Raw genomic sequence first — 72,089 nt, 5'->3', positions numbered from 1 at the left:
ACATATACTCATGCAGGCACACATACATACACATACATAAAAGCAAATCATTTTGAAGATTTTAATTTTAGTTATGTGTGTATGTATGGGTCTGTGTAAGTGAGTAAGTACAATTGCCAATAGGGGCTACAATATCCCTCCTGTTGCAAGAGGAGATCACTTGTTTCCCGGCCACCCTGTAGCTGAGACCTGAAATAACCACTCAGAAACCATATTATTAAATCAGTACTTGGCCTATTAGTTCTAACTTCTTATTGGCTAACTCTTACATATTAATTTAACCCATTTCTATTCACCTGTGTATCAACACATGGCTATGGCTTACCAGCTAAATTTCCGGCATCTGTTTCTGGCCAGGCTCTCCCTGACTCTGCCTTCTTCCTCCCAGCATTCAGTTTAGTTTTCCCTGCCTAGCTAAGTTCTACCCTATAAGGCCAAGCCAATTTCTTTATTCACCAATGCTTTTCACAGCATACAGAAGAGAATTTTATATCACCCTTCCTCTGGAGCTAGAGGTACAGAGGTTGTATGAGCCCCCCGCAACAGGGTTATGAGGATCTGAATTTGGGTCACCTGCAAGATCAATACATGTGCTTAATCACTGACCCATCTCTCCAACCCCGTAAATTGTTTTTAAAAGAAAAAAAAACAATATATATTCATTTATTTCACTAAAGTTAATTTCCTAAGAGTAATAGTTAACAGCTAAATTCTGACTTCCAAATCAAAGTTTTTATTTTCAAAAACAGAATCACCAGAAATTTGGATATGCTTTTAACACTAACACACACACATCACACACATATACATATACAATTGCTTATTTCATAATAAATTGAAATAAATAAGTTGAAAACCTTAAGATGTTTGTGAATTTTTTCTTTGTTAACTTTGCTATCTCAGGTCTTCTGTTCTATTTACTGATGGAATTCTCCTTTTAATTAGAAATTTTAATCTTAATTTGGTAGTCTTAAAAATATTTACTGTTAATTTTCTTTCACCTTTAAAATATTCTAAACTATTATAAGTAATACTGATAGAATGTGTGCTACCTCATTGGAGTTAACATATCTATCAAATGATTCCACAAAGAAATCAATGATGTCCTAAAATTAAATTGGACAATTCTGTTAATATTTTTGCTTAATGCATAAGAGAGCCTACTTGGTACCGTTGGCTCAGCATTTTACAACATACTGAACAGATGATTTATTTGGTTGAAATTTTTGAAAACACTGCTGGGGATCTGTCCTGGATGCTAGGCAATAGATCATGTTAACTTTTAGGCCATGCTGTTGGAATTGGTGACAAAGGCTGACTATAGTTTTCTTTATGTAATCCTTTGACCATGACATTTTCTCCCCATTTGTTAGCTTTGTAGCTGTGTGTGCTACGCTTACTATTTTGATACCCACATCATAATATAAAATCCTTTCTAATGAATAAAAAACTGATTTGAAGAAGTACAAAGTATGGATAAAGGTGTCTAGACCCATGTACAGCAGGTTTCACATGTGTGGCTGTGGTATCATCTATGAGCTGAAAGGCAGCTGAACGTTAGCATGTCATTCCCTTGGGATGAAGGGTTCCATAATGGGCTGTGGTCCAAGTTCTTGGTAAAAGCAATTGCCGCTGCTTAAATAGAAGAGGGAAATGAATACTACTTCCCCCTTTTAAGGCTATACACATGCACAATGAATGTTCATCATGAGTGTGAAAGGCAGTGACCCTAATGTTAACTTATAACCTGAAAATCCCAACAGGTACATGTGCACATTGAAATGCTGGGAAACTAAAGTTGTATATCTTTCTTTAAAATAACATTTACAACCAGGCTCATGAAACATGATGGTCTAAGACTCCATTTGTAAAAGTAGAATTCTGACATCCAGGCTCTTGTTCAGTGAGTAGGCAGAATGGTTCCCTGAATTGGAAAAGGCAGTACATGCCACAGTGACTGAACCCGCTGTGCATGCAGGAGAGTCGGCTCTATTCCTAGAGTCTGCCTCCTATTTTCTGTCTTTGAAAATGAACTCCTGGCTGTCCTCTGACCTCAGCACATGAATATAATTATAATGAAGAAAAAAAGATACCTTACAGGTGGGCAAAAGGCAAATTTAATGTAAGAATTTCTCTTCTCATTATAGACAAACTATACAGGAAATCAGATCAGTAAGTAATGTGCTCAGATTCATAGGTGACATTTCCAGTCTATTCTGAGGGCCTGAATTTCAAGCATTGGCTGAATAATTTTCATCGTTTCCCTTTATGCTCTCAGGTCATTGTGTGGGTATTGTATCTGAACTGCAGTGCTTAATTTACTATGGTGTATATGTGAGCAACAAGGAATTAGAACACTTTATTTCTTGTTTTCTCTCTTTACATTTGAAAACATAATGCAGTCTGTTAAGATAAACAAGTGCCTATTGGCTTTTACAAAGAATAGAATCCCATCTTGTCTGTTCTGTAAGGATGACATTGACAGGGAGCTGAAGAGATGGCTCAGTGGTTGAGAATATTTGCTACCCTTCCAGAGGAGAGGTCCTAAGTTCAATTACCAGCAACTACATGGCAGTTCGCAACCATCTATAGTGGGATCTGATGCCCTCTTCTGGCATAAATTTGTACATACATATTGAGTACACATACATTAAATAAGTAAATAATGCTAATATTGCAAATGGGGAAGCAGACGATGCTTAACCTTAATTTATGCTGAGTATCTACATACAGTGCTTGTTAAATTACTAGTAACTAATTTGTTTTTTAAATGTAAAATAATTAAGTTACCAAGCTTGGCGTTCTCAAACATACAAATATAATTAATTATATAGTCTTAAACTACTTTTTACATCTATCATATATTTTGCTCTTCAGTTTAAAAAATACTGATTTGTAATGTGCTTTATGGTGAGAAATATGGAATTATAACTGTACTTGGAAAGTAATTTAATATAAAAACCTCTTAAACAGTTGTTTGGAAATATTGATCAGTGAGCAAATTCTATCTTTAAGACTCAGATCGAAACTTTTTTTTCCTATTTTTTTTATTTATTAAAGATTTCTGTCTCTTCCCCACCTCCGCCTCCCCTTTCCCTCCCCCTTCCCCAATCAAGTCCAGATCCTCCATTTTTTGACAATTCCTGTTTATTTTTTATGTGCATTGGTGTTATGTTTGTTAATATGTCTGTATAAGGTTGTTGGATCCCCTAGAACTGAGGTTACAGACAGTTGTGAGCTACCATGTGGTTGCTGGGAATTGATCCTGGGTCTTCTAGAAGAGAAGCCAGTGCTCCTAATCTCTAAGTCATCTATCCAGTCTCTGTGTCTCCATTTTTAAAACTGTATTTTGAGAAGGAAATTATGATTGGAATTGAGTAAATGAATTTCTTTACTCCGTTTTTAGAAGTTGGATATCCAGCATCTAGTATGGAACCCTGTCGGTGTCTCCAGTGTCCCTTCAGACTTAAGTGACAAATGAGAGTAAGGTTTATGCTTTCTTCAGTTTAGGGAAGTTTACTCTAAGGGAAAGCTAGTGTCTATAGGAAGAACAAGCCAGCTTTTCCAGGCACCAGCTAGCATTAGACTGAATTGTTTGGTCTCCATCCTCAGATGCTTCTTTGAAGCATTGTTCTGGTTTGGACACTCACTGTCTTGCCTCATGCTTCGTAATTCACTGGACATCGTTGTTTTGTTTTGTTTGTTTGTTTGTTTGTTTGTTTTTTGACTAGACAGCTTAGGTATCAAATTTCCTTGTAAATTTTATACAAAGGTAAAAAATTATTTTATTTCTATTAGCTTCCATGGATAAAATAATAAACACTGAAGTCTTTTTTAAGCCATAAAACTTAATTTAGTCTATAATTTTCCTAAAGGCTGAGCAAGTTAATTTCTATCATGACAGACAACTATATTTTTATACTCTTTTTTAAAGCCAGCTGGTGGATCTTTGGTTTATCATTGACTGCCATCTAGTGGGTCAAACTATTCTTTCACAATAAACCATTAAACTTGAGTGACTCGTTTCTGTATGGAATCCTTACCATTTTCGGTGCCTTTGTTTTCACTGACTGCTGTGTTTCACCAACTAATTTCTAAAGTCGCTGGGTCATTTTGGTGATGATAAGCCTTAAAGCAGCCTTAAAGCCTTAAAGTATAAATAGTATAAATGGTTCATATCAAGTCACATTGAATAAACTGATCTCATCGACAGCTTTTGAACTTTGGTGATTAAAGTTGACATCTATGTAAATTATTATTTCAATAATTATTATTTATAATAATTTTAATATTTAATTATTTTAATAACCACTGCTTCTCATTAATTATACACTCTACCTACTTTTAAGATATTTTTCTCTTATTTCTTTGCAGATGCTACAACTGCGGTGGCCTTGACCATCATGCTAAAGAATGTAGTCTACCTCCTCAGCCAAAGAAGTGCCATTACTGCCAGAGCATCATGCACATGGTAGCAAACTGCCCGCACAGGATTATCGCACAGTCGCCCGCCAGTGCTCAGGGAAGACAGGAGACAGAGTCCCAGCCGTGCACTTCCGTTTCGCCAAGAGAAGTGGGAGGGGGCCATGGCTACACATCACCTTTTCCTCAGGAGGCGAGGTCAGAGATGGCAGAGCTGTCAGACAGGTCACCCCAAGAAGTTTCTTCCACGAAGGCATTTGTAGCAACAGAAGAGCCAAACAAAAAGGGGCCTTCAATTCAGAAACGGAAAAAATCGTAATCTTGTCGGCATTTTCTTCACCCGGCTGGGAAGTCTACCTCACGCAAGCACAGGGGAATAGTATTCTACAGATAGCAGCTGACCGGGATTTTAACTACTGTTGAAGAACTGTGAATTTCTTAATCAGACAAATCATTCTTGAGCAAATTACATTTAAGCAGGGTTTCATGTTTTATAGACTCGAAATACATATAGTATGTGCTGCATAAGTGAGAAGAGAGACTTGAGTCTATATGTATGTGTGGGGATTTCACATAGGAGCACAGGTGTATACATACACATACATGTGTATAGATGTATGTGTGTATAGGCCTGTCTTTATACATGTATTATGGAGATATAAGCACATACTCTCCCACAGATAATTGGGCATCTCCAAGCATTGAAAGTCCATGTGAAGCATTTGAGGTGGTCTCAGAATTAACCCTTGGAATTTTCCCTAATTTTCTTTTATATTACATAAACATAACCTCCTGACTGTTACTTTTTTGTGAACCAAAGTATGCATCAGATCTCAGACTGCCAGTCAAATGGTACTAAAGGTTTTTGGGATACTCGGTGCCTCCCAAGTCTGGATTCACTGCTGTGTCCTGGTGCTGATGGAGTGTTTGCTTTTGCTGTTATCTGCCTTCTCCTGTTTGAAGGTGGCAACTTAACTCTAATGCCTCTGACTGCCGTAAGCTTTTTATTTTTGGATACATAACTCCAGAAAAGACAATGAATGTGAAGTTTCTGGGCTGGTATTTCAGTGTCTTTTGTTCTGATTGTGATTTACATGCCTGTTAAGAAGAATGAAGGGGAGGGTAATGTAGAAATATCATGGTGTAATCCTTTTCAGTGGTATTTTGATACCGGCTCTTTTACACATTTCTTAGGTTTTTAAGGGACTATGTCAACGGAAGCCTCCCTTGACTAAGCAGCTCCTGAACCATCACTTAGAACGGGAAGGTCTCCTTACTTACTACTGAAGCCTTAAAGGAAACTAATTATTTGGGTATATTTTAGTGGCTGTCTTTATTATCCCCATAGAATCCTCAGACCTGTTTTAAAACAAACACCATAGAAATAAAAAAATAATGGGGCTTAGAGTGAAAATTACGTAGATGCTTACATTTGCCCAACAGATACGGTCTGTGGCTGATACTAAAAAGAATAGCATTTGGTGGCAGGCAGCTAGAATGATAAGCCTGGAGCAGAATTACCAAATCCCCACTGCCATGTGGCCAGAAATACTTTCTGTGATAACACTGATGCCATGGCAGTTGCCTGGACTATAGAAGCTGAAGTAACCTAAGTTATGGATTCAGGATGAGCATTCGGCGCTATTGATAAGAATCTTCTCAGATGGATTCTCAGTTTGCGAACAGATTGTCTTAGTATAGTTCTGTTCTCCATCATATTTAAAAAAAAAAAAAAAACAAAAACAAAAACAAAAAAACTTTTGAAACATCTCCAAGAAGGTACCAAGGAATTGCAGTGCATAATTTTGGCAGTAAATATAATTTATATGGGCCTGTTGGTATAAGCTCAGATAATCATACAAGAAAGCATCGTGACTCATGAGATGCATTCTGCTGAGGAGTTCTTCCTCCGTGTGCCAGTCCTTTCCAGGTTAGCTTGAATCTCTCGACAGTATTTATGAGAATTCCCGTAGTATTCTGTTGACGTCAGTGTGCTGTAATGCAGAGCTTACTGTTGACGATATTGAATGTGACGTAGCCATAGAGAAGTACTGCCTTGCCTTATGTGATCATTTCAAGCTTATTTAAATTATGTAGACAAATCAAAGTGTCACCCAAGTATAATGAACAAAGTAACAGTTGTACAAGCAAAATATGACAGGTGACTTTGAAAGTTCAAACCAAAGTTCCTTGACTATAGAAATAGGAAATTATGGACTTGAAAATTGGACATTCTGTTTACATATGAAAATTCAGAGCTGAGATCACTTTTAAAAATTAAGTAGAAAATTCTGGAACACTTGAACTATGGACCTTATGGGTGCAGTTGACATTTTTCAGCATCTAACCAGACTGAATTACTAAGAGCACATACAGAACCTTATGGTTAAAGTTGGGGTTTATTTTTTATATGAAAATATTGTCACTGTTACATGCTCAGGACAAAGAACTTTGCTCAGGGAACATACAATATGATGTTTTTATTTTTTTTATTTTTTTTTTTTACAGACTAGTCTATCGCCCTGCCTACTCAAAACAAGCCAAATAAATTAGGTCTTTATGTTCATACATGTACTTGTTGGTAACTACCTCTGAGTTTGACTTCGATTATAATTCTGAATATCAGGTATTGGTCCTCCTGTTTTTATTTCATGTGAAAAGTCTCGTAAAGCAAACTCGTCCACTCCTTGCAGATGTGAATTCACTGATATGAGCACATTGCTCATTCCCATTGGTAAAACATTCCGTTTACAGCAAACGGCTACCTCCTAGCTATTACATAGCACACCTTGATGCTGCTGCAGCCTTATAGTAATTCTCTGGTACAGACACTTTCAATCTGTAGCATAGATAGGTGTTTACAACCGCATGTTTCTCCAAAATGCCTGTGAATAATAGGACTTCTCATGTTAGGTAGCAAAGTCTCCAAGCATTTCCTTAAAGTTAACATGTATTGAGTGTAAGGGAGTATAGGCACTCTTTATGCTAAGCAAAACAACACAGAAGCAGTCTTGAAAATAGCTCTGTTGCCCAGAGGTGGGGGCAGGAGGGTGCACAGAAGCAAACATGATGTAGAAGATTCCTACCCCCTTCACTTGTATCTTTGTTGCACTGAAGACAAAGCAGCAGCAGGCTGCCTGCCTGCCATAGAGGGAACTGAAAGTGCAGAGCCACTCCTGCCCAGGAGGGAAAGGAGTCTGTGAAGCACCATTTTTTTTCAGGGGTTCCTAATAATGGGGCGATGGTCTATGAATCGAGCTACCTTTTGACCCACCCTCCATGTCAACACAAAGGTAATTCCAAAAATGATGCCCTACCAGCCTTTTAGCCTGCAGATCCTTCATTCTCTACACAGCAGGACATAGTGGAGACGTTTTTATACTTGTATTTCTAGTCTTTGGATGTATTTTTACAAATGAATGACTTAGGGAGATTTTTATCTGCTTATAACTTAGAAATTTTAGTGTGCAATCTAAAGGAAAGGATAAAGACATCACGATATTAGCATCAGTCCACCTCCCAAATATAGGATGGTTTTTATTGCCAATTATTTTTGTACTCTGGCTCAGATTTATTTTGTACCAGTGCAGGCCTGAGATGGCACTGGTTGCACGTAGTTTGTGAATGGAAGGCCCCAAGTGTTAATAGACTTTGTGACACTCACTGTAGGAGGGATTAGACAGGATGTGGGAATCTCATTAGGTCTTAAGTTAATTTAATTTATCTGTTTTCTCTAAGAAATGTTTATCTTAATATATATATGTAATTTCACCTTTGTTATAAAATCCAGGAAATTATATGCAAGTGCAGCTGCGCCGACTTTAATTTTCTAGATGTCTTAATGAGATTTATTTGTTTTAAAGAAAGAACAACTTGTTGAAAGCATCCAGTTCTGTCTTACATACTGACAGCAGCCTCAAGATGTGCCTGTGTGAGTTGTGACCTGGTTGTTCTGTCACAGTGAGAGGGTCACCCGTGACGCATTGTGGATCTTACGCTTGGAACAAAGTACTGTACTGTGAGCAAGTATTCCTACGTTAACACGCCCGTGGCTTACCCTTGTCCGTTCCCAGCCTGAAATGATGGTGCCGACTACCTCTCCCGTCACTGACGTTGTCAACCGCAGGCGCCCACCACCAAGCTGGCTTTAATCAGTGTGTGTCTCTCGCGCTGTTAACAACTCTAGCCATATAAAGACCAAAGTGAACCCTGATTTCTGTATGTCTTTAACACGGTGTTTTATCTAGTATTTTAAAATTATCTTGTAGTGCTTAGATTATCTCATAGGCCATTTTGACTCATGTTGTTTACAAGTGAAAATTTTTAAAAATACACTTGAACTGTCGCCACAAAGAACAAGAGAGGAGCTGCTGTTAGAATGGCACTCTGCATGCCGTCACCTCAGTGGACTTCAGCTTAGCGTTGTCTTTTCATGCCGGATGTCCTACTCTCTTAGCTATCGATGTTCTGAGATTTAAAATTACATTATAGAAAATAAAAGATACAGTGTTGTCATTTATGAAGGGTTTGGAGATATTCTGTGTTGACTTCTACAAGAAATTAAGTAAATGGGTAGAGGGCTTTAGGAGGTATTCACACCAAGGTGCAGCTGTGTTAAAGGTTTCAGCGTGGTCTGCTAGTGGTGGTAAGCATGAAGTTTTTCTTTTGGGGCTTGTCTTCACCAGGATTGTCCAGTATTATCAAGCAGAAATTATACAAACTTGTAAATCAAGATATATCCTTGTGGTCAGAAGGAATGTCATGGAGCTTTAAAAAAAAAAAAACCTTTTGGAGAAATCATTTTAGAATTTTCTTAACAGGTTCTTCCTCATTATGAAGGATTTGGAAGGAACAAGCTAGGCTACTGAGGAGCAGATATTTAAAACGTTAGTGTAAACTGATGAGACTGTGTGCAGTGGTGGTGCCCTGTCAAATACATGGGTGACACCATTCTAAACACTGCTCAGTCCCATAACTAAACTCATTTTCCGCTCTATTCCTGGTGATTGACTTCATTATTACTTGTTGTTCTGTGACCCCTACATCGTTTATATTTAAGAGTTAAAAACACTTTTTAAATTGGGTGTGTGCGGGTGTGCATGTGAGAGCAAGCGCCCTTGGAGAGCAGAGGCACTGGATCTCTGGGAGCTGGAGTTCCAGGGGGCTGTGAGCCTCCTGACGTGGGTGCAGTCAACAGGTTTTCTGCAAGGACTGTACTCAGGCTTATCCAGTTTCCAGTGAACCTTCTCTCCATCCCCCAGTTTTGTTTCATATTTGTTTGTTTGTGTAATTGATCCTTAGCCGTCTAAGTGACGACTTCTGTGGTCTCAAGCCACTCATGTATCAGTGGATAGACTCACTTCTCTTCGTGTATGAAGAACTTTCTGTTATACAAAGTGTTTTTATTGAAAAATGTTGTATTGTACTTTAGAAAATCTGAAAAATGTTTTTAAGAAGAAAAATATACGAAAAACAGAACAAAACAAAAGGAAAGAAAAATATAGGGGATGAGAGATACTCAGTGATTAAGAGCAGAGTCTGCTCCTGTAAAGGACCTTGGTTTAGTTCCCAGAACCCACATGGTAGCTTACAGCCATTTATAACTCCAGTTCCTGGGGATCAAGTGCCATCTTTGGTCCTCTGTGGGTGCTTGTACACATATACATATTGAAGGCAAAAAACTCATACACAAAAATAAATATTTAAAGAGGAAAAATATGAAATAAAATGTACCATTACATGCAAATAACTAATAATACTTATATTTATTTTAAAATGTGAAAAAAAACCTTCTGAGATCATCCTATGATCTAGAAAAAACCAATCAAAGTTTTGTTAATTTTCTTATGTCAGATGTACACGTACACACACATGGGATTCTACATATCTACAGATGTGCACGTGTACACACACATGGGGCTCTACATATCTACAGATGTGCACGTGTACACACACATGGGGCTCTACATATCTACAGATGTGCACATATACACATGGGGTTCTACATACCTACAGATGTGCATATATACACACATGGGGTTCTACATACCTACAGATGTGCATATATACACACATGGGGTTCTACATATCTACAGATGTGCATATATACACATGGGGCTCTACATATCTACAGATGTGCACGTGTACACATGGGGCTCTACATATCTACAGATGTGCACATATACACATGGGATTCTACATACCTACAGATGTGCATATATACACACATGGGGCTCTACATATCTACAGATGTGCATGTATACACACATGGGATTCTACATACATACAGATGTGTATATATACACATATGGCGTTCTACATATCTACAGATGTGCATATATACACACACATGGGATTCTACATATCTACAGATGGGCATATATACACACATGGGGTTCTATATATCTACATTAGACAAGTTTGGAGCTTGACATTTGACATTTACTTGGCATTAGATGTAGTTTGAAGTTTTCCTTTGATATTTGTCATACACAGTTTGGTTGTAGAGATAAAAATTTTTCAGGGAAGTGTGGAGATGGGTGGCTCAACAGTGACGAACACTGATTGCTCTTCCAAAGGATCTGGATTTGATCTCCAGAATCCACATGATGGCTCACAACCATTTTATTACACACTTTTTAAAATATTACTTTTATTTTTGTGTACGAGTGGTTTGCTTGCACTATGTATGCTTACCTTGTTTGTGCCTGGCACCCTCAGGAGACAGAAGAGGGCACTGGATTCCCTGAAACTGGATGGGTTGTGAGCCACCACGTGGGTACTGGGAAGCAAACCTAGGTCTTCTGCAGGAGCAGAATGCTCTTTACCAGTGAGCCATTCCCAGCCCCAGAGCATCCTGTGCTCTTTTTTGGACTCTACGGGTGTGAGGCACACATGTAGTACACAAGCACACATGCAGGAAAAACACCCATCTGCATAAAATTCAAACAGTCGTTCAGAAATACCACTTTTGATGAATGTACATTGAGTTTGAAGGTTGAGCACCACCAGGTACATTAGGAGGAAGGGAGATCCCAGACAGAAGAAATAGCATAAAAAGGCCAAAGTCACAATTGAGCAGTTCACAGGGAGGCAGTGAGTGAGAAAAACCGACCGTGGGCTCTTATGGCTCACTGGGTGCCTGCACTGGGGGCAGCTGATGCGACCAGGGACTTGAGGACATCTTCTGACCCAGCACCCCTTTATCAGCTCCCTCAGAGTGCTTCCTGTTCTCCAGGTGCTTTGGGAATAGAGGAAGTTGTCCTCTGAGCAGAGGAGTAAGGAATTAATAAGGAGTTGAGGGCTGCTGGAAGAGCACATTTGAAAGACAAGTGACAGAGATGGAGGCTTCTAGGAAAAGAGATTCTTTTTAAAAACTGACTGCATTTACTACAGAGGTGGGGAGTGCCATGGTACCTGTCCTGACTTGCAGGAGTTTGTTCTCTCCTTCAGTCAGGTCGCCAGCTTTGGCAGAAAGTGTCTCTACCCACTGAGCTACCCTCCCCCATCCCACATAGATTTTTTTTTCTTTTAAGACATTGACTGAATCTTAAGACTTAGCTGAAGAACTAGAAAGATGGACCAGCTGGTCAGGAACACTTGCTGCTCTTTCAGAGGACGCTGGTTTCCAGCACCCTGGTCAGGTGACTCACAGGCATCTGTACTTAGGTCCAAGGGATTTGATATCCTTTTCTGGCCTCTGCAGGCGATACCCCCTATGTACACATAAATAAGATGCATTACAATCAATAAGAATTACACTGAGGAATCAACACAGGAGAGATGATTCCAAACTTACAATGTGACAATAATTCAACAGATGGGGTTCATAGGCTAGAAACAAGAAGATTAAGTAGGTGCACAGGAAGATGGGTCAGCCGGGTGGACCCAGGCGCTGGGGAGTACTAAATGGTGCGGTTTATATGAAACCACCTAGCAGGCTTTTATTTGAAATGGGAAGTACAAAGAAAAGTAAATACAATGGAGTCCCTAGCAAACAAGCCTCGAGAGTGTTCAAGATTGGGGCTGGAGAGATGGCTCAGGGGCTGAGAGCACTGGCTGTTCTTTAAAGAGGACCTGGGTTCAGTTCTCAGCACCCACGTCAAGGTTCCCAAACATCTGTATCCCAGCCCCTCTTCTGGCCTTGCGTTTTTTTGTTCACTTTTATTTCCTTATGGGAAAAACCCATGAGAGGGAACTAAGGAATGTAGCCACATTAAGTTGCTGCATCAGACGTGTTTCCATAACATCCTGGTCTGCTACCCTGCTTGCTGCGGAGCTGTCAGCCAAAGCTCACTAGACCTGTACGCCTTGCTCGCTCTTCTGGAATATAGACGTCTGTATTCCAAATCCTCACTGTGCATCAGAACTCAAGTGACTCGAAGAACAAAAGAAAAAAAGACTGGCTCACAGCAAGGGGAAGCACCCTTTGCTTCCTTTCCCCACAGGTCAGGACCAGGAGGGCAGGCTTAGTCCTTGGCAGGCCTGTGAAGGAAGGCAGGAGAGAGTAAGAGAGGAGGAGCAGCTGTGTGTGTGGCCGGTCACACAGAAAGGTGGAGGTTTCCTCCCCTGTCAGGTCAGTAGCCAGAATGGGGAGGAGGAGGTGGCATGCACGAGGGAACTAGCAGAGTGTGTGTGTATTGATACCTAGAAATGGATATCTTCAGTGTCTGCATGAGACTCTCCAGACCCAGGCTGAAATGTGCGTGCTCTGGACAGCCCGAATTTCCCTTAGAAATGTGCAGCCGGACTGGGGGGCCTTCCAGCGGATGGAGGGAAGCGTGGCCACCCTGTCTGTCCTCTCCAGGGAGCGACCCTGAGGCAAGCATGGTGGTGTGATGTGTACGTGACAGGGAGGTTTGATAAAATGGGCAGGCCAACATGTTTAGGTAATGAATGCTTGTTTTCTTACAGGAAGACCAGAAGCCTGGACCCTGTGAGTACAGAGTTCCATGTTCGCATCACGTGCTTCTGGCCCACTGTGGAGACTGTCAGAGTCAGAGTGGACTCTCTTGTGTCAAGCCCTAACAGAAATAAGGGAAGCCAGGCCTATCTGAAGGGTGAAACCTCAAGCACAAATGCTCGATACAGTAACTCTTATCAGTTCCCTAGAGCCTCCCTCCAGTCCCCTGCCTCACCCCAGATCAAAGCAGACAGTAACTATGAGCCACGTTCACAAACGTAGCGATCCCACTTCTCAGAAGCACACACTAGTAACCTGTGCTGTTTTCAGTTAGCAATTAGTTCCAAATGGAACCCCCATGAAGCTCTTTTTTTTTTCTTCTTTTGGTTTTGTTGACACAAGGTTTCTCTGTGTAGCCCTGGCTCTCCTAGAACTCGCTCTTGTAGACCAGGCTAGCCGCAAACTCACAGAGATCTTCCTGCCTCTTCCTCCTGGGATTAAAGGCATGTGCCACCGCCATTGAGCATGAAGCTTTTCTTGAGGGAATATGACCTAAATCATGTTACACAGAAAAGCGTGTCATAATGCAATTCGTTCATAATAGGTCTCTGGAAGTGTAATAAGTTCCTGCTGGGGTGGGGGGATGGGGAGAAGTTGATCCGTTCTGATTACACAGCAGTGAAAAGTTCTGCTACACTATTCTATAGTAGGGGGCCTAGAAGTAACTATTTAGGCTGTACCTTTCAGGCCAGTGAGATGGCTGGGAGGGTGAAGACGCTTGATGCCGAATTTGATGGGCAGTGTTCCATATGCTCTGGCTTCACACAGTGGAGAGAGAGCTGACTCACACAGGCTGACCTCTGACCTCCACATGTGGGCAGTTGCACTCACAAAACCAGTAAAAATTGTTATACGAATTAACACAGTGCAACAGATCATATAGATAAAAGTGCATTTTTTGCAGCACACAACGCCTGTCTGCGCTCTTTGCGCTACCATAGTTTGCGAGCCTCGGGCAAGAGGCTGGAGGTTGAAACATACAAACACAGACAGAGACAGAGAGACAGGGACACGGACCTCTGGTCACTGGTAAGAAGCCCTTTATTCAATAGCACCCTGGAGGCTTATATACCCAACAGTCAAGTGGGCCAACAGGTGAAAACCTTATCCTCTGATCCTCAAAGCCAAGGCAACACGTGCTCGTGAAGCAGAGCTGGTAAACAACTTTGACACAGCTTTTAGTAACTCAAATCAGAAGGAAAGTAAAGATCTCTAGCAGGGAAGAACAGCTGGGAGCCAGGACTACAAATGGTCCCCAACACATTTTAAAATATTTTTTAATTAAAGAGTATGACTTTTAAGAAACATAGAGAAGGCTATGTGTAGTGGTGTATGCCTTCAATCCAAGCACCCAGGAAGCTGAGGCAGGAGGCTGGAGGCCAACCTCGGTGATTAGCAAAACCTGTGTCAAAAAAAATGTTGGGGGAGGAGGAAAGAAAGGGAGAGAGGGGGAAGAAGGAGAGAGACAGAGGAAGGAAGGAAGGAAGGAAGGAAGGAAGGAAGGAAGGAAGGAAGGAAGGAAGGAAGGAAGGAAGGAAGGAAGGAAAGAAAAAAGGAAGGAAGGAAAAAAGGAAGGAAGGAAAAGAGGGAAGAAGAGTGTTTGGCTAGAGTTGCACATTCTCAACTGGAGGCCTCGTTGTACCTCAGTAGCACCGGCAGAGGGCGCACTTCCCACACGATCCAAAGTGATTCTTCCTATCACCTCAGCTGCCATTCCAACATCTAAATATTTCATATTACTAATAAATTTGCCTATGATATTTTCTAATTATTAACTGCCAAAATTTGGTTTAAAACCCCAGAAGATGTTCAAGTCTCTTACATAAAACGGGGAAAGAAGCCACCAAAACTCTGTGCCCCCCTCCACATACTTTACTCAGCATTAGATGACTTAGCATGCCTAACACAAAGCAAAGCCTGGGTAAAAAGCCATTCCCCTGTATCTGGGGGCCCGGTGAAACGTGGGAAAGCCTTCACATGTTCAGTAGAGACATCAGTCCCTCCACTTTAGAAAAACTGAGACAGGGTCTCTATGCAGCCCTGTTTGGTTTGGGCACGCACCGTAGATCAGACTGGTAGGAAACTCAGTTCCGCCTGCCTCAGCCTCCCAAGCCTTAGGATTAAGGGCATGTGTCACCACATCCTGCCTCCGTGTTTCTGATTCAAGACTGGCTGACTCCATAGATACGGATGCCAGCTATAAGCAGTCATAGTGTGTATGAACTCTTTACGACAAAGGGTGACAAACAAGAGCACACTGGACTTCACAGGGGATACAAATGGCAACAGGAAGGTGTAACCGTTTACTTCGAGGCACCCACTGGAGGGGAAATGCATGCATGGTAGACAGTAGGTGGCTGATGTGCCCCGGCTGAGGTATAGGAGAGAAGGAACTGGATGTAGGAAGAACCTTGATGACTGTGGTAACAATATCAGCTTTGGGTGACTGACTGGAAAGACGGCTTGAGGTTAAAAGCATTGACTGCTTTGCTAGAGGACCAGGGTTCAATTCCCAGCACATACATAGCAGCTCACAACTGTCTGTAATCCCAGTTCCAGGGGACGTGACATCCTCTTCTGACCTCTCTGCAGGCAACAGGTGGCACACGGTGCACAGACATTCATGCAGGCAAAACACTCATACACTGAAAAATGATGAAAAAGACGCCATTGGCTTTTCCCTGCAGGTAAAGGGTTCCACCAGAATGGTTTTCACTTTTGCTTGCAAATTCTCCAATTGCTTTGATGCCAGGATCTGCAAGGGTCAGGGACTGGCCTGCCTGGGATGATGAGGAAGGACAGACACACAGACATGGTACAGAGGAGCTGAGGTTGGGTGGCCCGCGTGCTCTGATGGAGACCCAGCAGCAGCAAGCTTGAAGTTCAGCTCATTTATTTTATATATCTGAGTAGAGGAGGTGGGTTTAGCTGTAGTCAGCTGAAGGGGGGGGGGGCGGATCTGTGGTATACGCTGAACGAGGGGCGGGTCTGTGGTATACACTCATATAATAAAATAAACTTTAAAAAACCTTGGCGACCTGGTGAAATAAAGTGTAGGTTTCTAAGAACAAAATGTCCTCAAGGGCTGGTGCAGGGGCCTCGGACTCTTGCAAGAAACCCCTGAATTACTGAACCTTCTGGAGCTACCCCTGAATTACTGAACCTTCTGGAGCTACGAGGGATGCTCAGAGTGAATCTCTGTGCCAGAAGGGAAACTGCAAAGGCTTCAGAATTGTCAAAGGCTGACATTGCCTTGCAACATTCTCTTATCCTGGCCAAGCAGAGTCAAGACAGCAGACCCTGAGTCACCTAACAAAACAAACCAACCTAATAGGACGAACTCTCAGGGCGGCTTAGCAGAGTGGCTCTCTCACCCTCTGCAGTAAACTATGCCACCTGCTCTTGGCCATAGAGTTAAGACCAAGCCCTAAGTGCAAGAGGCGTAAGACGGAAAACACACACACTTTCTACGTAAAAATTTATTTGATCAAATGACAACGTATGAAGTGAATCTGAACAGTAACACTATACTCAGACACACAATATAAAGTGAACGCTACTGTAAATGGCACCCGGAGTTTCTTGTAAAGTGCCTACGTGAAGCATTCATGAAGTTCTCCATCTTAAAACCAGCTTGCGCGTTTAACAGGAAACCTGTACATACGTGGCTCTTACAATCAGCTTCCTTACATTATAACGCCTGCACTATGTTCATGGTACCCAAGGTGTTCCGAGGGACTGTGCTAACGAAAGCATGGCTGCTGTCAGGGACAGAGCTACCAAACGCTAGAGACTGAGCTGAGTAGGTGGAAATTCCAGTCACTCCGGCTTGGTGACAGACGTAGGCAACCAGGGAATGGAAGGGAAAAAGAAACAGGCATCACAGGGTCAGAGGTCTCCATAGAGCAGTTGTAGAAATGACCAAACAAATGGATTTAAATAAAAACTAAACCCTTAGAGAGGCACCCTGGGGGTCTGTAGGGAGACCACGCCCTAAAGGAGGAGCTGGGAGGCTGGGACCCACCACTTTCTAGCAGGGGACCTTTCTTGGAGGACCAACCTGAGTGCACCAGGGACAAAGAAGTATGCAGGTCCTGCCAGCTTTTCCTAAAGTCTTTTCCAGCAACCAAATGTGTGTTGAGGACCCTAATGGGAGCAGGAAGCGGACATTGATGGCTCTGAATTAAAACAAACAACACAAACTCATCCAGCATGCCGGAGAGCCAATGACACACTAGAAGCCTCCGAGGACAACTGGTGCCCGTGGTTAGAGTGTAACAGGGTTGACAGGTAGAAACAGGATTTCAGAAAGAACTAGAAAGTTAGTGTAGCTCCCATTCTGACCAGAAACATAGAATACTACATCTGTGCTATCTGTTTTATAAATATGAATGTTCTGAGGACTTTCAACATAGTCTAAGTGACAAAAACATTTTAGTATAACCATTACGTTAGGGTCATACAACTGACTTGATGTTATACATAGATCAGGGACATACATAAGAATAATTTCTGCAGAGCATTTTCTGAACATTGACCTCAGAGCTAACAGAATGCTAAAACCAGAGGAAGCATCTTTTTGGAGACTGGTACAAACATCTTTCACTCTATTATGCTTTGTAGAAAACTGTATTTGTTCATCTATGTCAATGGATCCAAAGTTGTCCACAGACCTAACACTTAGAGTTCTTTTTCTATTTTCTTCTTTACTCATCTGATGTCAGGGCTATGTGGGAGGGCTACTCAATGGCTTCGGGCTCCTGTTCTCCACGTCTTTGTCTTTCTTGAAGGTACGACCTTAAAAACAGTTTCAGGTTTCTTACTCAGACTAAGTGGCTCTCTGAAGATTCCTCGCCATGAGATTATGATCTTCGCTATCAGTGACACTGATAAGCACGTTTCCACGAGAAGAGTAACCGACTCTTAATTACCCAGGTTTAACAGAGCGCTTTTCACACAGTTCCACTCCCAGACTCCAGACACCTCAGCTAGATCCCAGCCCATCAGCGGAGGTCACCTTTTCTACCATCTGGGGTGGAACAGTCTATGCAGTCACCACACACGAAGACTTTGGCCCCAGTGGAACCTGATATTCCCGTCTTCTCTGGGGAGCGCCATTTCCAGAGTGACTGTAAATTAGCCTCATGTGGGGAGGGGGAGCTAAGTAGGTTCATGGAAACAGATCCACACTATCAACCACATCTCTCGCGTGCTAATGGAGAAAGTGGCCCCTGGTTACAGCCACAGCCTCCGTCAAGGCTGATTCACCTCTGTCTTTAGATTTCCAGAATTAAGAGCTTGTTCAGTGACGTCATTCCGCCTTTTCGTTTAGGCTTAGTTCACCCCCAAAGAAGAGTCTTTCCGAACTTTTCATGACACGGAGCTGGCTCCAGCTGGTTTCAGTAGAGGAGACAAACTGAGTAGCGTAGCCAACCAGCGGCCTTGGCTAAGCGGCCTGTGCGCCACTGCTGCATGAGCTGAACGACTTGGGCAAAACCAAGTCTACTGCCGTCCTTAAGAATGTGGCTAGCAGGAAGGAAAGATCTGTATCCGAGGCCCCCTCAGCATACCCAGGTTAGATGCCTGTGGCTTCAGGTGAACTGTCTGCTCCCTCCCCAACTGTACTCCAATCACAGCTCTGTTCTGTTGTTTTGTGACTAAGTCTCACTAGGTGACCCCAGGTGAACCTCAAACTCTATCCTCCTGCCTTAACCCCCCAAGTGCTGGCATTACAGGTGCGAATCACTGTGTCTGGCTCAGTGCATCCGCTTCCAGAGGAGCAATGTGGGATCACAGACACAGACTAAAGGGCAAAGCTGATGTTCTGTGGCCCAGCCTATGTATTGCTCAGTCCGTCTCCCCTTACTTCCTGTAGCATGAGGCCTTGCCCACATCTGAGCAGGTGGCCAGGATGGCTCCAAACGACAAGGCAGAAAGTTGAGTTCAGCTGCAAGTTGGCACTGAGCTCAGAAATGCTCACACTCCCTGGCATTGCAGGGATGAGGGCCATTCGGGCATACTCGGAGGAGGGCGGTCACTACCAGCTGATCTGCAAGCCAAACGAGCAGGTTGGCATAGTGGGGCACTTCTGGTCTCAGGGCAGAAAACAGAACCAGACAAAGAAAACTTTCTCTAAAATTTGCCATGAGAAAGTCAACTGAACAAAAGGTAAAATTTTTAATGTTATGTCAGCCTCAGTTTCAACTTACATTGTTATAACGATCAAAAGAACAACTTGTTCTGAATGACAATGATAGAGAAAAAGATACACGTGAGAAAAAAGAGCCACACTTAGAAAAATAAGTGAAAAGGCATTTGTGTTGACAGCTCTAAGATTAATTAAAATAATATTAATATATCTACTGAGAAAATACATATCTCAAAATCAAACAAGGCCTCGTCAGAAGGTTCGGCTAACTCAAGGAGCTAACCGACAGGGCAGGCGGCCCACAATTTCCGACTGGGGCCCTCCCTCACTTCCCATCTGGCAGGACTGAAGCAACCACCTGAAAGTCAGGTCACAGTAGTTCTTGTCAGGACGGCTTCCATCTTGGTCACTTAAAGGCTCATCAGTGCAACTGGTGGACTCTAAGTGGATCTGTGGACACCTGTACGAAGACCTCGTCTTCATCTTCCACCCCTTCCTCTATTGGCTTCATCTTGCCGGACGCTCGCTGCTGCGGGGAGGACACAGCTGGAAAGAAGCACAGAGAACAAACTGCTGAATGCACGTCGTGCCCAGCACCTGGGAGGTCAAACCACGTGGGGATGCAGAGCTCGTTCTGGGAATGCACCCTTGCGTGTCTCAGTAAGTGGTTCGCTGAGCAACCACGTCAAGCGTGAGACTCTCAGTCTGGAGAGCACCCGAACAGACCCTGCTGCTTGTGCTTGGGTAGCATGGGCCCCACAAACGCATAGGATTCCCGGGACATTGCTCCACGGTCTGCTTCAGCGTCTGCATCAGTACCCTCCAGGAGACTCCATCTAACTGATATTGGCTTGGGAAAGTTGTTGTTTAACTCATATTGCCCTAAGAACAAGTTCTGTTTCCAAACTACAGGCTTTAACCTAAAAGTACATTTCCTGCTGCCACAAGTGAAGCTACTTCTGGGACTGAAGTGGAAGAGTGAGCGTGAAGAGAAGGTGTCAGGTGGAAGAAATACAATCCTGGGGAGAGGGCACCCATGGAGTCTTTGTGGACGCTAGTTGGCCAACGGGACAGCTCATTCACTCACCTCACCCAAAGCTCACGCTATGTATTGTGTGTGTGCGTGCGTGTGCGTACACGTCTGTGCATTTGTGCCGTGGCTTGAGAGGAAGTCAGAGGACAACCTCATGAGCTATCCTCTCTCCTAGGACCCTCCCATGGGTCCTAGGGATTGAACTCAGATTGCTAGGATTGGGAAAAGTGCCTTTACCTGCTGAGACATCTTGCTGGCCCCAAACTAGGTTTTTATAAAGTAAATCTGAAGATGTGTGATGACCTGTTCACATGACAATGTTGTTAGGTAGAGTCTTAAGAGCAGCCTCTCTGCCTATGCAAATCATTACAACTAAACCAGATTAGACAAAAATCAAATATGCCCACATTTAATAAATATCCCTGGTGGCCGGGACAGCATGGCAAGAGGGAGAGGGGGGAGACCACGCAAAAACCCCAGGGACCCACGCGATCCTTTTTCCAGCGCGCCTAAATAGCCTGTGGAAGTGATTCTGACCCTCCCTGGGGAGGTGTCAGCACTTAGCTTGGCGGGGTTTCCGGGGCCAAGGTAATTCCCAGGGAAAGGGTTGTGGTGATGCTTGGAGACAAATATGATGCCAGGGACTGGGGTGACGCTTCCAATCATCCCAGACTCCTTGGACATAGGAGTGTTAGAGGGCTGGGGGTCTCACTTCCAATCAAACATAAGCCCGAATTCTCCTTTTCCCATCACTGCAGTCAAGGTCAAGGTCCATCCTATACGTAAACGAGTCTCCACCTGCTTCAGCCTTCCCTACGCCCGTGCATCCCTTTTTGCCTAAGCCACACAGCTGGCTGTATTCATTCAGTTACGGCTGCACTGTGCTGGGGAAGAACAGTGGATGCCACTCAACTCTCCAAATACGTGGTGACAACAAAGGTGCACACACAGACCTTAGACATGACAGAGACTGGTCCCTCTGAAGTTAGACAAGGTCACTGACACTTGCCGTCAAGAGTCAGAAACAGCAGGACGCGGAGTGCTGGGGCCACCTGTAGCTACTAGAGAAGAGAAGGATGGCAAGGATGTCTCAGGTTGCTCCAGGCAGAAGGCGGGGAGGTGCTCTGCACTCAGCCACAACACGCAGCTCTGCAAACAACAGAGGCTGCGCATACAGTGGCTAACACCGGACAAGCTCAGGAAACGCTATCGGGGTTTGAATTCCCACGGCTCTGCCTGAGAGCTGTGTGACAGGGAAGGGCATTTCACTTCTTTGTGCCTGGTTCCTTCACTGTAGAATATAACTAGTAAGGATGGTGCTTGCCTGGCAAGGTCTTAGGAGGCTTATGCAGTTTCTGAGTTCTTAGATCAGTGTGGGAAATAGATGACCACCTTGCTAATGTTTGTGAGAACACTAATTAATACACCTTTGGAAGTCAGTGGTAAAAATGAAAAAAAAAAATTGGCCAAAATCCATTACCACCTCACCAAAAATGGGGTTTGTGCTCAAACAGCAGTTTGTGTTTCTATCAACTGCCCTGAGTACAGCAAAGACTCTTCGTCATGGCTTCCAGATCATAGCCTCTAGTTATGATTGAATCTCATAAAATATTAAGTCAGGCTGAGAATTCACGATCTCATAAGCCCGAGGACGGCACGCCTAAGAGCAGTACACCCAATCAGTATCACACAGCATCTAGTCACGGCGGTGCGTGTACGTGACAAACACACCCAGTTCATTTTGAGAGAAGAAGGGGGGCTAATTGATCTAGGGTTTCCAAGACCATATATCAAACGGCGATGAAAGTCTCTGGTCTAGGAGACTGGGCTCTACATTAGAGTCCAAGTGGGTGAGTCTCTCAGCTATTCAACCCAGTATCTGTCATATTTTCAGAGAGGAAAGATAGATAACTTCCAGTGTTACAGTATAACTGGAAGTGGTCATGGAATACCTTCCAAGAACTTCCAGCTCTTCTGGGAAAGAGTCTCAGTCTGTCCCTATGGTATCTTCCTGGGGAAAACAGAGGCAATACTTAAGAGTGTAGCGTTAACAGGATGAGGAGTGGGCATGGATAACCTCTGGCCAGCACCTGGGGCTCACAGGACGGCCCCAAAGGAGGCCTAAGCTAGGAACTCACTGCTTCCCAAACCCAGCCCGGTCTTCTTCTCTCTCCTTGCTTTTCTGTCTAGAATGCCCACCCCAGTCAAATGTCTACCCTTTCTTTGTAGAGTTCCTCAGTATTTCATGAAAAATAAATAAATAAAAAGGAAAGGAAAGGACATGGCTGTTCCTAGCTATGGAGGAGAAAGTTTACTGTAAATAAAGGGGTAGAAGTAGGGACAGGGACATCGGGGAGAGTCCAGTGTGGCCATGACCAGATTGAGCTGGGCCATGTGGAGAGATGGGACAGGAAGGGAAAAGGGAGAGACGGGAACCAAGTGCAGTAGTGGGCGGTTAACCAAAATGTCTGGATTATATAAAGAAGAGCATTTGGGGCATCTCCCTGGGCTGGAGAGTTCAGGGTAGGGGTGGCATATGCCAGCCATACCTGTGTGATGAGTAGGTCCTGAGGAAAGCTGGAAGAACCTGCCAGCCAGATCTGCTTTGATATGTTAAATAGGGCACCTCAACTGTTTGTCCGGGTTTGAAACTTAACAAATAGGATCCTCCCTATTTCCCTCTACCATCTTATCTCAGTTCCGCATCACACTACGGGCTGATGGGAACCTCTCCCTGACTGGAAGACAAGCGTCACTGAGAGTTCTACCCACCACCTCCTCTCTCCTCCAGCCTACCGTACAGTCAGGACAGGCCCTTCACAATTACTTAAATGCATGGTGATTCCCTTCCCTGCAGCATTTCACAGAAACTGTCAGACGACAAGGCTGATTCAGTGAGTCTCCACACTGAATCCCTGTTGAGGCCAGCCCCAGTGCTGGTGGGTACCACAGGCTTCTGTGAAATTAGTAAGTCCTGTGCTGGGGAAATCTCACTGGGACACAGGGACTCGAGCTCACCCTCATCACCCAAGGATTTCAATTCTGAGAACATTTCTTAAGTCTCCGGACTTGACACTACCTATGGGGCCTGTGTTGCAACTTAGAGTAAGACTGAGGACCTTGTCCCTCACTGCCAGGTGCTTAGGCCTCACCCTGCTAGCTGGGAACTCGGGGCCTCATCATCATGGGCTGCTGGAACACTAATACGACACTTCTCAGCACATGGCCAAGAACTCTGCCTGCTTAGTACCATCAACTGTTAAAGCTTTCCTGGCCACTCAGCAAGAACAAGTGCCTGGAAGTGGTTGGGGGCTAGGCTGGGCTGGGCTGGACGTGGTGCTGGGAGGCCGAGGCAGAGGACTGCGGTGAGTACAAGGTCAGCCTAGAATATGTGGTAAGGAAGAGATCAGCCACCCAGGCCGCATACACACAGAGAATTAACTTATCTGTTCCTCAGAACTCAAACTGCCTTTCAGGGTGATGCAGCATCACCACGTGATGACAACCCCAGAAAGACAGAAGGGGTGGCAGCTGAGGACTCCCTCCCCATCGGGGAGGGAGTCTCTGGACAGACATCCTAGAAGGACAAACCAGGCTCCCTGACAGCCTGGCGGGGTTCAACGTGTGTACAAAATGCTAAGAATAGCAATGTACTTGTCCTCCCTGCGGCCGAGTTTGGTCGCTCCCATGGCTCAGACCTCCAGTGATGCTGCTTCTCTATCTATGTCTCCTCCAGGGCAGACAAGCACAGGAGAGGAACGAGCCAATTACTGCCGTCAGCAACTACCCAATGCCACTTGGCTGCCTGGCTCTTGGCTAGGAATCAAAGCCACAGAGTACCCAGTCTTGGCAAGCATTTCAGTTAGCCCAGGTTTCCCATGCCACTGTGGCTTAGAGCAGATGTCACAGTCAACAGTCCGACATGGTCACCTGGCCTGGCCTGAGAACCTACTACTGTTAACACTTGCAAGAAGGCTGGCTTTGAAGAGGGAGGAGGTCACCTGGTCTCTAGCTGAAATATCTGAGCCACTGGGCGACCTCCAGGATAGGATAGATTCAATACCATCATCACACAGCTGTGAATCATTTCCTCGCCCCTTCAATCCAGATCCACTGGAGTATTATCCAAACCACGTGGGAATACCACACACTTCAAGGGAACTATATTACAGTTACAAAGTTGAGCAGTGATGCGTTCTTCCACCAGCGAGCCCAGTTTTGTAACAATTCTATGCACTGAGGCAGCCGCAGGCATTGTCCAAAAGTCCTGCCTGCCTCACATCCATGTGAAAGTATGAGAAGTTGAGGGGGAAACGGCTTCTCCTCGTTCTAGCTCTTTCCCCCATACCTGCATCAGGACACTACTCTGAGGTTCACAGCGTCTCTATAATGTTTTTCTATTCCAAATGGGGGGGGGGGCAAATAATTCTTTCACAGTCATTAAATTTCTAGAAAATGGATCCTTGCATTTTCTTATTTATACTACATTTATAGTTGGGAGACAGCTTAACTATGTATTGTGGTCAGGAAGAGATCATTATAATTATTATTATTTTTACTATTAGTTAAAATTACCTTCTAATATGCTAGGCTATGGTTTCTAGTTAGTATAAAGTTTTTATGGCCCGATAAGCCTCTCAGCCAAAGCAATAATCCAAATCAGACCAAATCAAACGGAATTAGAAAAAGCCCAGGTTTAATGGAGGCCAGTGCTCCTGGTTGGCCCTCTGGGAAAACACCAAAAGGAGAACCAGGAAGACCACGTGTTTGTTCTCTGGGGGGCAGGTTAAATAGCCTATGGGAGTGGTCTTGGCCCTCTCTGGGGAGGTCACCATTTGGTGGCTTTCTCAGAGGTGAAGTCTGGACTGCAGTAACTCCCAGGGGAGGTGCTTGGGGTGGAAAGTTCCACCCAAACAGTTTAGAATGGATGCCAGGTGCTGGGGTGACACCTGGACCCAAACACTTCAGACTTTTTGGATATATGGGGTGCCAGGGGGCTGGGGTGACACTTCCAACCAAACAGTTAACAGTTTCTTATTTAAAAAGTATATGAAAAAGAATAGATAAGGAAAATGTTGTACATTTACACAATGGAGTACTGCACAGCAGAAAAAAATAATGACATCTTGAATTTTGCAGGAAAATGGATAGAGCTAGAAAACATTTTGAGTGAGGTAACCCAGACACAGAAAGACAATTATCACATGTACTCACTCATAAGTGGTTTTTAAACATAAAGCAAAGAAAACCAGCCCACAAACCGCAATCCCAGAGAACCTAGACAACAATGGGGACCCTAAGAGAGACATACGTGGATCTAATCTACATGGGAAGTAGAAAAAGACAAGATCTTCTGAATAAATTGGGAGCATGGGGACCACAGGAGAGGATTGAAGGGGAGGGGAGAGGCAGGGAGGGAAGAAGAGAAAAATGTAGAGCTCAATAAAAAGGGGGAAAAAAGAAATGAAAAGAAAGTATATGAAATAAATAGTCTCCAACTGAACTGCATCCCAGACAGGGCATAAACCCGTGGGGCAGTTACATGAGAAGTTACTTTCACATTACATCCAGCAGCCAAAGTCCCGGTCAGCAGAATTCCACACCCTTCCCACAAGCATCCGGCTCAGGAGAAGCAGCATCCCTTCTTCGGAGCTGGACCCCCAGGTTCACAGACGCTCACGTGACAGGACAGAACTGCCAGACTGGGATGTTCTTCTCAGCGCAGAAGAACGACTACGGCAAATGTGGAAGACTGAGACTCAGCCACACCCTGTCCCCAACAGTGGGCACCTTCACTTGTGCTGGACTCCAGTGACAGCAACCTCCCTCAGCAGAGCTGCTGAGACTGTGGCTACTGCCTGTCACACTGTGAGGTCCCAATGCGTCCCTACGTGTCCTTGCCTGCTCTACAGAGAGACACAGGCTGTGGAGATAGGCTCTGCCCTCCACAGACCTTTTCCTGTCTTCCTAGATCCTTGGGTAGAGCCACAGGGGCCTTAAAAAGCATGCCCCACAGGGGTCAGATGCATGCACAGTGGAGGAAGAGTCAGTGAGGGAAACCCCATGTGTCAGAACTCTGTGCCTCTTAAGTTCATTTCTATTTCCAGGAGCTTATAATCACACCAGGCCCCGAGGGCCTTTCCTAGGAGGGTGAACAGAGGATTAGCTGTTTTTAGATCCAGAGCAAAGGTCAGGCCTGCTGCCCAGCTTGAGGAAGCAGCCTTAAGTCTGAGCTGCAAGGAAGTTACGCTTTGCAATATAAGTTTGTCTCATGTCCCCTCTTGACTTGAGAAACAGAGTTGTTTTAAGGCATAACACTTTTGTGGTCTGTTTGATGATGCCCTGGGTGCTTTCCTTCCCTTGTCGACTTTCATGGCTTTTTTCTTCATTCTTTTCAAAATACTATCATGTTTAACCATCTGGCTAACTGCTTTAGCAAGTAAAGTAATTAAAAATTTTATAAGGGTTAGGACTTTAATTGGATTATACAATTTTTGATGAATAGTGATGAGGAAGGACTTAAATACTTTTTTTTCTAAGAATTATCACCGATTTTCTGCCTCTATTATTATTACACAGACACCGCTTCCCTTTTTTCTCCTGCCTCCACTTCCTCTACCCTTTTTGTCTCACCCCCCCCCCCTTCTCTTCTTCCAAAGCTGGGGATCAAACCCAGGGTCAGTTCTAGACAAATGCTCTACTGCTGATGTATATTCTGAGCCCTACACATTTTTCTGGACTGAAGAAACTGAGTTTGAATGGAAGCTTTATGGACAATAATACTGAAATGTAGTTGTGGCCTCTATACCCAATTTTCCCCTAAAACGATTCAACACCAACACCAGGGAACTAAAGCCAAGACTACGGGACAGTAGCTAGGACAGTGCAGGCTGGTGGCTCCTGGGAAAACTTACTGTGGCCCAAAGGGTTCTCACGTTATTCCCTGAACAGCTGGGGGGGGGGTGAGGTCCTTGGCCACATGGCACCTGGGGTGAGCAGCGCGAATCCAATAGCCTCATCTGTCTATGAGGAGAACACTGAGGAGGAGACAACAGACCAGTCAGGAGCACAGAGAGCTCAGGCGATGGCTAACTGGGGAGAGTGGGGCGAACAGGAGGAGAAGGTGGGGCTGAGGGTACAGGGCACAGAACTGCCACTTCAGCATGGCTCCCACCCAGGGGCTGTGAGACGCATAAGCCAGGCCGGAGGAAGAGGCCCTCAAGAGACACTTGTGCCCTTCCCTTTGGCTGAGAGACCACGGAGGCAATGGACCTGAGAACTGGAATGCTCTCAGAGGCTGCATGCTGGAAAAAGGAAAAGGCCGTGGCCCTGCTAGCCAGAGGAAAGAGATTTCACACACGGACAACTGCAGGAGAAACTGGAGCAAGGACAACGGCTATGGTCACGCGCTTTGACCTGAATTGAGACCTATGCATACCTCTTGCCCTCTCTTTAAATAAACCTCCTGCCAGGTGGCTGGAAGGGATGTGTGTCCTTGGCCCACTTTCCTGCTCTTCCCAATGGGGCCACACTGAAGAAACCTTCTCTGCTTTTCAGTATTGTCTCTAACTGGCCTAGAGGACAGGCATGTAAACCTAGCTTGTTAGTTCCAGGGCTCAGGCTCTGACCCTCACATCCCTGCTAACACCCTCAAGGAAAGAAGGCAACACAAGTACTCCAGAGTCAAGGTGCCAAGTGAGCTGGAGTCGGCAGGGGCAAGGAGGCAGGATGAGCTTCTGATGCTCCTGTACAGCAGAGCAACTACAGTTACAATGTACTGCATAGTTCAAAGAAGCCAGAAGAGAGGACTCGGAGGTTCTTAACACAAACACAAAGTAAATACTTAAGGCAGTGTTCTCACCTCCCTAAGGCTGCAACCCTTTAATACAGTTTCTCAGGCTGTGCTGACCCCCAGCCATGATAACTTCATTGCTACTTTGTAACTGCAACTTTGCTACTGTTAGGGATCATAATGTAAATATCTGATATGCAGGATATCTGCTATGCAACCCCAAAGGTGTCGAGACCCACAGGTTGGGAACTGCTGACTTATGGTGAAAGTTGTTACTCATTGTGCAAATGTATCAAAGCATCACACTGCCCTTGAACATGTCAATTAAAAATAAATCTTAGCACTCGGGAGGCAGAGGCAGGCGGATCTCTGTGAGTTTGAGGCCAGCCTGGTCTACAAGAGCTAGTTCCAGGACAGGCTCCAAAACCACAGAGAAACCCTGTCTCAAAAAACAAAAACAAAAACAAAACAAAACAAAAAAACAAAAACAAAAAAAAAACAAAAAGCTACAGAGAAACCCTGTCTCGAAAAATCCAAAATAACTAACTAACTAACTAAATAAATAAATAATCTGAGATAACACATACCTGTATTACCAGCACTTGAGAGGCAGAGGTAGTAGATCAAGAGGTCAACTCCATCTACATAGAGGATCTAAGGCCAGGGTGGGCAATGTGAGACCCTGCCTCAAAACAAACAACCTTCCATACACACAAGTCGTAGCCAACTTAAACAACTATCCAGATGTTTTCAAGCTTATAGAATAACTTTTATGTTATGTACAAAAGGAAAATAATACATTTGTACTTAATATTAGGAACAGTGTCCTTCAACATTCATGACCCAAACTGCAGATAAATGGAGGAAGAACCTACTGCCTGGTTCTGCATCAACCACAGTGCCAGTGTTCCAAAGCGGGGAGATGTAGTTGTAAAAGAGAATATGCCATGACCATGACAGCTTCAGAATAAAATGAGAATCACAACATTCCAAAGGGTGGCTGTGTCAGAAATACATGACAAAAGCAAACGAAGGAGAAAAGTGATGTATGATAAATAAAAACTCAGAGAGAAACTGGAGTTCAACCTGAGGATCTGAAAAGCAAAGCTGACAGCCACTGGCTCTTACCTCGACCTCAGCCCAAAAATGACGATCCTGTCTCTAGTGTTGACTGAGTTTTCTGTCCTGCCAGGTTCCCACAGTCGTTAAGTCTCAAAGAAATCACACAGAGGTCTATATTAGCTATAAACTGATTGGCCCATTATCTTAGGCTTATTAATTCTTATAACTTATATTAATCCATTATCCATTATTCTTATCTGTGTTAGCCACGTGGCTCGGTACCTTTTTCAGCGAAGCAGTCACATCTTGCTTCTTCTGTGACTGGGACAGGACTGCAGACCAAGCTTTCTCCTTCCCAGAATTCTCCTGTTCTCATTGCCCCGCCTCTACTTCCTGTCTGGTTATCCCCACCTATACTTCCTGCCTGGCTACTGGCCAATCAGTATTTCTTTAAAATATAATTGACAGAATACAGACCATTGTCCCACACCACTCCAGGAATCTCAGAATGAGACTGTGTCTGAAAGCTGTCTCCTCCTGTTTTATAATCCTCTCTAGGGTTGGGATTATGGGATTAAAGGCATGCACTGCCTGGTTTCTGTGGCAACTAGTGTGGCTACTGGGATTAAAGGTGTACATTACCACTGCCTGTTCTGTAAGGCTGAACAGTGGGGCTGCTTTACTCTCTGATCTTCAGGCGAACTTTATTTGTTAAAATACAGATGAAATGCCACTACAGAGAAGGGCTTACTTTAGCTCCTGGTTAGGAAGGGACACAATCCACTGTGGTGCAGATAGCACAGTGGCAGGAGCATGAGGCTGCTGGTCACACTGTGTCCCAAGTCAGGAAGCAGAGAGAAGACAGGAAATGGGACTGAACTAGAGTCTCAAGGCCTATCTCCACCGACACACCTCCTCCAGAGAGGCCCCAGCTCTTACAGGTTCTACAACCTTCCATACCTGAGCACCTGCTAAGGACTACATGTTCAGACACCCAAATCTCTGGGAGACATTTCATATTCAAACCATAAAAAGTAGGGATGCCAATGTTTGCATGTTTTTAAACATGAAGAGAGAAAAGGAAGGAAAGTTTGAACGAATATGAAGTGATGTTCTAAAGGTGAACACCAAATAATGGAAACTAGTGACAAGACCAAGCTGAGCAGAAAGAGGAAGGGGAGTTAGCAGAGAGCCAAACTAGGTAAGAAGAGGGTTTAGATGAATAGGCCAATAAGTAACCGCACATTACTGAGCACTCTGAACATTTGGTAGGAGAGCTAAAATAAAAGTGGATGAGATCAACTTTTTATCCTAGATTTTCTCTCCAGGGTGACGAATGCATGCTGCCAATGCAGGTTTTATTTTTTTTAATTTTTTAAATGAGTTTTATTTATTATGTATACAGTGTTCTGTCTGCATGTATGTCTACTCACCAGAAGAGGGCACCAGATCTCATTACAGATGGCCGTGAGCCACCATGTGGTTGCTGGGAATTGAACTCAGGACCTCAGGAAGAGCAGTCAGTGCTCTTAACCTCTGAGCCATCTCTCCAGCTCCAATGCAGGTTTTTTATGTGGATGATGAGGACCAATCTCAGGACCTCATGCCTGAACATAGGCACGTCACCAACTGAAACATCTCTCCATCACTCTTTTAAACACTTCCATTAAAAAGATTAAATGTGTCTAGCTATATGAAATCCTATCACTGGCATCCTACAAGTTGAGAAGATGCTCTGTGGGACAGTGTCTTTCTTGACACTGGGGAGGACAGGGTCCTTGGGGCCACACCACAGCCCCTGCTGGCTGAGAACCAGGCAGAAGAGGTACGTATCACGCATCTCCATCCTAAAGTGACAACGGACACTTTCTCAGAGCGTGTGAGGATTAAACAGCATAAATAATGTTCACAATACGTCATCTGACAGAGCAGGTAGGGGCTCCCCCGGAGGTGGAGGTTTATGCTCAGGCTGATCAGGTGACCGTGGGAAGTGAAGCAGCGCAAGACCATGGCGAGGTGACTTACCCTCCTGAGCTGCACCTTCCTGTCTACGAAACGGGGCACTGCTCCTCCAACCCATCCAGTGACTGCCCATCAGCTCTTCTTCCAGGCCCCCTGACTGGTTGCATCTGCTCTGTCTCTGTGATTCACGAAGCCCCTGCTTATAGGTCTGCTCTTGTTCTTAGCGGGCATGGATACAAATTGAGTTGGACAGATTATTTCATGAAGCCAGCCTTGAAACTAAGAATGCCGCACTGGCTTTTGTACCTCTCCAGGTAATAAATTCACAAGCTACCTAAGAGAAGCCTGTAGTGACAGGCCTGTGGCGAGTCTCCGCAGATGAGAATACTAACGAATGGGAGCCACGCATGTCTGCACAACTCGCTCATGGGTTACCTTGCCTATGGCAACACCCTGACACAAAACAAAGCCTTTTCCTCGGTAAGAAATCTCTTACTTCAAAATACCTTTAATATCATCATAAATATTAATTCTATCTCAGGAAAAATGTAACAAACTCATTCAAAGATGAGCCCCAAATGATGCTATCCAAATTATCTCATGGTTTGAGAATCAGAGAAACAAAGCAACTGTTAGTTAATTCCAATTAAATTAAAACAAAATTCTTCCACATTCAGAGAAATGAAACAGGCTCTCTTGTCGCCATGACAACGTCTATGCTTGGCCACACTCACCAGTGACAGAAGTACCAGATACAATCAATCTGTGTGAGAGACAAGAGGAAGACGGAGCACTCGGACCTGACTGTAGGGAGCTGAAGTCAGAAGACATCACGGCAAGTTTCCCTTACGATGAAGCAACACTAACCAGGCAGCAAAGAGAAGCCAGTTCATACAGATGTGGCTATGTCCACTTACTGTGGCTAACTTGACCCCCTCTTCTGTCTCACAGTTACGCATGAAAACTTGGAACATGGCAAACGACGCGACGGGAGAGTCAAAACAGTTAAGGGGATTACGAGCTACTGAATAACAACAGGGCTGTGCCTTTTCCTCTTTGAGTGACAGTTTGAAGCAGGACATGGATGGAGTCTTTGTGGCAGAGAGTACAGATCTTGCTGTGACCCTGGCACTGAGGCACATACAAAGAGAGCACAGTATAAGAAGGGAGCGTGGCAGTAATTTCATTGAAACTGTTCATTTCTCTTCACCTCTTTGTGAACTGCGTTTGTGTCTAACTGCGTATCTGCTGTGTAACACAGATGCTGCAATGCTTGTGGTGTTATACAGCATCCCGGCCAACGTCTTTAGAAATAATATGCCTGCAGTGTTCCATGCAAGTCCAAAGCATGAGATACTGTTAGACAAGACCGACGAGACCACTGCAACCACTCCCTCACGACACTGATAGCAGAGTTCCAGAATCCAGGGGTTCTACAGCCTCCCTTTCAAACTATCAGGTGGGAATGTGTTCAGATGTGAACTCCCAAGCCAACAGTGCTCTATCAGGAGCTGTCACGCAATTCCAAGTGATCCACAGGAATGCTTAAGAGCCAATGTCCTAAGGTTGGGAAAGAGTTGGTACAGGGTTCGCCTGAGTTTATCCCTGGCAGTGTAAAACCATCAGGTAGGATGGCACTCATCTATAACCTCAGAACTTGGGCGGTATGGAAGATAGAGGCAGGAAGAAGAGGTTCAAGGCCAGCCTGTGATACCTGGGACCCTGTTCAAAAAAATGTAAAAGAGGAGTCAATATTCTGTAAGTAAAAAAATGTTTAAGGAGAAGGAGCAGGGAGCCTATAAACTAAGAGACTGCACTGTGGAGGCCCAAAAATATGGGCCCATTTCCACCTTGTCATCCATCAGAGTTGGAGGTTGCTCAAATGATAGACATGTGTAGTTGCATGTCCCAATTCAGGATGTGATTGCTTGGTTCTTTTAACATTAAAATAGCTCATTCAAGTAGGTCCATGCCATCCTGACAGGTGGTCAGGATATGCAAATGTACTTCTGCTCCTTTTTTTTTTTTTTTTTGGTTTTCAAGACAGGGTTTCTCTGTAGCTTTGGAGCCTGTCCTGGAACTAGCTCTTGTAGAACAGGCTGGTCTCGAACTCACAAAGATCTGCCTGCCTCTGCCTTCAGGATATGTGATCTAGAGCAGCTTCACTACCTAGACAACAGAATGTTAATAATTTGATGTCTCAGAGTGATAAAGCAATTGACTGTGTGAGCTGCCCTAACTATCATGTTAATAAGGTCTTTCTTTACCTTCTCTCCCTACCCTGGCTCACTCCCCTCCAGTTTACATTGCTTATAAAAGCTATGAAAAAATAAATGCAGGCGATTTCTGTAATCATTGGAATGCCCTCCTGGTATTATTTTATGGTTTCTGTTCTGTTATTTTTCACTCGTCTCTGCATTCTTTACTTATATTTCTAAATTCCCACACCCCACCTTAGTAAGAGGTATTTTTGTTGAGGCTGGTTCTCAACATTGCACATACGTGCGCTCTCACGTGAGCATGCGCGCACACACACACACACACACACACACACACACACACCCCTGTTGGTTGACATAGTAACTGCTCTGGCTGACTTAGACCTAGCAATCACAAAGCACAAGAAGTAAGTCTGAAACTGAGCCTGTTTGAAAACAGCAACTTTCCTGTATCTGAAAGCTATTCAAACTATTGATCAGGACCTTGGGACAGACCTAAATGACAATAACAGCCTCACAGAACCAAGTTTTGAGAAGCAGAGAGGAAGGAGAATGGTTTCGCAGATGATGCTTAGACTCAAGGACTGGCCGACTGCTCTGACTCATCTATAGATTTACCTGGACCAGCTTCCAGTGGCCAACCACCCCATCAAGACTCACAGTGACAATCATGAGCTCCCCATCTTGTCTTAGCCTAGTTGCTTAAATTCCTTTGCCAGGTAGCTAGCTGGTCAGGGGACAGCTGAGATTGTGTCCTGTCTCCTTGGAAGTTGGCCTTCAACAAATCCCATGCCCCTTTTCTTTTCCCAAAGGGCAGTAGTCTTTGCTGAGGATCAATTTGATCTTACAAAGTCTGAGTTTATAGTTTGTCAGGAGCCATTCAGGCTTCTCCTTTCTCACATCTCACAGGGCATTGAAGTGAAAATCTTGAGACAGAAAACTTAAAGTTAGCCAAAACATTACGTGCTGACCCCACGTGGAGACTCAAGCTCTGGAAAGCACCACAGAGTGTCTTCATTGCTTGCTGCTTATCACTAATACCAGGTGATTCTAGCCACTGACCTTGCAACTGCCTTGCTTAGCTGCCAAACTGCCCCGCTTAGTTGCCTAGCTACCTAGCCCCTCCTTCCCTTCCCCCTTCCCCCTTCCCCTTTTCCTCAGTTCTCCCTGCCCGAGCTCCTTGCTGAGGAGTATTTAAGACATGAAACTTGCTTCAATAAATGGGATGCCTTGACAAAATACTGCTTGGCGTCCGTTTCTCTTTCCTCCCATGTCTTTCAGATAGTGCCTCTTCAAGACCCTGGAGTAACTTAGGACCTGCTGGGCGGGTTGATAGTTGGAGTGGAGCCCTAAATCTGTATCCCAGCATGCACTGCTATGGAATAAGCAAAGCATTGAATATCGTCAACTCCCTCATCTGTACCGTTAACTGTCATTGACTAGATCAGGTCACTGGTCTAGGCTCTGGCCTCCCACTCTCAGCAGCCCTTCTGCATGGCAGGATTCGATGACCTGCCCACAGGGGCGGTGCTGGCTGAATGGTATCCGCTGTCAAGGGAACATGCACCTGCCACTCTGGGGTGGAGCTTTATGACTCACGGAGTGCCTGTGGTGCTGATGTTCTCCCCCTGGCCAGCTCCTGGACTAGGGAGGGCCTGGCACAAGCAACACCCAGCCTCTCACAAGCTTCATTTGCCACTAAACTAAGCTGCACTGGAATAAAACACAGCCATCTTTAATTTCTCATGTGTGTTGCCCTTGAAGTCCCCTTTAGGTCTGTGGCATATTTCTATCTAGACTTCGGCTTAGAAGCTTCTAGCTAAAGGAGTCAAGGCTGTCTGTGCATGGTATATTGACTGTGTGAGGTTTAAAAAACACCCTAAACAGCTCACTCTGTTGATGGAGGAAGGACATTGGTTAATTATAATAAAGAAACTGCCTTGGCCCATTTTATTGGTTAGAACATAAGTGGGTGGAATAAACAGAAGAGAATGCTGGGAGAAAGAAGCTTAGTCGAGGAAGTCGCCATGGTTCTCCCTCTCCAGACAGACGCAGGTTAAGATCCTCCCTGGTAAGCCAGCTCGTGGTGCTACACATAATATTAGAAATGGGTTAGAACAATATGTAAGAGCTAGCCAATAAGAGGCTGGAACCAGCCGGGCCAGGCAGTGTTTAAAAGAATACAGTTTCCGTGTAATTATTTCGGGACATAACCTAGCCATGCGGGCGGCCAGGTGCCGGGGACGCAGCCCCACCGCTCCTAAATCAACACTCTGTCCTTTTTCGTTTCTGACAAGCAGACAAGTTCTTAGGGAAAAGGGGCCGTTCCTATGCTAGAAAAAAAGCAGTATTCCTAATCAAAGACATGACGCTGGGCCAGGATTCTGTGCAAGCCTCATATAAATAACTACTATGTCTAACTTTTCCCCTAACTCAGTTGCTTCACCACTTGACTATATTTCTTCCAATTGGCACATACAAGCATCTGACCCTACCTGTTTCTTTGGGTCTTCCCATGCCACCTAAAATTTCTATGATTAATGTGCATGGCTTTTTTTCTTGTTAATCTATCTGCCTTGGGTCAGTTTAATCCTCAGGTCAACCCAAAAAGAAAACCCTAGAAGGAAGATGCAAAGTTCTGCCTCTCCCAAATGCCAATTATATGACTTGTAAATTCCAACCTCTTCTCGTGGTGAGATACTTAGAATGATAACCCAGTTCATGTAAGCAGGCAAAGTCACATGATCACTTACACAGACAGTGGTGCACGAGCGTCTGAATTCCGACGTCTTTGCTTAGAAGCATGGACGGACAGCTGAATAGTTTTCAGTTACGCAATGGAAGAATTCACCTGCTTCTATGCAGTTTTATATCAATTGATCCAAAGCTCTCCTACTTTCAAACTAATTCTTAAATTTCAAGCAATGAATTCTTAAAATAATTTAGTTCCTCTCATTTTAGTAATTTTGACCATCTGTGTGACCTGTGTCATCTATACGGGTATAACGCATGTAGGAGAGTCTTGGGAACCTACTTTGTGAGTGATGTATGGATGTAGCTCACATACGTGTAGAGTGGTCATCCTCAAGAACACCCTGAGGCCTGCTCACTTTCTAAGTCTCAGGTACACGCTGGGATGAGCAGCCAGCAGCTAGCTGCTCATAAACTCACACACTGCCATGTCTGTCTTTCACCAGAGCTACAGCCATGAGAACCACAATGCCAAGCAGCCACCCAACCACATGGACGCTTGTACACCTTGTCATTGGGCCAAAATGTAAGCCAAACATGGCAAAAGAAGGGAACTGTTTCAGAAGCAGAAACAAGGGCTCTAAAGCTGGACTTTGGACTATATCAAACACAGGGCAGTAACTCCTCGAGGCACGATGTGTGTGTCGAGGTGACGTCCACCAGAGCGGCAGAGAGCCAGGGTTGAGGGGACTCACGGAGAGAGGATGTGCTGGAGGAGCTCCGCAGGAAGTGGTGGAGGCCTTCCTCGCCGTCACTGGAGCTAGCTATGCTGTTCCTCATCTCCAGCATGGAGATCTGTGTGCACAGGCTCATCTGGGGCTCCAATTTCTTAACTTTCTACAAAGCAAAGTTACCACACGGCCTGAGGTTTACAGCCGTTGACTCATGCATTCCCTGTAAGGGGCAGGTACTCTCCCTTGATATAAGTTAGTGCTAAAACAAAAAAAGTGGTAAGTGTTCCATAAATGTCTGCTGTGGTTACTAGCTGTAACTTTAAATACGTTATTCTAAAACTTATAAATACGAATAATCTTCTTAGCAATCTATAAGAGTAAGCACAACGTTTTCTTTTTGGTGGTGCTAGGGATCAAAACCAAGGCCTCACACATAATAGGAAGCACCCCCCCCCATACTGCTGTGCCTCAGCCCCGCCCTAACTTACAGTGAGAAGCACCTGGACATGGTGGCCTAAGAGGAGCAGCAAATTCAGTGTTCCCGGTAGGCAATGTGTGCCACAGGAAGAATGTTGGCAAAGGCCTCATCTGTAAGTGTTTCAATTCCCTTCTATACTGCCTAAAGCTCTAAAGATCCATTTTCTCTGGTCTCTGGATCCGGGGGAGACGAAGAGGACACCAAGGTTAAATGCCCACTGCTAGTCTTCTTGTAGCTCTGCCTTTCCACACCTCCAAGCCCACTCCCTCCCATCCTCCTTAGTCTGCTTAGAACATTTCTGGGAAGGACAGTTCTCCATCCCATCAATGTGGTCCTTAACAGGCCAAGCTACGGTAATGGTAATAATCACAAAATATTTCCTTGCCTTAAAAAAAAAAAAACTTGCTAAAGAGTCTCTCCATTACAACTATCCCCTCTGAAGTTTATGAATATTTAATGAGAATTCCGGAAAGCACACATGTTTATTTGACCAAAGGAATCAGAAAAGCACTTACTTTATCATTTAAGGTAGGATCTTTCAGCGAGTAGAGCTTGTTTGTTATGTCTTTTCCTATAAGATACCTGAAGATCTCATACAGGAAAGGCTCGGACTCCAGAAAGTAAGTCAGTCGTTCTCTCGACCAGCATAAGAACCTGCAGTTATCATCTGCAACAATGGTGACCTGTCGAGAAAACCAACACACTAGCAAAAAGCACATCTACATATATGAACTATGAACTTATTAAATTGACAGAACACCAGCAGACACTACCATTGATACCTTTATCAAATTAGTTATAACCTAGCACACTACATAGAAATATGTTTAAGGATACTCAATCAGTAGACTACATCCAGGCAACTTCTCTGAGTTTTTATTTATTTATTTATTTATTTATTTATTTATTTATTTTTTTATTTTATTTTGGTTTGTGCCGTCTCACAACACAAGAATGGCCATCATGTCAATTCTGCTGTGGATGTTGCAATGGGATATATTATTTATGGTAAAATATCTCTTTGCCTGCTGTGGCTTACGAAGAAGTTTAAAGATAGATGTTCATACAAATGAACTCAGGAGAAAGACAATGTGTGTGTGTGTGTGTGTGTGTGTGTGTGTGTGTGTGTGTGTGTGTATGTGTGTGCGTGCGCGCATGCATGCATACATCTACATCTCACTCTGGGACTCAAACCCATAAATATTCTACCACTGAGCTAGCAGCCTGCCACTGAGCTACAGTGTTCCACCACGGAGCTACAATGTTCCACCACGGAGCTACAATGTTCCACCACTGAGCTACAATGTTCTACCACTGAGCTACAATGTTCCACCACTGAACTAGTTGCCTACCATTGATCTACATCACCAGCACTTGAGATTAGCTCTGTAAAGATATGAAAAACTCTTCTCCCAAATGACTTATAAACATACTCTGAGGACGATTCAAAGGTTCAGGTAAGCTACTGAGGAGAACAAGCGGTGAGCGACCTTCTGCTACGGGTTTCAAGGCTAGCTCCAAGGCAGCCTATTGAACTAGGTTCTCAAACGAGCCCAGAGCTGAGAAACCATACCCTCTCATGTAAGTAGTGAAATATGGGAAGCAGGGGTGGACACTATCGTCATACTAGAGAGCTCAAGCAATTCTTTTATCCCCTTCTCCATGTTCTCTGGGCTCAGGAGCTAGAAGCCCCTCCTACCTACCATGCAAATACTCAGTCTGCTTTCTCTTCCTTCATGATGACACTCATATCCTAGAGGTCAAGCTCATCCGCTGACATATATGTGTGGTCTCCTCATCACACTGGTGATGGGGGCTGTGTGTACTGAGGTTTGAATGCTTGGCTTCATCACAGAGTGGGGGCCACACTCACAGAAAGGAGTTGACACAAGCAGACACTGGACACTAAAGTCCATTTTACATCCCAGCACCAGATCAGCCTGGCCCAGCTGGAGATTAGAATAAGCTAATTAAATTGACAAGAAGTCTTATCTGGGCCTCAGAACAAATATTTTCGAAAGAGTTTTCATTTCAGATGTCAAAGGAGGATTCAGGTCTACCGAGAGAGAAAAAAGAGAAATCTCCCAGCTTCGCGGGACCCTTATACCAAGAGGCTGAAGTTGGAGCTTTGGAAAATCAGAATAATTAGTTTCTTCCAAAAGTGGGCCACTGGTCCCAGAAAAATAAAGTTTGCATTCATTACATCATAAGAGGCCTCAGGAAAACCAAAAACATCTGGATTTAAGAAATGCAGCTTAAGACTCCACAAAATGCCAAGGGACACCCTTTATCAGTGGACACCATGACAAAGACACTTCCTGCCAAATACCATCAAGTTACAGTGGTGAAAAAGAAAGACAAGATCCAGGGCTGAAGAGACTCCTTAGTGCTTAAGAAAGGACCTGAGTTCAGTTTCCACGACCCACACCTGTGACTTCAGTTCTGGGGTGGTTGATACCCTCCTCTCTCATGAGCACCCACATATGAATGTGAACACAGATATAGACATACAAGCATTAAAAACTTTTAAAAAGACAAGATTTGGGGGGGTGGGGGGGACAGGCACGGTATCCTATGCCTGGAATCCTAACACTCAAGAGGCTAAAGCAGGATAATACATTTGGAGCCAGCCTGGGCTACACAGTGAGTGCTGGGTCAGACTGAGCTCCACTGTAAGATGCTGTCTAACACACACAGATGGGGAAGTGAAGACATGCTCAGTGGTAAGAGTGCTTACCAATTAGGCATAAAAACAGAGTTCAAATCCCAGTGTCTACATAAAAAGCTGGGTGTGGCCCCAGATGCTGGTAACCCTAGCACTATGGAGGGCAGAAACAGGAGGATCACTGGGCTTGCTGGGAGATCCTGTCTTACAGGGACAAGGCAGAGTGACAGGGAAGAGCACAGTGGAGCCTCTGTGCGTACACAGAAGGATGCACAGCTGCACACATACCACACACATACACACAATAAATTGATATTAATGTGTTTTTTTCAAAAGACAAGATCCTTGTTTGAAGAACACAGCTGTTTTGCCTGTCTTGTATGTCCTGTGCGCCACTGTGCCTGGTGCCATGGGAGCCAGAGGAGGGCATCAGATCTCTGGAACTTTAATCACAGATCACCCTGAGCTTCCATGTGGGTACGAGGAGTTGAACCTAGTCCTCTGGAAGAGCAGCCAGTGCTTTTAACCTCAGCGCCACCTCTCCGGCATGAACGTACTATTTTCTTTAGTTACCATTTAAAATTTAACGTTCATTTATTTCACAAGAGCACGGACATGTGTTCCTAAGACCTCTCCCTCAAACTGACTTTCAGGTTTACAGCATCATGGCTTGTGACTGATCACAAGAGAGCAGCAGCCTGGGATGGAATCAAAAGAAAAGCGTTTATCAGAAACGCTCACACAATAAAAAGAAATCCAAACACAAAACACTACTTCTACTATTGTAATAATGATACTGAAGACCCTGTCAAGAGCTTTAAGCAACAGCCTGATCCCACAACAGCATGCACTAAAGACAGTGAGCTTTGGGTCCATTCTGTTACCGTGAGTCTGCCTGTAGCATTGGAATTCTTACTGCATTTACCAAGTGCCGATCTATGGTGTCCTGCAGTTCTTTTCTCTTTTCCCCTATTGTAAGGCCCATCAGCATCCTGACCACGGGATGAATTTAAAGAAGTAACAGCCTAGAGTGCTGATACATGACTAGAATACCAGCACTCGGAACGCTGAGGCAAGAGGACTATCATTAGTTTGAGGCCAATCTGGACTACAAAGTGAGCTCAAGGCCAGCTTGGGCTGCATTAATAAGACCCTGTGTCCAAACCAATGAACAAAAATAGAGGGCTGAGAGTGTAGCTCAGTGGTAAAGGACGGGCCTAACATACAAGAAGCCCTGGGTTTGGTTTAACACCCAACATAATCCCAACACCCAAGAGGTAGAGACAGGAAGATCCAAAGTCCTTGGAGATCCTTGGCTACACAGAGTTCAAGGCCAGTCTGAGACACGGGAATCCCTGACTCAGACAAACAAAGTAATCCAAGGAACAGAAGACCCCAGCAGAATTCCCTCGGGGAAGGGCGGGAATGTGCTCCAGTACGAGGCCACAGGCACAGCACTCCAGTGTGCAGCTACGAGAACATACTTAAACCACTACTGTGAACACTGCACTCTTGAGCATCCACCAACAGAAACCTTTATAAACAGTCAAAGAGCACTCTCCCTGGGTGTATTCTGATGAAGTTGGCTCTGTGACAGGCACAGACTGGATGGCAGTGTAGTTTTTGGCTACTGGCAATTGCAAACTGCCACAAACTCACAAAATACAAAACCCTGTGCCAAAGAGAGCTGGCTGGAATTACCAGGGATGAATCCATGTCCTTCATCCAGCTACGGTGCTGCAGTTTCCATCACGTTCTGAAATCTTCACGTCAGTTAAGAACAATTCTCAGCTACTGAGACTCCGTCTCCAGTAAGGAAAATGCTTGTTAGTGCTAGTAACTTTTTCATTAGCTTAATTACAAATATAACTTGGAGCCCAGTTGAAGGGAAGCACATATTTGGAGACCTGGTTCCTTGGGGATCACTAGCATCTGCAACAAAGGTTTAGTTTCCACCCTAAACTGAATCCTCTCTTCAGGATAATAAGAGACTGAGTTATTCTTACATAAAACCGCCTGCTCACACAGATGAAAGTGTAACAAAGGGGGGAAGAAGCAGCTTTAAGGTCAGAGGAAAGAGAAGTGGCCCTGTTCTGGCTCATGGGTGGTAGTAGGTAAACACATTGCTCAAATAGAAGCAGACCCCCTGGGACATTGATGACGTCTTACAGGACCAAGGATACAGAGCATCTGGACACAGCACCAGCCTTCTCTTCATCTATGTCAAGCATGACCAGTGTAGGAACAGAACTGCATCAAGAGTGTCTTAGTCGGTGCTCTATGGTTATGCCCACGGCAACTCTTACACTGGAAAGCATCTAATTGGGCGCTTGTTTATAGTTCCGAAGGCTTAGTCCTGTATCGTCACAGTAGGGGGCAACAGGCCATTGGACTGGAGCAGTAGCTGAGAGCTTTACACTCTGATCCACAAGCAGCGGGCAGAGAGAGAATCTGGGCCTGGCCTGGGCTTTTGAAACCTCACAGCCCACTCCTAGTGACACAACTCCTCCAGCAAGGCCACACCTCCTAATCCTTCCCAAACAGATTCACTAACAGGGGCCATTCTCATTGAAACTCCCACAGCCAGTAAGCCTAAACTAGTACTTCTAGCTAATGTGCCCAACTTTAACAAATTCCACAATTACCCAGGTCTTTTATGCAAGCAGAGAGGTAGCAGGGCACAGCTGAAACACTAATGAAATAAAGGAAACTGCACTTTCCCTTTATCTCCAGCCTATGGCACCCCGAAGGGCATCCCAAACTGAGCCGGTAAGATTCCTCAGCAAGGGATGCTGGCAGGTCCTCTTTCTTCTGTGATGGCGTTCTCTTAGACTCTATCTCCCACGAAATACGCACTGTCAAAGCAGCCCTGTGCCCAGAATATTTCCTCAGCACTATTTACCCAGGGACTTATGTTCTTGGCTATGTTCCTAAGGATAGCAAATCCAATAGGAGGCCTGGGGACTTAGAAACAGCCAGAACCAGCTGCAATAGAATAGAGCAATTTTTTAAAAAATAAGAAAGAATTAAACTGAACAGTCAGCATTCAAACTGCTGATTCTATGAGGAATTTCCTCTTTGCCTTTTAACATGGTTACTAACCATAAAAGAATGAACTGATTAGAGAGGTTTTTTTTTTTTTAAAGTATCTTCTCTGAAGTAAAGCGAGCCTTTTGTTTTCCTAATAAAAGTAATCAATGATGTGTTAAGGAACATGAATTATCTTCAAGTGATAGAATTTTTCTCATAATAAAATCGAATTTTTAAAAAGATTGCATTTATTGCTATTTTATGTGAACTCACGAATGCCGGAAGTGGGCATCCGATCCTCAGGGACTGGAGTACAGAGCCTTGTGAGCTGCCATGTGGGTGCTGGGAAACGAACCCAGGCCCTCTCGAAGAACAGCCAGTGCTCTCACCCAGACCCCCAAACAATGAATTTTCTTAATGAAAATATTAAGAAATTTAAATGACCAAAAATCTGGAAAATGAAACAGTAAGCAAACAAACGCACACCCCAGAAATAACAGCGTCAGTGCCGCGTCTAGATTAGAGCATGGCTTTCCAGGCCGCCACCTCCAGTTGTGCACTGCGTAAGCACTGATAAAGATGGGTTTGTTGTCGTTCTGCCTTATGCCATTACACCGTGTCTACCAATGTGGCTACCTCCCTTTTAAAAGAAACCATGGCACGTTCCCATTTTACTTGATTTGAAAGACAGACAAATAGTTCTAATCTTCCTCAAAGCCAAATCATACCTGGAATTTCTCCCCTTTGTGCATCTGGGTTGATCTGAATTCTGGGGAATCTATGAAGGCACAGGGGTAAATGTTATGCAGGAAATGTCCACGATAGGAGACCTTCATTCTGGCAAGACAAGTCAAAATGTTTCACAAAACATTTCACAAAAACAAGGTAATTCTTTTTAATCTTTGAAACATTATAGTAACGTATTTGCACTAGTTTTAAAGATTCTACAAGTATTGGGCTTACAGCACTTCCAGAAGCACAAATATTTTTTTTAAAAGACAAGAAAAAAAAAATCAGCATCCATTATTTTTTGCCTCTTTTTTATTTATTTATTTTTTTTAATTTATTAAAGATTTCTGTCTCTTCCCCACCGCCGCCTCCCCTTTCCCTCCCCCTCCCCCAATTAAGTCCCCCTCCCTCGTCAGCCCAAAGAGCAATCAGGGTTCCCTGCCCTGTGGGAAGTCCAAGGACCACTCTCCTCCATCCAGGTCTAGTAAGGTGAGCATCCAAACTGCCTAGGCTCCCACAAAGCCAATACGATCAGCATCCATTATTAATGCAGATCACGGTTACCATTACTGTCACTCTTACATCTGGAGTGAATATATGATTTGTACACTGCAAACTTCTGAAAGGAAAGGGATGCTGTTGATAACCATGTTTCAAGGCAGACACAGTGACACACATCCATTGATCCAGTTAGCCAGAGTCACATGAGCCCAGGAGCCTGCGACCTCAACTAAAACCACCACCAAAGGAACAGAAAAGATTATACCCATGCAACATCCGTGACTCTCCACTCAGATCGTCCATATGTACTGTGATGTTCAAAAAGCTTTGCCACGTGAGAAGCTTCTTGAATTCAATTTAAACCTACTTCGACTCTGACTCATTAACTTCAAGCAAAAAGTAAACATGGTTAAAAATATATTCACTGTAGAAAATGTTGGGCTCAGGCGGATTCTGGACCATGGTGTCTACCTAGCTTTGGCACACTGCTCCACCGCAGCCCAAACTTCAACTGCAAAATGACATTGCACACAGACATTGCTTCCTCCATTAGCTGGTAACATCTTGTATGTATTCCTTCCTAGAGGCTATAAAAGGTGGAAAGCAACCTGGGGATTCCGATTTCCATTAACACTCACCTCCCCTTTAGAAGAATACTAAGACGATCATCAACTGAAGTTTTATCCTCTGTGGCGTAAGTCTGGCCCTTTTTCAAGGTCTGGATCATACAAAACTGTCCAGTTAACCTTTTAAACAAATCAGGAGGGACACGGAGTGGTTCAAACAATCGGTGATAGATGCCGCCCAGCTCCTTTTCAATCTTGACCTGAAAGACAGCAATGCCAAGGTCCTGCAGTCCCCAAACACTGACTCTCAAAGGTGAGACATAGATTTAAGAATAAACAAGTCTATGACACACACGAGTGGCTTGCTGGACACGATCAGTGGGGGTCTTAGAGAATTAGTAGTGGTGGAATTCATTCTCTACCAGGGAAGGCTGAGATGACTCTAATGCTCACACCTCTCTACTCAACATGAGGCAACCGCTGAGTTTTTGGATTTTGTCAAAACATGCAACTTCCTAACCTTAGCAGCAGTACGTAACACAATGTTTCAAAAGAAGACTTTACCTTAACTTTCAATTATGCTAGTGAGAAATTAAGAATTAATGGAGAAACAAACTTACAAATATGCATTAAGCATTTTATCTCCATGTAATTATTCAATGCACCAAGGCGGGAAGTCAACACTCAAGGCTGCAATCACTGCCTCGCATGTACATACTCAAAAGCAAAGGAAGAGAAGGGTAGGGAGCTCTGGCATGGTGGCCTCACCCCGGCCTAAGCTATGCAGCCCTGAGATCCTTCTAACAAGTAAGGCTGGCTACCGACAGCAGTGCAGCGACTGTCCTAATCACCCTTCAGTCGCTCAGACCCAGCATGCAATGTCTGGCAGCCAGGATAATTGGGCGCATGGAAGACTGTACTGCACTGTGAATGAACTCTGTCCCGGTGAAAGCTCAGACGAGACCTGAAGCTACAGAGCTGCAGTTCAAAAGCTGCTCCTACCTGATGTCACTCTAGTCTGTCCCCGTTTCCTTTTTATGAAGAATCATCTTTATTTATTTAAATGATAGTCAGAGAGAAAAATAAAACAAGAGCCCAGATGCTAGACGCTCTTTCTGGTGCTTTAATCACATCGGTAACTCAGGGACTGTGGATTTGGGTTTCCAGAAAAGGTTCTGTTATTAAGGACTGTCATCTTCATTATCAAAGCTTCTACCTTCTCTACTCCACAGCTTGAGCAAGTCTGTCCAACTTCCAGCCCACACAGTATCTACCACGGCACAATGATGAACAAAGGACTTGTTACAATCCAGTAAAACCTGTCCATGCCCTGGCCTCCCTTTCCACCTCAGCTGAAGATGCGGTTTCTTCGTGACATTGTCTGAATTCTCTTCTTTGGAAGCATCTGTTCATCAAGTTTCGCTGAGCATATTCACTGTGCATAGGGCTACAACAGTTAGTGGGCTGGACTATATACTATTGTTCCCGACTGTCTGCTGTCCCAAAAGAGAATGACTCTGCCCTACCTCCAACATTAGCAAGCTTGGCCATGCAGCGGCTTTGACCAATGAAATAATGAGCAGAAATGACACAGATTTTTTTTTAAAGAAACTTTTTTTTTTACTTGTTTGCTTTTTAGTTTTAAATTTTGGGTGTGGGTATTTGGTCTGCAGTATGTGTGATTGGTGCCCACGGAGACCAGAAGAGGGCATTAAGTCCCCTGGAGTGGGAGTTACAGATGGCCGTGAGCCACTATGTGGCTGAGGAACTAAGCTCTGCAAGAGCAGCCAGAGCTCTTAGCCACCACACCACCTTCCAGCCCCTTGAGCAGACTGACATTTCTCTAACTTCTGCACGGTCCCCCTCTGCCATGAGAATGCAGTCCAATGAGAGCCTGCCGCTTTAGCAGAGACCCTGAAACGTAAGCTAGATTCAGTGCTGCCAGTCAACAGGTAAGGTGGGCGAGAAGAAAGGCATCGCTGAGGTCTCATTCGTCACGCAGCCTAGTGTAGGAAAACACCTGACCAATACAGAAGAGCAGCCCAAACTGAGGGGCTGTGTGTGGGGAGGGGATGGAGGAGCGGAGTGCCCACAATGTATACCGTCTGTGTTTTTGTGTGAAATGCGCTATTTCCTAACGGTTTTCTATGTTAAATACAGAGCTAAGATGAGCATTTATAGCCTTGGGTGACTGAATGCTTGCACTTAGGACTGTCTGTGACCACGTATGGAATGATTTCTATGAACCCTGCTGGTTTCTACTTTGGTTTTTTTTTTATATTCTTGGAGGGTATGTCTTGTTTTGCTTGCTTGTTTTCCTTCCTTCAGGACCTCATTCACAGCTCCAAGCTGACTTCAGACTCACTCTTGGACCAGGCTGGCCTTGAATTGTCACTCCACCTGCTCCTAAGTGCTGGGATCACTGGCCTGTGTCACTTCTCTCAAGCTTGCTCTATTTCTGCCTTGGTCTTATTAAGACGACACAGTAAGTGAAATAGAGTTGATAATAAAAAAGTATGAATATTCTGGCAAATATCTACCAAAAGTGCTGATTTCATTACATGAATATTTTAGACCCAAGAAAGATAACAGCCATTATACTAAGAAAATGGAATGAACTATCTTCAAATCATTAGTATGAAATGAAAGTTGCTTATCAGTAGTTTTATAATTAAGCAAGATCTTCCCAAATGATGACTGAGTACCAGCAGGCCAGGAAATAATCACATAATATACACCTAAAAAAAGACAGTATTAGTCATGTGTTCATGCTCTAGCGAGTCGAAGTTTGGAAAATTCATTTGTTAAACAAATTTCACAGATTTCAAACGCTTTCCTCTCAAGCATTTACACAGAAAGCTCAATATTCTTAATATGCAAGAGGGAGTAAGGCTGTCAGCTGCTCACTTGCAAGTCTGAATGAAGCACTTTTTAAAAGCTTTCATATTTAAAGTCACGCTCTAATTAAAAAAATTTAGTAATTACCGGTCTTTTCTTGTACAAAAGATATGAAAGATGCAAAATATTGATACCCAAGAACACTGAGTTCCAGATCATTATATCCAAGGCACATCGGTAGAGAGTGGCCCAGACTACATAAAGGGTACATCCTGTTGAATAACAGAGGCGGCATGTTAGACACTCAGAACAGATTCACAAACAGCTTAGTACAATCCTCTGCCTAGAACCAAACAGATTTAGAAGTACTTACACTGAACACTATTTTCATCCTAACTATTACTGAAAAAAAGATTCCCACGCTCCCACCACCCCCAACACAAACACCACACTAACACACCATCACACCCTCCACATCTTAGGTGCTCATTCTCGTTTCACTATATTCCATTCTGCAGAGTACCACCTGAAGTGTGGAAGTGAGGACGGTACTCTCACCAACTGCGTACATCCCTAGCTCTAGATCTTACATTTTCTGAGACAGTGTCTCCCTTTGTAGCCCAGGCTATCCTTAACTCCACATCTTTCTACCTCCCTATTACAGCTGCCCACCACCACACCCACTTGAGGATACAGTTTTTGGTAAGTAACAAAGACAACCTAATATAGGAAAGAATTCTCCACTTAGGACGGTTAACTTACGCTGGAGCTAAAGGTGAAGCAAAAGAACGAATGCCACAGCTTCAGAGAACACGAAGAAATGTTTTCTACAAACTTGCAAGCCCTACTTGTTAGAAACGACAGTACTGTGCTGTCAATGTTCTAAAGTCTGGAATCCGTCTCTGGGCGCAGGGGCCCACACCTTTAATCCTAGAACTTGGGAGGCAGAGGCAGGCAGATCTCTTTGTGACTTTATGGCCAACCTGGTCTATAGAGTGAGATCCTATACCTACCCCCCCCCACCCCCCGCCACACACACACTATTTTTAAACCTCATATTCTGGTAAGGAATTGCATACTGCCTTTTATTTTGCAATCGTGATTAGGGGTGAACTCAAATATTTTATTTACTGTGGGGTTTTGAGACAAGATTTCATGTAGCTCAGGCTAGTTTTGAACTCTCAGTGTGGCTGAGGATGTCGCTGATTTTCTGATCCTACCTCCTGAGTGCCGGAGCTCTACTATGCCTAGTTGACAGGGCACTGGGGACCTCACCCAGGGCTTCCTGCAATCGGGGTAAGTCCTGTACCAAATGAGTGAGATTCCCCAGGCAAGAGCAAATATTTTACTGAAATGTTTTACTGACCTGAATTTTCCCTTAGTGATTATCCACTTATCAAATGGCCTCTTCCTGTATGTTTCTTATCAATTCTCTTGCCTTATATAAAATATCCTTATTTTGTAATTTTATAAGGAAAAGCAAGTATATAACATAGTTTTAGCTGAAATGGTCACTTTGATATGAATTTATAGATTCACGTGCACATGAAAGCTAATTTTTCACATTAAAAGTCAGACATGTGCAAATGCTGGACTTCATCACAGAGGAAGATCTAAATAAATCTCATCCCTTTACTTTCTGGGCCTCAGTTTCCTTTCTATAGACAAAAGTGCCGGGCTAAAAGATGCATTCGGGTATGTTTTACGTCCAGAACTCTTGTCTTAGTATTTGTAACCTGGAATATGTGTTCCCTCCATCGAACAACCTGCCTCTGCAATCCCTACCTTAGTAAACATCACACGGCCCCCAAAATCCCAGCAGCTGGCTCCTAGCTATCCTCTCTGTTTTGGCTTGTCATCTTTTGAATATCCCGACACAGAAAGATAGTCTCCCTTTGTGCTATGCTGTGACTTCTTCTCTTCTGGGCTCTTCACCAGGTTACTACATGCTCACACCGAAGAGAAACATGGTCATTTTCCCAAAGCCAGCTGCACTGTCATATGATACCCTGCCTTGCGTGACCGCTGGGCCTGCCACCTCTGTCTGCCTGGAGCACTGGGTATAAACTTGCAGTGTTCATCTGACCCCACATTGTGACTGCCCGTCTGTTTTCACAATGGTGGATACTGCCTTCCTTAATCTTTGTCTGATGCATTACAAGTGTCAGAAATGCACCTAAATATGTGGAGAATCAAGGGGAGAAATCATATAAAGAAGTTGTCAATAATCACTAGATAAAATAGTAACTTTATTCTTTCGATATTTTGATGTGAATAAACTTAATCAGTTAATAGGGTCACAAATATTCGTATTTTATACACGCTATATAAATGCTATCCTTGAATTACTGCATGTGGGAATTGATTTTGTTCTCAATATCATTTCCCTGGGTATAGCAAGTATCTTTTCAGATCATACTGGTAGAGATAACACTTCTCCTCCGTGCCAGGCACTATCCTATCAGGCATTTACTTAATCCTCACAGTAATCCTACAAGGTAGTTTTATTTTTATCTTTCTTTGGTACAGGGGGAAACTGGAGTGACAGAAAAGTAAAATCATTTTCTCAAGCTACACAGTTAGCAAGCAGAGGAATTAGGACCGGAGCCATACGCTGTGACATCCACATCCTTGCACATGAATGGATTTTCTGACATGCAGCACCTGCACGGTATAGAAAAGCACACACCGCTTCCAGTTAAGAAAGGGAGATGATGGCTGTGCGGAGACCCCTGTTCTAACCTGGTGGGCAGACTTCTGAGCGGGTTCAAAGCTGGTGGACAGACCGCTGAGCAGATAACACACTTATGTTCTTCTATGCTATATACCCAGCCAGAAAGGACTCCCTAAGCTCCCAATACAAAATCCACCTGGAGGCAGCTGCGCAGTTCTCCAAAGCCCAGGGTGTCTCACCTATAGACAACATCCCTCTAAGCAGTATCATGTGGAGGTGAAGAGTGGTTGGAATCACCAGACCAATGGCTAAACAAATGTTTGCGACATGAAACACCAGATGATGGACCTCTCTCCAGTTCTCACAAGTGGTCCCATTGGAAGGCACAGGTGTGACGCTTCCCATGGCCAAGGCAGAACCTGCCAATGGGCTGGACTCCGTGTAATTCATGGTGAAAGGTCCTATAAAGAGAAATAAACAATCAGTCGTAAACAGAAACTTCATTTTATCATGCCTATGACAGGCAATATGACAAAATTATTTTTACAAATTACATGCTGAGCCGGGCGGTGGTGGCGCACGCCTTTAATCCCAGCACTCAGGAGGCAGAGGCAGGCGGATCTCTGTGAGTTCGAGGCCAGCCTGGTCTACAAGAGCTAGTTCCAGGACAGGCTCCAAAGCTACAGAGAAACCCTGTCTCGAAAAACCAAAACAAACAAACAAACAAACAAACAAACAAAAAAACAAATTACATGCTGGCTGACAGAGTCTTCCAATACATATCAAGTACATAGGCTCAAACTCCAGTCCTGTCACAAGTAAGAATGTCCTTTTCTTTATCTGTCATAATGATCCTCCCTTTGCCTTATGTTGACAGGAAACATCTCAGAGAGTGCACAACTATCCCAACATATGCTCGCACGTGCCCACACGCGTGTGTTTAGACAGGAATACACAACATACTGAAGAGGGTGAGAATCAGCATGTGTACAGGACTAACTCCCACATCCACGGGTCACAGCGTTTACAATGGCTTAACAGTCTTCAAACCATTCACACTGGATGCTGAAGCCAGGCACAGGAAAAAACAGAAAAAACAAACAAATAAAAAACTGGTTTTCTGAACCTTTAAAAAGTGAACACCCTCATATTTATTCCTTAGAAGCTTAAAATATGTAGAGGGCTCTATTTTGGGCCATTGTTAAATTACTGCCACATACCTATCACAGTATAATAATAAAATAATCATATACCTTACTAATATATACACATATACTGAATTTAAATAGCATTTAAAGCTCCGTTTATTCTCCAACTTAAGTCTCTATTTTTATTCCTCAAATAATTCTAGTTGGTAACATCTCACAAATTAGAAAGTGGTAAATGTACAACATATATTTCGGAAGGTTCATGAATATACAGAAGGATATTTGATATTAAGCACCATAGTAAATACATTTCATTTTAAATATACATTTTACATGCATTTATATAAAGCAACACAAACACTCTGTCCTGTATATATATACAGGTCCCTGATCCACATGCACAAAAAACCCTTCATTATGAATTACACAAATTTGTCCTTGACAAAAACTGTGTAAGTTTACAGAAGACATGAGTGAATATATTTCATTTTTTAAAGTCAAATGAAGACCCAAAATATCTTTAACTTTAACTGAGTAATATATACATCTTTCGAAATAAAGAAATTCATATTTTTAAGATAGTGAAGACTTTAAGTGGTATGTGTGGACAAATAAAAGATGTTAGACAAGGAAGTATATGTGGATAAATTTTATACATCTTAAGATTAGAAACAAATTTATAAATATGAACGAAGTGAGTGAACGTTTACTTTTGTGACATTTGTTTTGTGGTGTTGAGCATCAAACACGGGGTTTTAAAGATGCTGACAAGGGAGTGTCTACCACTACACATCCACCCCAAACAGTTCACAAATAGTAAGTGAACTTAATTACTGATTTTCTGCAAAAAAAAAAAAAAAGAAAAGAAAAAGAATGGGAATTTGACTACTTTCCAAAAGTCTTTTAAAAAATAAGTTTATTATGATGGGGAACTCATAATAACCAGGGCTGGTTCCAAGACCTGAAGTATGAGTGCCATTCCTGCCTCTTGCTTGCTATAGCTACCCAACGCCTGTGGGAGGCAGGGATGGTACAGAAGGACCTATACCTTCCAACGCCTCTATCCGTGCTGTCACTGAGGACTAGCCCGATGGGATGAGACAGAAAAACCATTTCGCTCACACTTTCCTGAGGCTGAGTCGGAGTCAGTGTCCATCCCACAAGCCACCAGGGAGCCACCTAAGTCAGGGAAGGCTGCTTCCCTCCTCGGTCTGTTTTCCCTTAGACCAGAGACAGCCAGACTACATGGCCTTAAAACCTCCTTCGAGTTTTGATGTTCTACAACAGATTTATGTTCTAAATTAATCTACACAAACTTCTTCTCAGACATCACCTGTGTTGCCTCCTAATCCACTTGGTTCACTTTCAGGTCCTTGGGGGGTTCTAAACGTAGGATTAAGAGCTTAAACTTCTGTAGAAAGGAAATTGACGAGGAATCTATAATCTGCCTCTAAACAAGAAAAATATTAATAACCATTAAAATGTATTACGTGTATTTATTCATTTCCGAGGGGTGGGTGGGTGGGTGCACAAGTCAGGGGGTGGATTGCTGGAGAATCTCCCCTTCCACCACGTGGGTGCTGGGTATATGCCTCATGTTTCCGGCTTGCCTGCTAGTGCCTTTACTGGCTGGGCTCTCTCACCAGCCCTAAGAACCAGTTTTAAACGTAGGATTGCTGTAAAACATAGGTTGATGTGTTACACTTGATTAAAGATATACACATTATAGACGCAGCTGCAGGTATACAAAAATACACATTATAGTGTGTTATTGTGAAATACACCCATGAAAGTGTTTACTGACTTTCAAAATCAGTTATTCTTTATATTCAATGATGAATCTAACGGGTTTGGGCTTAATCACTACTTATCGGGTTTAAATGGCCAACAGTGATATACCTTATATGGAGAATGAATGCTGTGTCTAATGAAGACGGCTAGATTGGTGAGTGAATTTGTATACTGTCGGATTAATTTTGACTAAATCAAAACAGTATCTTTCTCATCAGATCCCTAAAGTCTAATTCCTTACTTACTGTAGGAAAATCGGGCCCATCAAATAGGCGTTTGCAGTTCTAAAATGCTGAATGAGGAAGCTAACATTAAACCTTGACCAAATTACAGGGGGGAAAAAAAAAGTGAAGATGAACAGCAAGAAGTAAAAAAAGCCTGGCGAGTAGACGTAATTCACCGTGCGCCCCTCGGGCGGCCAGCGGCATATCGTGGCTATGTTTTCCCTCTGGAGCCTCCCGTTTAGGGGATCAGTCCGGCAACCTCCCGTTTCTCTAAGGAGGGCGCGCGCCGGGGGCGAGGCCCCGTGGCTCCCGGCCATCTGCACGCCACCCGGGGGGCTCGCTCACCTCTCTCGGGGAACGGTGTCAGCGCCCGCAGCTTGGCGACCCTGCTCTGTCCGGCGGCCGAGGGCCCCGGGGCGCGGGCGAGCGAAGGGCGGCTGCAAGGACGGCGCGGAGTGGGCGCGCGCGGCAACTTGCTCGGTCGCTCGGGGCCCAACTTTCCCGCGTGAGCCGGCGCTCGGGTCCCTTACCTGGGGCGTCCCGGTGGCGGGCGCGGGCGGCGCGCGCCAAGTTTGCGACGGCGGCGGCGGCAGCGGGGAGCGGCGGCTCGACGGGCTCGCGGAGGGTCCCCAGGCGGCGCGGCCCGGGCCAGCTCCCCGCTCGCGGCCGCTTTGACTAAAATAGGCATCGCGGCGGCCGGCTGGGGCGCACGGCGCACGCGCCGCCGGAGGTTGCCCCGCGGGCGGAGCCCCGCGCCCCGCAGACCCGCCGCCCCGGCCCGCCGCGTACGCGCGCCCGCGCGCCCGCCTCCCGCGCTTCCTTGTTTGGACATGAGTGGGGAGGCGCGCACATGCATCGCCCCCCCGCAGGAGAGGGCAGGGGACCTGGACAGACCCTCATTCCCGCCCGCGAAGAGCTGCCCAAGGCTCGGGGAGCTGTTGCGCGGCGACACCTGGCAGCCTAAGGGGATTCGGGGTCCCTAGGGACCTCACCTCCAGCCACTGGGCTGGATTTCAAAGAAGTGCGCTTAAGTGCTTATCCGAAATTCCCACGCCCGAGGTGATGCGGGGCCTCTCCCGTGAGCCGAGCTCTACTTGATTTTGCCACTTAGATTTCGGACCAGAAATTTAAAATAAATAAATAGGTTATGGACGTATGCTCCAATCGGTATTTATACTGGTCAATGGTTCTTGGTAAGACATGCAGAAAGATTACAGTCATGAAAAGTCCGTGGGGTGGGGGTATAAGATGAATAGGGAAGTTGAATGGGCATGGGTTTCCCACCATGACTCCTCTATGTGACAGAATTTGCACCCGCTATTTGAGAAAAAGTCTTGTGTGATCAAAGTACAAAACAGATCTCGCTGTGTAAAGGTGCATTAGAGTCCCCCCGAGGTGCACGTTGGTACTGGATCCCTAATAGGCAGGCGCAGCCTGCTGTTTCAGAGTCTTCTAGTTGGCTCTGCAGAAGTCCCCAAAGGTCTCTCTGTTCATGACTTGGCTTGATCCCCAGCTGTATTGAACCCTTTAAGAGGAGATGGATCAGTAGTAAAGCGCTTCACTGTCGCGACAGCCTGAATTTTCAGTCCCGCAAAGCAGGACGCAATAACGTGGAATCTGTTATGCCAGCGTTCCCATGGGGACTGGGGAGAATTCCCAGCAGCCCAAGAGGAAAGCAAGGTCTTAAACATGGTGGAAGAGGAGGACCACTGGGGAGGTTTTCCTCCTTCCGCCAGCTGCAAGCTGAACTTGCACTCAAATCTCTCTCTCTCTGTCTCTCTCTGTCTCTCTCTGTCTCTCTCTGTCTCTCTCTCTCTCTCTCTCTCTCTCTCTCTCTCTGTCTCTCTCTCTCTGTCTCTCTCTCTCTCTCTCTCTCTCTCCTCTCTCTCTTTTCGGAGACAGGATTTCTTTGCTTTGTTCTAACTGTCCTGGAACTCACCCTGTAGACTAGGCTAGCCCTGAACTCAGAGATCCAACTACCTCTGCCTCCAGGGATTAGAGGTGTGAGCCACCACCACCTGTCGACACCCTACTTTTTTACATGGGTTTGGGGGAATCGAACTTCTGTCCTCATTCTTGTGCAGCAAGGACTTTTCTAACTAAGCACATCTCCAGCCCTCTAGGGCTGTGTTGAGGACTGAATCTCAACATGCTTGCAAAAGCCTTAGAATGGTATTGATGTAAATCCTTTGTGCACTACTATGTATGGTCTGCTTAATTTCATCTGTTATTAGTTTTCACTGCTACTTATTCAGTCTGCTGGTTTCTAGCTGTTCTGTCTGCCATTTTGATTGCCACAGTTAATTATATTTGAAGTGTAGGTGTCAGCTTCCTCGTACAAAGATTTTACTGTGTGTCTGTTCATTGGAGAATAGCTCATAGAGAACTGGAAATAGCTTCCATTCTAACCATGGAAGAGTGAGTAAATTTTAGAACAGCGAAACATTCTTTCAGCGAAACTGAAGACATGTTGTGGAATAGAATGTTTTTTTTTAACTATGTGAAGATGTGTTGTATTTGTTTATACTACATTTGTTTAACTGTGTGTTGCTGTTTCACCTTAGGTGCCTGCCTAAGGCACCTGATTGGTCTAACAAAAAGCTGAATGGCCAATAGGAAGGCAGAGGAGGGATAGTCAGGGCTGGCAGGCAGAAAGAAAAGGTGAGCCAGCCAGCTATGGCCCAGCCAGCTGGGGTCAGGCAGCCAGGCACAGAGGAAGCAGGAAAGCAGAATGGACACTATGTAGATGAGGTAAACAAGCCTTGGGGCGCACATAGATCAATGGAAATACATTAATTTAAGTTTTTTTCTTAAAGCTTGCTATAAAGTAAGCTAAGGCTGAGTATTCATAATTATTATAATAAGTCTTATTGTCATGATCTGGGGGTCCGTGGTTCAGGAATACAGGGAGATGATAGCTTGGCCATTAAAGTGCTTTGCTGTGAAAGTGATAAAATCAAATTCTGATTCCTAAAATCCAGGCAAGTCCCTGGAGGATGCCCCTTCTAATTCTACCATCAGAAGACAAGAGATGGGGATTCCCCTGAACAAGCCATCTAGTGAGACAAGCCATATGGAGGAGCTCTAGGTTTGCTCCCAGTATTGTGTGTGTGTGTGTGTGTGTGTGTGTGTGTGTGTGTGTGTGTGTGTGTTTGCTTTGGTCTATCTATGCACCATGTGGGTAAAGGTGCCTTCCACTCAGAAGCTGATGGGTGTTAGCCTCGAGGGAGATTCCTGAGGTCAACCTCAGGCCTTTTTGTGTGCATGCACAACATCAGTGAGCACACCCACACAAGCATGAAAACATACAGAAAGGTATTCCAGGCATCATAGTAATGCCTACTGAATATCCAAGGCCTTGGTTAGCAGACCATGGCCCAGAGGCCTAGCCCACGATTGTTTTACAGCCTATAAGCTAATACATTTTGTTGTTGTTTTTCGAAGGTTGAAAAAAGATCTGAAATCATTTCATGATCTGTGAAGATTCTATGAAATTAAAATTCAGTAAATTAAATTTTATTGGAAGACAGTCATGTTGATTTTCATGGCTTTTTTTGTAGTTCAGTTTTGAACAGTAGTAACAAGACCTAGTTATTTATTATTTGACTCTACAGAAAAAGTATACTGACTCCTGATACAGATTATACGTCGGGCCAGTCACTGTAATAAGTGGTTTTCTATTCTTATCTTTTTATAGGTAGGAAATTGCAGTAACAGGCTGAGTGAGCTTCTTAGTATTACACATCTTATTGAGATGCTGAACCAGGATGTGAACCAGGCGGTCTGATTCCAGAGCCTGTACTCTTGGACACAAGTTCTACCCCACCCTCCCTTGAACTACACTGCCTCCTGCAGAAAGATGTAAAACAGGAAGTGGAAAGGGCAGGTGGCAACAGTGTGTCAGGGCAATATCAGTCATCTTCGCCAGGTCTGACCACCCACACCCTGACATTTCCCTTTCTCAGAGCCAGACCTGATGGGTTGTTTTCTCCTTCCGCTGTGCCGTTTCCTTTGTCCGTCATGTCTCTTCACTATGCCTCATTCTGCATTTGTTTCTGCCAAATTTCCCACAAAAGTTACATGCTGCTTTTATAATTAAAAATGACTAAAAGATCCTCTAAGAGAACCACCTGTTACAGGCCGATTGACCCTCGGATAGGGGTCCTCCCAGTGTTCCAATCATGTGAATTGCATACATTATGAAGAGCACTGAATTATTATAACATGATTTGAGTTCCAGGAATCTCCTCTTTCACTCTGTGTTCTGAGAAAGAGAAGGTTGAAACAAAACAAAACAAACCTCATCCCCTCAGTATAGCCCTCCTACAGATTTAAATCATAATTTATCATCTTACTGTCTTTCATTAACTTATCAATGATACATGAACGCTGACTATAAAATTCAAAACAAGAGCTCTAGATGTAAAACCATAGCTGTGCTAATAATTTTGACTCCCACTTCTCTTTTTTGTTCTATGTTTTTAAAACATGACCTTGTGTAGCCCACGTTGGCCTTGGAGTCATTAGGCAGCTGAGGATGACTTTGAACTTCTGCCCCTCCTGCCGCGACTCCTCAGTGCTAGGCCGATAGACGTGTGCACTCTACCACAGTCTGCCATCGTACATACCTTCTAAAAAGTTATTTCATCTTTATTATTTATCATTCTTTTATGTGTATGGGTGTTTTGCCTGAATGTATATCAATTCACCATATGTGTGTCTGGTACCCATGGAGGCCAGAAGAAGGCATTCAATCTCCTGGAACTGGATGGAGTTACAGGCAGTTGTGGGCTACTAGGTGGGTGCTGGAAGCTGGATCCTTGGGAAGAGTAGGCAGTGCTCTTCACCACTGAGCCATCTCTCCAGCTCCTCCCATTTTTGATGCTCTTATCCAATATGAGACAGCTATATATACATGAGTTTACCTCTGAGCCTTCTGTTGTGTTCAGTGGTCTTTAGTCCTGTTTTATACCAGTCTAATAGTTTTGACTACTGTTGCTTTATAACAGAATTTGAAATCCTCAGGTCAGATCTTCTAGCTTTGTTTCTCAGGACTATTTGGGGGATTTTTTTTTGTCTTTCCCTACACATTTTCTATGTTTTTGTTTATTTCTATACAAACTGCTACTAGAATTTTGGTATAAGTTCATTTAAATTGATATTATACTTTGGGTAGTGTGGTAATTTTAATGTCCTTGGCTCTCATAATCTCATAGGGAGTGGCACAATAAAATATAGTAGGATAAAACAAAAGTCGTCACTTTAAGTTGGCCAAGGCAAACACAAGTCAAAGAGCTCAAGAAAAGGCACAAGAATCCAAGACCCACTCATTCACACACTCAGGCATCTCATAAAAACACCAAACTGAAAGTCATGATATAAGTACAGAGGACCTAGTAAAACCCGTGTAGGTCCTATGCATGCTGCCTCAGTCTCGGAGTTCACATGAGGTTTGCTCAGGTTGCTACAGAAGGCATTGTTTGTCCTCCATCCCCTCTGGGGTATCCTCCATCCCCTCTGGGGTGTCCTCCATCCCCTCTGGGGTGTCCTCCATCCCCTCTGGCTCTGACACTCTTTTTGCCTCCTCTTCTCAGGGGTTCCCTGAACTCTTTAGTGGGGGATTTGATAGAGCCCTCTCATTTTGGCCTTAGTGTTCCAAAAATCTCTCATTCTCTATGTAATGTCTTGGCTGTGGGTATCTGTATTTGTTCCCACCTGCTGCAGGAGGAAGTTTCTCTAATGATGGCTAAACAAGGTACTTCCGATTTGTGAACATGGAATACCTTTCCATTTCTTATGCCTTCTTCCAGTTCTTTCATCAGTTCTATCAATGTGTGGGTTTCATTATGCTTCACTTCCTTGATTAAACTTATTGCAAAACATTTTATTAAATCTGTTATTGCAAGTGTATTTGCTGTATTAAGCTTCCAGGTGGTCTGTTGTAATAGGATGCTACTTGTTCATTTCTTGGCTTCCCAGACCCAAAATAATCACACAGAAACTGTATTAATTAAAAAAACTGTTTGACCTATTAGCTCAGGCTTCTTATTAACTAACTCATAAACCTTAAATTAGCCCATTTATATTATTTTGTATTTTACTTCAGGGCACATGGTTTACTGGCAAGGTTCCAGGGCGTCTGTATCCTTTGGCAGCTACATGGCATCTCCTTGACTCTATCTTTTTTTCTCCTCTATCTCTACTTGGAATTCCCACCTTGCTCTGTTCTGCACTGCCATAGACTGCAAGCAGCTTCTTTATTAACCAATGGTAATAAAACATATTCACAGAATACAGAGGGGAATCCCACATCACCTCCCCTTTTCTGTCTAATTAAAAAGAAAGGTTTTAACTTTAATATAGCAAGATTACATACAACAAAAGTTATCAAGCAAGAATAATAGTTAAAATATTTAGTTCATTTACATTTGGCAAATTAAGGGAAATACTCTATCGTCTATCATTTCTTTGTGAGTCTAAAGTTTTATATCTAATCTATCTTTTATAATTATCACTATCTTTCTTCAACTCCACCAAAGACTCCAGAAGGATATAATATTACCTAAGTAAACAGGAAGTACATTGTGAGCAACTTCCAAAACTCTAGAATTGATAGACATCTCGCTGCCTGGGACAGTCACCCAGAGTTCTTCTGTAACATTGGGGCATCCATCTTCAGCCTACAGGCCCATAGTATCCAGCAGACTTTTCCATGAAGCAGAAAATTTGAAAGACTGTTTTGCCTCTATTGGAAGATTGGCAGTTACTTTCTTCTATTCTGTAGAATGTCTGGCAGACTCTTTCATGAAACAGGAACCCTGAACGATTGTCTCACTTTCTTTAGGCAAGTTCAGCAGTCATTTTTCTGTGGATCCTACATGTCCAGTTCATGCATCATAACATTAAACAGTCCAGGCAAGAACAGTTTCTTGCCCAAATGGCTAACAAACTCCATAAGGAACCTCTTTGATGCCCATCATCCTCTTGAAGTAGATGGGTGATACCAGGAGCAGATGTGTATTGTTGTCATGAAAAGTTTTAAGTTTTTAAAACATTTAAATGCCATATTCTCTAAGTCTTTGAAAGGTTTGAAGAATATTTACAGATTTGAAATAAATCTCTATACATCTAGAAAACCTAACTAATATGACTATAAGCTTGACTATTATAGATGATTATCTATTAATCTGTATTTCTTAACTATACATTATATTTTTAAATGAGCTGTACAAACACAATACCTTAATCAAGAGCAGAAATATACATATAACAAAATTGACCTTAAATTTGTATCAATAAGCCAAGATTCATACAAATGCGAAGTATTCATCTTTACATCATATACCCATTTAAATATAAACAAATATTATAAACAATCATTTAGGGAATTTGGGTGTTGTTCTCTAGACTACTTTCTGCTGATTGGGGGTACTGCTAATCAGACCTTTCATGAGGTATCCTGTATGGTAGGTCTATCTCAGCCAGCAGTCCCAAAGCTGTCATGGATTTTGGACCATATGTGCCATTGCTTTAGGTGGTTTTGATGTGGGAATCCCTCTGTGTGCTGTAATTACCATTAGTTAATAAAGAAACTGCATTGGCCTGTTGATAGGGTAGAGCTTGGGTAGCCAGGGAAAACAGAAGTGAATGCTGGGAGAAAGAAGGGTGGAGTCAGGAGAAGCCACGATCCTCTGCCTGAGACAGACACCAGTTAGAATCTTGCTGGTAAGCCACAGACATGTGGCGATACACAGATTAATGAAGATGGGTTAAATTAAGATGTGTTAGACAATAAGAAGTTAAAGCTAATGGGCCAAACAGTGTTTTAATTAATAAAATTTCTGTGTGATTATTTCAGTTCTAGGCAGCTGGGATGAACAAGCAGCCCCCTGCAACAGGGTTTTGTTTGATCAAACCATATTAGCTTAGAAGGAATCCACAGGTTCTAATCTTCTGCCTAAACAAAAACAGAACCTCTTTTCCAAAGCAGCATATCTGTAGACTCAAATTTTGAAGCCAGGATACCTTTAAAATATATATGTTTGCTTATCTTAGCAGCCTGTACAATAAAATCTCTCTCTGTACTTAGCTCATTCACAGTCAAAAAATTGAGAGAAAACAATAATATACATAATCTAGACTCTCTGTGTATATTCTGTCCTTACATGCTTATTTTACTTTACTCCTGTAATCTATGACTGTCTGTACTGTCTCTTTAAAGACTTTACTTTTTTATATGCCTATACTCTTTTCCTCTATCTTTCAAGCCTAGATACATTTATCTAACACTATGGCCCATTTAGAGGTCTTTTCCATATGAATTTGTCTTTATTGCACTCATATCTGTAGTTATTTTTTGACCAGGAGTGCTTTTTTTCTTTTAAATGCTAAGTGGGCATGGTTAGAACCAACTCTGTGGCCCCGCCTGTGGCTCTGCCCTGTCCAGCATGGCAGAGGCATGCTCACTGCCTTTGAGAGCTATGAATACCGTCCCAGCTTCAGGGTCATGGGTCTATGTCACCATTAAGCAATTTGTAACATGCTATTCATAGACCCCATTAAAATGCTCAGCCTCCTGAAAGAGCCAGAGCTGTTCATGCAATTAGCATGAACCAGGAAGCCCTCCCCAAAGAAGCTGTGAAACCTTCACTGCCAATGCTAAATCAGGAAGAACTCTCTTAAAGGAGTCATTCCTCTGCTTACTTCTAGCAAGCAGAGCTCACCAGAGACAATGCTGCTACCAAAAAAACATGCTTAACTCTGTTTGTTTGTGTCTAGAATTTGTTTGAGGTTTTTTTTTTTTGTTGTTGTTGTTGTTATTCATTCTTTCAATGGGGGATATCACATTAGCCAATTTTCAGGTTAAGCCATTCTTATCACCTTCCAAGGATAAATCTCACTTGATTGTGGTACATGATCATTTTAATGTATAGTTGAATTTTGTTTACTAGGGTCTATGTTTAAAGATAGTTATAAATAATTTCTTTTTTAAGATTTATTTTTATTTATATGTGTGTATATTCAAAAGCTCACATTGGTGAGGAGAGGGCCAGATTCTCTGGACCTGGAGCTGTAGGTTCTTGTGAGCTGGGAACAGAACCCAGGTCTCTACAAGAGTAGCAAGTCCTAGGAAATTGCTCATGCATGCGCACGCGCATACACACACACACTCGTCATCTTATGATTCCAAGCACCTATACTTTCAGAAAAGAGAAACTAAACAACCATTTAATCCTTAAGAAGGGGACTTTTAAGGGTACTGTTCTTTCTCAACATGTAAACAATATATTCATAAGGAACATGAGGTGTTTAGTTGTTAGAAATAAAGAAAATGACCAATTGTAGAAAAATACTTCTTTGAGATTCTTAGTAACATTTCTTAATTTGATGGATTGGTAAGTATTTAATTGTAAGTGAAGCTACACTCAGGATTTAATCTGTGTGTGGTGAAGGCAGGACTTGGAAACATATGGCTTTGATTGTATATATCATCCTGTCTCATGAATTAATGATCACAAAATATGATTTTGGAGGCAAATGTGAAGCCTGATAATAGTTAGTCAAGTAATTAACATGAGGTTAGAAACAAATCACAAGGCAACACATCGGAAGGATGGGCAAATGGTGGAAGGGACTAATGGACCAGAGCACTGGACTTCCCAAGGGAAATTAATTATTTAAATGCAAATTTTTATTATTATTACTCCTTAAATTGCTGTAATAAGTTCATGAAAATAAGACACCTCTCATGCTTAATGCATACATAAAGCCCAATAAAATATTTATGAGCCACATACCAGCAGTTTTATCATTTTGCATTAAAAACACAAATGAAACCGTTTTAAATCTCAGATCAAACATATTTGTCCCAATGTAGAACGGCACAAGGACGTTTTGTTTGAAAACTGTGGAGAACCTCGTGCACTTCCACCGCAGAATAAAACTGTTTGCACTTTGCATGGGAGATGTGAGAGCAATCGAATCTGGTTAGAGCGTGGGAAAGCAATGTAAGGAAAGCTTCTAACCCAAAACAAAGCTATTCTTAGGCACTTCGCCTGCTACTGCGACTTTTTAAATTAAGCTATTCTTTATTTCAGCTACACTAGTTTCTCTCACCAGAAGTGTATGAATATATTATGAGTTAAGAAATTGGCATCTGAAAGCACCAGAGCATTTAAATATGCCAGGAAATCCCACAGATGTTTTGATGTTTTTAAATGATTTGGTCTAATGAAATAACACTTCGAATGGCTAGGAAATGAGACAGGGAATGGGAAAACTCAGTGGAAAAGATGGCTATTAATCACTTGGCATCAGTGCTTGGGCTACGAATGATTTAGCATGTTGGCATATGTTTCCTACTTGTTTTCTTAAAATATTTTAACATCTTAGAATTTGTAGTTAATATGCAAAATGGATTTCATTATGACATTTCCATTACGTGTACACGTATACACACATTTGCGCCTTTCCAATAGTCATGCTCTCTTTATTCATCTCCACCTCTCTTCCCCCTTGGTGGTCCCCTTTCCCTCTAGTAGACACACTTCTGCTTTCATGTCGTATGTGTGTACATATGTGTGTTTGAACGTAGATTATGAATAAGAAAACAAGTGTCATATTTCCCCTCCACTCCATACTCCTTCTTCCCCTTTGTAGCAGCTTGAATGAGACTGGCTCCATAACCACATTTGAATGTTTGGTTCCCAGTTGGTGGACTCTTTAGGAAGGATTAGGAGGTGTGTCACTGGGGGTGGACTCTGAGGTTCAAAAGCCCATGCCAGGCCCTCTCCCCCTCCCTCCCCCCTCCTCCTGCATGTAGATCAGATGTGAGCTGTCAGTTACTGCTGCAGTACCATGTTTGCTTACCTGCTGCCATGCTCGCTGCCATGGTGATAATAGGCAAAGTATAAAGCATCCCTCAATGAAATGCTTTCTTCTACGGCACCTTGGTCATGGTATCTCCACTCAGCAATGCAACAGTAACTAAAACACCCTCAATAGCCCCTTCTTCCTTTTGCATATATACATATATATTTATATTCTGTCTTTGTGAGACTATGTAATCTTTGTTTTTCTGGGTTTAGCTTACTCCACTTAATACGGTGTGATCTCCAGTTCTACCCATTTTCCCGCAAGAGACAAAATTTCATTCTTATTTGTGGAAGAATAAAACTCCTGTGTGTGTGTATAATATATATATATATATATACATATACATATACATATATATATATATAACATTTTCTTTATCTGTTCATGCATTGAATGACATCTAGGCTGTTGTGAACAGTGCAGCAGTAAACATGGCTGTGTAAATATTTCTGTGATGTGCTCACTCTGATTCCAGGAGTGGAATATCTGGGTCATAGGGTAGTACCCCCACACTGACCTCCACTGGGTGCACAATTCCACACTGTCACCAGCAGTGTGTCTCTGTTGCCATTGTTTTCCTGATTATTACCATTAGACCGGGGTGAGATGAAATCATTGACTTCATGTGCCTCTCCCTTGTGGCTAAGGGTAGTGAACATTTCCAAATGCGTATTGGTCGTTTGTAGTTTCCTTTCAGGTCTGGTCATTTTCCTATTATTAATATTTTCTGGTGTTTAATTTTTGAAGTTCTTTATGATTCCAGATATGAATCCCATCAGATGTGTAAAGATGGCAAAGATGCCTCCACTCCCAATTCCATACCCTGTCTCTCCACTCTACTGAGCAGAAGCATTTTAATCCACGAAGTCTCATTGGTCAGTTCTTGGAATTATTTCTTAAATATCTGGAGTCCTTTTGAAAAAGTTCTTGCCTATACCTACATCCTAAAATGTTCTCTTAACTTTTATAAAGTGGCGTTGCGGGTGTTTTGTTGCCCCAGAACAGTTTGTCTGTCTCTCAAGGCATCAGTCGCTTGCTACTTTTTTACAAAGTTAGGTTCCAGTCTTGTTCCTTCTTCTAACATGTAAAGTACTGGAGGCCAGGGTTTGTCTAATTTTACCTTCATATCTAGTATAATTAGTATGTGATTCATATACAATTGGAACAATGTCAGGTGATCGAAAAACTGAGTGTACTTGCAATAGAAGAAACAATACATATTTTTCCATTGAAGAAATAGCATGTAGTTTTTAAAAATTGTGTTTTATTATGAATGAGAAAGACAGGAAAAAACTCAACATGTCAATAGCAATGGCTTATGATAGTGGAATTGCCATTTTAGGTTCTTCCATTCAACTTTTTTATAATACAGTCACAATATTTTCTAATGCAAGGAATAAATGACTATTGGCACTTAACATCCTTCCACGCTGGATCATTCGAATTTATAGTACCTGCCCATTGACCATGGCATCCCACTCCTCTGCCCATCCACCTAGTCTCCACTCTTCCTCTCCTCCACTCTCCCATCTAGGTGATTAATGGCAGAGCAGGAACAATATGATAAAGGCGTGCAAGGAGGAAGGAGAGATGAAGGGATGAAGGTGTTTAACCTGAGATTCCTTCAGAACCCACTCATTTATTTGTACATTGACTAATTCACCTCCAGTGGTCATGTGGTAGGAAATGCCTAAGGTCAGTCTGCAGTGGAGGAAGAATGCAGATCTCTGCGTGTCAGAGCCAAGGACAGGGCCATAGAGGTTCAAGTCCAGAGGACCAGAAACCAGATCCAAGAGGAACTAGAAACCGATAAACAATCCTGAACAACTTGATCAAGGGAGAAACGAAAATAGACTCATTACAAACAGTTGTTGTAGAAAATGTAAACTAATTTCCTTCCTTCCTTCTTTCTTTTCTTTTCTTTTTTTTTTATTTTTTTTTAATTTTTTTTTTTATGGTTTTCCAATACAGGCCTTCTCTGTGAAGCTCTGGCTGTCCTGGAACTCATTCTGTAAACCGGGCAGCCTTCGAACTCAGAGATTCTACCTCTGCTTCCTAAGTGCTGGGGTCAAAGATGTGTGCCACTACACCCAGCTGGGAACTTCTTTTAAGTAGCAGGATAAAATGTTTTCTGCCCTCGCTGGAGAAGGGTGTGAGCTGTGGAAGAGGTCAGTGGCAGGTTAGGAGACAGGCGCTTGCCGATGGTGCATGCTGGATTAGTGTCTTCTCAGTTCACTTCTTAAAATAAGAATTTAGGGAGCATATTTGCTCTGTACCAGACACTAAATTAGGGACAAGTTTTTGCCATAAAATTTTAGTTATAAATAAAATAGCATAGGACCTAGTTCAATGGGAAGGCAGATGAGCTCCCCCCAAATTACCCATTTTAGGAAAAAATACAGCAAGCAATTACACTGTTTAATTATCATTTAAAACAGAAGAATTTGCATAATTCTCCATTGCCTGTTTCTGTTTGAAAACATTAATAGGGATGCCATTAGGCGGGGAGCGTGCCAGTATGCTGAGTTCCTTAGTGGCAAATCAAAGGCCACTGTACACAATGGCCAGAAACCACCAGCTAACAGTCGGTAGGGGCCTTCCACTCAAATCCTGCATCTTTTCCGTTTGTCTTGTCGGCCTCTCTCAGCCCCACCCCAAGGGAAGTGCTGAACTGCTCACGTTCTGGAGTTGCTCAAATACTCTTCAAAAATTTTAATAGGCCTACGCTTATTTTTCAGTATTTCCAACACAAAACATCTCTAAGCAAACCAATAATCAACCAGAGACATCTTGGAATGCAAGAACTTCTTCGGGTCTCTATATCCGGAATAAGTATTGTTCAAACTACCAACAGTTTCAGCAAGGGGGGTAAATGGCATTTTCATGGGCCCTCTGTTTTTACTTAATGCCGAAATTGCCGGTGATACTGCACCATTGAAATCAATTGAGGGAGGATTTGATGCAAGAGCAGTTACAATTGCTTTTCTTCTGAGAGATAGGTAGTTGGCAAAGCTGCTGCCAGGGAGGACATTAAGGGAGGGTTCCCTCTCAGAACAGATGTGAACTCGTGCACTGGCTGGGCTTTTGCCTCCAGGAAGCCAGCGTCCATCTCTGTAATACCTTGTTTCTTGGAAATCCCTTGTGCCACACCAAAAATACCCACCATGTCTTGGAGCCCTCGCCAGCTTGTATTTGCAAAAGCTCCAGCTCACATAGCTGTATTGAGCATGAAGTGTTATTTCAGGGAAGAGTAAGGACTGAGAACCACACTGAACAGTGAATGAATTTTTCCTTACAGGGAGTGATGGGCTGCGCGCAAGGCAGATGGTTGAGGTGAGAGAGGCTTCCGGGAAAACATACCTCACATGACCTGTGGAAATATCTGCGGTGAAAGCGGACCACCCCGAATTTACAGAACGTGGCTGTGCTCTTTTGTTCTACCAACGGATGGCCAACCCGCAGAGTTCTTCGTGATTTTCCTTACAGACTGATTTGACTTGGAGCTAGCTGCCGCAGCTGATCTAGGAGAAGGGCGCCTGCTTGGCTAACGTTCCTAAGCAATCACTGACAAATTCGGAAGATGTGTAATTAGCATTTCGGCGTTGATTTCTTCTTCAATTCAGATTGGGGACATTTTAATGTTCTCAAAGTCAAGAAAACAGGATTATGGAGAATGCAAGGACTGGAAGAATTGGGCTCAATTGCTACTATTTACTGTGAGCCAGACTCTCCGACCTCTACACATAAAATGGGATTCTTCCAAGGAGCAAGCAAATGGAATTACAAGTACTTTTGTTGATCTTCTCTGTCAGTCTTCAATATAGAGAGTAGGTTTTTAAGGTGATCAGTGTTAGCATGATAATAAAACTTCAGATTATGCTCGGATCAGATATACAGTCTGTCATTAAGATGGTGGTGGTAGGGTAGGATGAGAAAAAGTACGATTGCTGCATTTTTTCATAACGGTATGCTTTTAGTCTGTCACATTACATCTATATTTATTTGTGCTTATACATGTATTACATTTTAGTAGGATGAAAAATAAAATCAATTGGACTCAAAATATACTAAAACTATCTTTTATAAAAAAAATAGTGTTAATTTTGGACTTAATTTCTAGAGAAATTTTTCTTGTTATTTTTTAAACAGGGTCTCACTATGTAGCCCTGGCTGGTCTGGAACTTGCTACATAGACCAGGCTGGCCTCAAACTCATGGAGATCTGCCTGCCTCTGTCTCTGCTTCCTAAATGCTGGGAACAAAGGCATGCACCATTATTCCCAGCTGAAGTTTAATATTTTAAACAATTCACAATCTGTGGGAACATGGAACCCATTAGAAAACATTGTCTAGTACCACATGAAGGTTTATGTCCTTGGTCAGGCCAAACTTCTCATGTCCCTCATCTTTTGTAGGGTTTTGTTTGTCTTAGGACTTTTCTTAGCTAAGCCAGGAGGATTTTATGTTGTTGTTTTTTTGTTTGTTTGTTTTGTTTTGGTTTTTTTTGACTAGAGATTGAATTTAGGATTTTGCTAGGCAAACATTTAACTATATCCTCAAGTAGTGTTGCGCCGCCTTCTCCCTACCCCATGTGTGTGTTGTTGCTGTTGTTGTTGTTGTTGTTCTGTAGGAAGATCTCTCTCCATAGCCCAGGCTGGCTTGATATCCCCTATGTAGCTGACCAGAAGCTTGTGCTTCTCTTTCCTCAGCCTCTCAAGTGCTGGGATAACAGGCATGAGCCACCATGCCTGTCAAGAATAGGCTCAACAGAGATGAAAAAGGAAGGAGGGACAGATGGGGGATGGTTTTGAGTACTTGGTCCAATAGGTTCTGCCCTTCTGAGTGTGTGCTATGTAAGCCCAATACACCTTGCACTCGTCCTGAGGACAGCACATGAATTTCCCTGTGTTGTGAGACGGTTGGCAGAACTGCTGTCGTGTGCCAGGTACCGCTCCCTGGAAGCTCAGGGAGCCTTCATTGGAGACGTGAGAACATTCCTCCAGTGCACAAGTGCTCAGAGACCCACTGGCTGTTCTTCACAGTAGAGTAATCTTGGGAGCAAGCTCCTAAGGCATTGAGTCCAGGGCGCATGGTCAAATCTGTTTCCGGGAACGGGAGTGAAGTAAAGGCCTGTGAGATGAATCTGTAGCCTCAGGAATTTCACTGTGAGTGCAGTGTGGGTGTTTGTGGGCTCATTTTGTGGCACCATCTCTCCTTTTCCCTCTCACTGCCCTTCAGAGTCCCTCTTGGCCACAAAACTAAGGGCAGAAAAATCTTAAGGCAGTCACACCATGTCTTTAAAGTCAGGGTCAACCCTTGACAAGCACCGGCTTTCTGAGCGTGTGACATGGGAAGATTACAAAGGGTCTCTAGCTTGTAAGCCCCTGAACTTATTTAATGCTCTGTTGATTTGAAATTCGTATTGCTTTCTGAAGAAGGGCTCCACTTATCTGCGACTAGGCAGTCTTCTGTTCAGAACCGCAAAGCGTTTCTAGCACGGGAGCATACGGGGTCTCTCACCCTGCACACCAGCCAGGAGAGACTGGGGACGATTAGGCCGAGGTGAAAATCAACACAGTTTTAATAGAAATTAAATTCTCTGCGCACCACGGGATGGCCGTTCAGGGGTATTCTCTAGTTTCAGCCATTTCTGCTTTCCATCTGGGCTGATCAGAATATTTTGAGACAGTAAAATAGAGTTTTCTAGACACTTCCCATTAGACACATAGTGTAATTACAAGGGGCTCACCGTAGGGTCTTTTGGTTTTGCTTTTTATCAGGTTAGACGACCTGTAAATAAAAACGTGCTAGATCACAGCACCCATGTTAGTACAGTACCAACCTTTGTGACAGTGGAGACGGTGAGGGTCCCCGCATTGTCCTTCTCTCCCTCTAACCACCCTTTTGTGTCCTTTCCTAAAACTGTTTTTCTGAAAGCTCACCTATACGTTGATCCTCTTCCTGCTGTGTGATCTGCTCCCATCACATTGTGACTTAGTTCTTGGTGACTTTCCTAAACTAGCTGATAATTAAGTCCTGCTAAATTACTACCTGGTGTGACCTAAGGGATTACATTACTACCTGGGATTAATGTAAGGTAGGAATTAATTTGTTGCTTAACTGCAACCAAGTCTTAAAGACACAGAGACCCGACTTTCTCCCAGAGCCACGGTGAAGGTGTGACCACCCCAGAAGACGGCTGCCGCGGTGTCTGACTGTGTCTCTTTGCTTAAGAACTGCTGTGGCCACATGTGGTCAGAGAGGAAAATGTCCCATGCTGTTCCAAGTTCACGCTGTACTTGCCTTATTCATAGCTCACTCACACTGGTGACACAGACCTTGCTGTGCTGTCCCATCGACAGTAGATGCACTGAGCGCTCTTCTCCTCAGCCCCTTCCGGGCTTTACCATGGAGGTGTCTGAGAAAGCGCCATGTCATGCTCATACCGTCTACCCCTCTTGCCTGCAGCTGTGCTCCGTCAACTCTACCTCCCGTCTGTGTGATGGCTGTGGTCCTGTTTAAGGACTCTGAACCCCATCTTCTCTCACCCACTCGAGGGCAGCACTCAGGCAGGGCACCCCTACTTGGAGATCATGCCATTTGCATATGTGGGTGCCTTTTCCATATCTTCACCAGCAGTTGCCATTTCCTTTTGAATCCCACTGCTCGTTCAGGGGACTGAGCATCTCTTTCCATCGCTCTTCAAATCAGAAGGGCTCAGAAAGCAAACCTGGCTCTGCTCGTCCATGCCTTGTCCCCCATTCCTCTTTGGTCTGTTTTCACCAAGCTCTTCTTTGTTACCTCGCTACCAAAAGGTTCCTGGTGAAGTTCACCAGTGTACTTCCTCCCGGCTCAGTTCAATGCTTTATTCCAGACCTCTCAAGATTCAACCTCTCAGCCACATTAGGACCCTTCATTGTTCTTTCTTCACGGTCACTCTGAGGGAGAGTTGGGTCTTTGTGTCTTTCAGATGATAATACTGACTGATAATTTTAACACCAGGTGAGAGGCGTGCAGGGATGTGATTTTGCTTTCTGGGAGTCACCTCTTGTAATGGTCATTGTAAAGCAGAAGCTCAGGACTTGTTTGTAGCAAGACACTAGTCTTCAAATGGACATGTCATTTCTTCTACTTACGCTACTTTTTACGCTACGTCAGAGAACTTCACATGTAAAAGAAGCAACTGCTGCTTCCCGCACAAACAGTGGGACTTGCGTTTGTCAGTGATTGTTACAAAAAAGCAGATTCTAGAAACGGGTCTGTGACCAGTGTCTTCATGCAGCTTCTGGAACTTCAGACTCCCTTGCGATCTTGCTGCCTCACTGGCTGCTCCTCCGTGCCCTGCACTGACTCCTCCCTACCCCTGATTATTAAGGAAATCCTCCCTGGTAAGGTCCTGGGGCCACTTTTGCCCTGATCCATTCTCACTTGGCATCTCCTCACAAGTTCAGAGACCATTGACTGCTAAATATACCAGAGCTGTATCTCTAAGCCAGACCACTGAGTTCTGACTCACGTTCAGGGTTCAGGGACATCTGATTCTTAC

At 43.7% G+C, this 72,089-nt stretch overlaps 2 protein-coding genes across 3 annotated transcripts in view; one reads left to right on the top strand and one right to left on the bottom strand.

The window, feature by feature from the left end:
• The window catches only part of Lin28b (lin-28 homolog B), an 81,544-nt gene extending 76,320 nt beyond the window's left edge, over nucleotides 1–5,224 (top strand). Inside the window, exon 5 of the mRNA XM_050123938.1 lies at nucleotides 4,375–5,224. Within this exon, the coding sequence (XP_049979895.1) occupies nucleotides 4,375–4,741 (367 nt within the window). The 3' untranslated portion in view covers nucleotides 4,742–5,224. The remainder of the gene's footprint in view (nucleotides 1–4,374) is intronic.
• A 14,318-nt stretch (nucleotides 5,225–19,542) lies between these two features.
• Nucleotides 19,543–54,400, bottom strand: Bves (blood vessel epicardial substance). Of its 2 annotated transcripts, XM_050123957.1 has the most exons (9): nucleotides 54,200–54,400; nucleotides 51,470–51,571; nucleotides 50,746–50,967; nucleotides 47,980–48,104; nucleotides 45,067–45,254; nucleotides 43,927–44,035; nucleotides 38,019–38,186; nucleotides 37,047–37,188; nucleotides 19,543–20,078 (listed from the first exon to the last, which is right to left on the bottom strand). In XM_050123957.1, the coding sequence occupies exons 2-9, from the start codon at nucleotides 51,489–51,491 to the stop codon at nucleotides 19,954–19,956; spliced, it is 1,101 nt and encodes a 366-aa protein (XP_049979914.1). In that variant the 5' UTR covers nucleotides 51,492–51,571; nucleotides 54,200–54,400; the 3' UTR covers nucleotides 19,543–19,953. The 2 variants fall into 2 exon arrangements, with proteins under 2 accessions (XP_049979914.1, XP_049979916.1); XM_050123959.1 differs by lacking the exon at nucleotides 51,470–51,571 and having other exon boundaries at nucleotides 54,200–54,398.
• Nucleotides 54,401–72,089: the final 17,689 nt, after the last annotated feature.

The sequence above is a fragment of the Alexandromys fortis genome, unplaced genomic scaffold (assembly GCF_014885135.2).
Source record: "Alexandromys fortis isolate MF-2015 unplaced genomic scaffold, M_Fortis_MF-2015_v1.1 scaffold_211, whole genome shotgun sequence".
Lineage (NCBI taxonomy): Eukaryota > Metazoa > Chordata > Mammalia > Rodentia > Cricetidae > Alexandromys > Alexandromys fortis.
This window is presented reverse-complemented; position numbering and strand designations above follow the sequence as displayed.

Bases quoted from the DNA above. Each gene is read 5' to 3' on its own strand.
- Bves (XM_050123957.1), bottom strand. From the start codon at position 51,491: ATGCTGATTCTCACCCTCTTCA. The intron at 48,105-50,745 runs GTGAGACACCCT...GTTATTCAACAG, and splicing joins TAGAGGGATGTTGTCTATAG to GATGTACCCTTTATGTAGTC. The intron at 20,079-37,046 runs GTGAGTCCCCTC...GCTTCTTTCCAG, and splicing joins CTCCAGCACATCCTCTCTCC to CTGTGTCCTCCCCGCAGCAG.